Here is a 72,089-nt window from a genome sequence, read left to right as displayed (position 1 = left end):
CTCGAAAAGGTTCAAATTTTCCAATATTACACAACCTGTCGGTGTTTTCATGTCTTATCAGGGCAGTGAAAACAGTGTAGTGTCGTAAGTCAAAGTCCGATATGACTCAAACACCTATAAGCTAGGTCTAACGTATTGAAAATAAAGGATGCTTCTGTGGATATCATTTAAACAAACTGACACTGCACCCTAAATCAAACAATGTAGAGGTTTCTCCAAGATTAGTACAAGATAAAGATTTCGCTATATTTGTGGTCAGTTAGACTGTATATCGACTTGTACATTGTACCAGAAATCACTATACTTTCCTCTATGACAGTATAGTAAATTTACAATTCATTTTCGCTATTTTAAGGATGAGTTGTTTTCAGTAAAGAATAAGAAATACATTTTGTATGCTTCGCAAATAATACTGCATTATCTGCTTATTATTTTATTTGCCCCTAGAAATTCCAAAACAAGAAAAGATTAAACTTAATATATAAGATAAAAGTCCATGGGCTCACATCTGGTGAGTATGAACTTGGCACATCAAGGGCCCTGAGCTAGATATCGTCATTCTTCTCTTTCTTGCTGATTCCCTTATACTTCTAGAAAAATGTTTTCTTTTTTTGGCTGGTGCAGCATAAGTCTCAGGCTTCCTTGCACCATATGGCTAATAATAATAACATACAAAAGAAAAGTTTCTTATAAAAATATTTAATGTAATAAAACTATATCAAACGTTTACTCAAAATTATAAGTTTTATAATTTATATTTGATTACCCTTTTTATCATTTTTAATTATTATTTAAGAAAACATCATAAAAGAAAACATTAAAAACACTATACAAAATTACTTTTTATAGATTCAACACACAAACTATTGAAACTGAAATTTCGTTGAGACTGGATCTAAAATCAAACATTGGGACAAGTGAAACTTTATTCCGGCTGTACGAGAATAATAAAGATTAAAAAATACTCTACGAAATATGCATTTAATATAATTATGTGAGTTTAAGTGGTACTATGTTAAAAGTAAATACTTCTACTTTCCCCATGCAAAAATGGAAGTTACATTTGTTGTAACTTACTGGTGACACTAGAAATTTGTCCTCTTCAGACTGCCGAAGGGCCCTACATGATACGGTGGGCCCCTGATTCCTCGGTCATATTTGCTGGCGATACGGTAGTTTCACCACTGTAATGTGACTACTCCTCCACTGCTGCCCATTTAAAAATATAAACATTTTTCTATTTTTTCTAATAAATTGTTTAAAATTATTAAAATTGAAATTATTATTATAAATTATTAAAATTGTTATTGTAAATTATTAATATTATTATTATTATAAATTAAAATTGTTATTGTGAATTATTAATATTATTAAAATTATTATAAATTATTTAAAAATATTTTTTCTGTTCTTGGTACGTTAAAACGTAAAAACGTACCAAGAACAGCACAAAGTATCAGCTCCACCTGGTGTCTACCGAAGTACATAAAAGGTTTATCCAATCCTTACTAGAATTAGTGTGCTTTGAGCGGTGCTAAAATACATGTCCTTGTCCTAAAAATGTACTACAGGTCGTAAAAACAAAATTGGACTTTTTATGTTTGTGAGAATCAAAAAATAGCAAATAAAAAAGGAAGAATACGATGGAATAGAACACATAATGCGACAGTGTTTAATAACGGAAACTTCTTCAATTTAATCTCTGTGGCAGTTAAACCATAAATTGTGTTTTCTATTTAAACTTCTTTCATAATGCTCTAGACATCCTTTATGTGTTTGTCTACGTTTTATTTCACTCTCCTTGTAAAGGGCAAACTTTCTGAATATGAATGGACTAACAACAGCGCTAATAAAATATTTCGCCTTGCATTTTGAATGTACAAAGTATTTTCCTTTGGTACAATGAATACCGACACATTTCACCTGAAATTCATTTAAGTCCTCCTAAAAGTGTTTCAATAAAAATTCATGAAAGCTGTAGTTTAAAAAAATTCTGTACACAGATATCGAATATGTAAAATATTCGATTTTTCCAAATATTCTAATATTCTAAAAATGGAAAATTTTAGAAATGGAACGTTCTCGTTAAAGAATATTTATTTTTTTAACGAGATAGAATGTGGCTCTGCAAGCATCGTTGTGTCGGACGCGAAATACTTGCCTTGCAGAGCTTTCTTCAAATGTGGAAACAGAAGAAATCACACAGGGCTAAGTCCAATGAACAAGGGGGATGTGACAGAACCTCGGCACTTATGGCAGTGATCACTGCCTGTCTAACATTGATTGGCCTGGCATTGTTTTGCTGAAGAAACAACTTCACAGTAGGAAGTTCGGTCACACAGGAATATGGCCGTCCTACCAAGACACTCATTACCACATGCTTTTCTCTCTCTAATTGTTCTCTCTCTAACATCTCTTTAACTGTTTCCAATGCATTTAAGTCCCGTCTGACAAAATAACGAATCACATATCGCTGTTCTATCTGTATATCCGACATGGCTTAAAAAACTCTCTTCACGCAACAATAGTTCGACAAGTACTATAATGCTCACATAGTCTGCTCAGTAGTGATCACGGAGAGCGCCTCCAGAGGCAGTTTTGGAAAGTTCACGCGGTAACATAAAATCTTGCGAATTAAATGATCACTCCTCGATTATTATCGGGTAACCCTTTCTGAAAGCGAATTTTTTTTTTTTTTTTTAATTTCCGCTGATGCAACTGGCCAGTTCAATTGTTGTTGTATCAGAAGCATCAGCGGCTAAGGGCATATTGCTCCGTGTGTGTATATCTATAAATTGCGTGTGTTCTGTGGTCAATTTTCTGTTTTATGAAAAAAAAAACCCGATTTTCCGGGAGAAAAACCATGCACCCTAGCCTGGGATCGACTAACTGAGCCATGTTGCGAAAAAGGCCCATAAAAATTCCTCACTTCATCGACGAAACTGAAACTCGGGTCTTTTCCACCCAGTGTGGGGAGGACGGCGATTATACCAACTGTGCTACCCATGAGGGCGCAACTGACCATGACATCACCATGTTTATAAATGCATACATTCTATAGTCGCTCTGCCTGTTTTTTGGGACTGTCAGGCTTGTATGATAGCCCAGTAAGAGTCAGTTAGAAGTGGTCCCTGGCGCGCCTCCACGTGGCCAAGGTTGGAAGTCAGGGGACTAGGTTTCGACACTCAACATAACAACACACATACTTACACTTGCCGGCAAGTGTATGTATTTTTCGGATGATGCAGTAGCTGATAGGGGAACCCTGGGGACCGCTATTTAAAATCTTCCAAATTTCTAAAAAATACAATAAAACTTTTTTTATTAGTTTCTCTCGATTGTTTTCGTATATTTTAAATTTGGTTTAGCAAATCATAATGTTCTCTCACGTGCTAATGATGAAAGGTTAAAAGTATGTAGTGAAGATGATTCAAACTCTGCCCTTTTCACATTGTGAAAAGGCAGCAATTATAAATTTATGACATCTGTTTTAAAAGTGAAGTACAAAATTATATAGCATTTTATTATATTACTGAATATTGCTGAAGGGATGTGAATATTTGTTTGAACGGCAAGAGAAGAGAGCACTGGATCCGGTTATGAGTACTAACATCCAAAACAAAATGGGTGAGGCTGGAAAGCGATAACTGAATTAGATAATTATGACAAGTGCGATTCATTTAAATCATATTGTCGTTGACTTGACTTGTTTTGTTGCCACAGCATCAATGTATCGCCTACAAACTACGTTTTCTGTAGTTGACAGTTTTGGATTAAAAATTAGTTTCCAGGAATAGGACCTGGGCAACCCTTGTCCATGACTTCTTCTCACATTGATAAAATTCAAACCCAGGCCTTTTACAAAAGCATGGGAGAACAATGGGGGAAGCATATAAGAAGGAAACAAGTGATGCACTGCATTCCAATCCATATTTCATTTAAATTAAGAACCGCACTAGAGAGATACACATTCCAGTGGTATGGCTGGCAGATTTGCACCATCCTGCAGTGTCAATTTGCCACCCTGGCTTTCATCTCTTCGGCTCTCCCTGTGTTCTTCGAGTTTGTGGTTTTGAATGTACTGCAGTAGCAACTATTACAAGCGTTTGACTAGAATTTAAGAAGGCTGTTCCTTTGCGAAGGGACTTTGCTGCACTAGTTTCCTGCTGATAAGTGCCTGAAGAGGTGTGGTGACTGCATTACTGCAAGTAGTTGAAACGGTGATAAATGCTTTTTACCAAAGCAGGATTTATGAGGCATAGTGGTATGGTTTCTGTAGAACACCACCATGCAGTGTATTGTTGCTCCAGAACCCCCATGATCTTATTTCTAGGGCTGCTAAAAATATGTACCAGGTCTGGAGACTAAATTCGGCAGTCAGAGTGGCCCTGTGTATCTTACATTTAGAAAATCCCTCATATAACAATGGTCGGCATCAGTTTCCATCCTGAAATAAGTTCGACAGATTCTCGCAAGAAATTTGTTCAAAAACTCAAATAAGTGCTTTAAAAAAAAGTTCTTGTTTATACTCCGGCACGATACAAACGTTAATCGTATTTACCAGTCACGAACTTGAACCCCGGTCTACTCAAAGAGCGCTTGCTACTGCACTCATGCTTTGACCACTCGGCTAAGTCAGGCCTTAAAAAGTTCTCATCACCCTAAATTTTCAAATATCGTACGTTAATGACCGAAAAGCAAGACCTGTAGTTGGTTTAATCATCTTTTCCATCTCTTTTATCTATTTATTTTTATTTTTTCTAGAACATTCGGGAGCTTTCCACAATATTCGAGAATGTTCTGAAGAAAGGGTGGAATGTTTTTGGAAGTTCCAGGACTTTCGACGGAGTTCTCTAAAAACATTATGAGCCTTCTAGAAACTTCTCTACCGGTATATATACGAGAGTTGTTGTTTTAGAAAGGTTACAAGGGCATCAGCGACTAAGTCCATATTTCTCCGTGTACACTGTCGGTAAATTTCATGTGTTCTGAGGTCGATTTTCTGTTTTCTGGACAAAAAACCAGGGCTTCCGGGAAAATAAACCGTGCTACCTCGCCTGAGACAGACTAACTCACCCATATTGTGAAAAAGGCCCATAAAAATTCTTCACATCATCGACGGAACTCGAATCTTTTCCCCCCCAGTTTGGGGAGGACGGCGATCCTACCAACTGTGCTACTCACGAGCGCATATACGAGTGGGTTTCACACCAACCAAGCATTTTTTATATATTTCAAAAAGTTGTTACAGAGAGCGAGTGGTGAACAAAGTGAATCATGAACTGTGAATTACTTCAACTTTCAAGTAATTTTAAATTATTTTAAAGTTGAAGTAATTCACAGAAATATGTTCAAATTACTTTAAAATTTAAATAACTTTAAAGTTTAACTTTAAATTAGAATAAAAATCTACAATTTCTTGTGTTATGTTGTCGTACCTCAAACGTACTACATGAAATATTTCGCGTTCTTGCCGAATTAAGCCCGATAGCTTTTGCCACATCTGCGGTGAAGCGGTATTAAAATTACAGAGAAAGCCACTTTCACAACTAGTGAGAAAAGCCTATGAACTCTTTATGCTATTCTCTTCTTTATCACTTCGTCTTAGGTCGGAGATCAAGATAAAGCATGGGCTCCAAAGATTTCCTGTAGCTCATGTTCAAGGACATTAACAGGCTGGGATTAGAGGTAGTCATAAATCGATGCCTTTGGCTGTTCTGGTGATGTGGCGGGAACCTCGAGACCACATAAACGATTGTTACTTTTGCATGGCCAATATGCCAAACGAACCAGAAACTTATGGACTTACTGATTCAGGATTGGAAAAGGATACTCAAGAAGATGCAGAAACCATAACGAGTACAGATCCAGACTTTTCAACTCTTGATACTGCAAAGCTGCATTTCTAATCATTCAGGCAGAATTGAACGATTTAGCCAGAGATTCGGACCGCTCCAAAACCAAGGCTGTTACTAGGATCACGGTTTCAGCAGTGGAATCTTCTTGAAAAAGGGTGTCAAGATGTCTTTTTATAGGAAGAGGAAATTTAACATAACGCCCTATTACTCCCTGGATGGTGCTTTGCTTTATTGCAACGTCCTGGAATTAATGGGTTACATCTGGAGCACATCCCCGAGCAATGGAGGCTTTTTATTGATTCATCCAAGGTCAGTTTGAAAGCTTTACTCCATAATGGAAACAAGTATCCTTCTTTACCATTGGCCCATGCAGTTCACATGAAGGAAGAATCTACAGGTTCTTTTGCAAAAAAATATGCTATCAAGAATACAAATTGAATCTGTGTTGACCTAAAAATGGTAGCTTTGCCGACTGGGTTGCAAGGTCGATACATTAAATACTACTGCTTTTTTATGCTACTGGCAGGCCATCCCAATGGTGAATGGGGTACACTGCACCCAGGCATCAACATTCAATAGGCGCCTGAAAACTACACATATGAAGAAAATTTTAAAGGAGGCACCAAATTTCAATTGGCACCCGGGCGCCACATATCCTAGGAACGATCCTAGCTAAGGGAACAGCCAAGCAAAGGATTGCCACTACAGGATGGAAAAAAAAAAAAAAAAGCCAGACCGTTCAGAAACTATATCAGGTGTGAGCGATGGACAACAAAGAATTTTCCTGTTTGAGGCCAAGATAAAACGGAGAATTTTTATAGGTCCTCAAATCAAACTGCTATTCCAAGATTTGGAATTAACTAAAAAAAAAAAAAAAAAAAAATTAAATGCTACAGAAGAGCCTGGAAGGCATTACAAAACGTCTGGCAGAACTTTTTTAGGCAATGAGAAATCACAAAATTGGTGAAATTATGGACGAGTTAATTTTAGCATAGACTTGGGATGCAATACTCGTTAAAGCTTCAAAAAGCGGAAGCGTTCTCTGATGAACAGTAAAAGTTTTCATCAAGATATTTTTCTCAAATGGAAAAGATACCAGGGAAAATGGAGTCCAAATTTGTTGACAGACTACTGTTCGAATCTCGTGCGGGAGACACTAATGGACGATTATAAAAGCCATAAAGCGACAAAATAAGTGTTTTTATCAGAAAACCATTTTTGTAAATAGAATGAAGTTAACAGACCCATTCAATATTTAGTATTATATGTAACATGTCATTGTGTGACTGGCGATTCCTTAATAACTACTAATCATTCACATCTTTAAATATCATTGGGTGACTCTCTGTTTTTCTTTCCTAAGTTCATGTGAATAGTATTGCCGATAAAAATCTTATTACATTTATTGGTGCAAATTACCATTTTTCATAACAGGCACACACATCTCTCTCTCTCTAATAAATGCAGAAATTATCTAAGTAGTAATGGAACAATAACCCCAGGCGCTCACATCTGGTATAGGGTTGGCACATCCAGGGTCCTGAGTTGGATATCATCATCATTCTTTCTTGGTGATTCCCTTCTACTTGACTCTCTCTTGGGGTAATTCAGAATTTTTTTTTTTTTTGGCTGGTGCAGCATAAGCCTCAGGCTTCCTTGCACCATATAGCTAATAATAATACTTAACAGTAAAGATGATGTCCCAAGATTGAGAGGCAAAATTATAGAATTTTTTTTCACATATTTAAGTGGTATACATGTTGTATGAGGGGCATTCAAAGTTTTGTCAAACATATAGTTCCTCTAACCAGACTCGCAAAATTCGGATGGCATGTTGACTTCTATGTAGTCAACACCCAGTTATGGAGTTCTCCCATCTCAGTTTCAACTTGAAAATCCCCTCCTTGTAGGAGTCTGTATTTTGCTTATCAAACCATTCAGTCACCGCCTGTTTTAAATGTTCGTCCACAAAATGTATTCCATGAGGATGCTGTTTCAATTTTTCAAACAAGTCAGATGGGGCCATAACAGATGAATAAGGTGGATGCAGCAGACTCGAATCCCAGTTTGGCCACCATTGTTCCCATCAATTCACATTTGAGGTGAGGCATTGTCATTAAACAAGAGCACTCCTCAGGACAGCATTCGTTGCTGCTTTTTCTCTTAACTTGGTTAATACACACACATGGTACCTCCTTGTCAGTTTTACCATTTTCAAGGAAATAAAGATGCAGTACTTCAAGGTCCAGAAGACTATCAGCAGAATCTTCCCATCTGAGACCTGAACTTTGAATTTTTTTTTTTTTTTTTTTTTTTGGAGCAGATGACTCAGTGTTTTCCACTGCACCAACGTTAGATTCTGGATTAAATTAGTGAACCCAGCATTCAGCAGTAACAATTTTGGAAAAAAAAAATTCATCCAGAGTGGCATACTCCAAGAGACCCGACAATGTTCACTCTTAGCTCTGTGACTGTCCCTCAGCATTCTTGGAACCCACTGGCAAGACACCTGTCATGCATATCTACTCATGTAGGATGTGCTGATCCAGGGCTGATCTTTACTTCATTGGCTATTATTTAATGTTTCGTTTTAAAGACTTCATTAACAAATTTATGCACCATGTTGACCATTTCCTCATTTTGGGCTGTTGCGGGCCACCTAGTCCTACGGTCATCTTCGATGCTCTCTCAGCCATGCTTAAATTCAATGAACCACCTCTAGATTGTATGCTCTGATGGAATAGGTTCACCATATATATATATTGTTCAAACATTGAATGATTTCAGGTAATTCCATGCTATTGTTAGGAATTTTATAACCACTCGCTGCTGAAATTTTTCCATTTTTGGCTTGTCACCAGACTTCAGAATCAAACCTGCCAAAAAGAAACAATAAGTTATATGGCTGAAATTTTGTATAGATACTATCTCCTATTATTATGCCTATTCGTACCTAAATCTAGTGTCTTGGAAAAAAACTTTACTGCCTCTCATACCTTCTGTAAAGTTTGGACTGTATTATTTCAATACAAAAATGAACCTTCATCACCATTGAGGAATTACGAAGGCTTTGTTGACACAGGACGGGGAGAAGAAGGTATGCTGCACTTGACTATGCAGGATCAAACAAACCTTACTCAGAAATGATTTTGACTAGTACATTTGATATTTATTACTTAAAGCGGTCCCAGCCAACCAATGGCAACCCCACTTTCAGTTACACATAATTTAGCAGTACTCTATATACTCCCTCTCCTGTTTGCCCAAGTACAGAGAGGGAAAAACCCTGCAATGACCAAAAAAGATTGATATGAACAAATTTAAAAATAATCAAATTACATAAAAAATAAAATATACATATAATTAAATTTCAGACAAAGCCCAAACTTCATTGGAAAGATCTGCATCTATTCACAGTCTGTTGGAAAGCCAGCACCGCTAGGAGCTGCCGAGAAGAGAAATACCAGCGCCAAGAGCAGCAATTCCAGCACAAGGAGCTGCCGAGAACAGAAATGCCAGCACAAGGTGCTGGAGTTGCATTGGATAGAGCAGACTCAAGCCTCCACGATTTCACAGAATCTAGTTAATTCGTCATACACCATACCGCATTACAAATCCAAGGCTTCCAGATGCAGAAGAGTCTTCCGCCTAAGAAATATTGCAGTTGCAAAGCCAAGAAGTTCTCCTGTTTATCAACTAGAATTGTCTCGCAGCCTTCTGCCATGACTGAAGTTACAAACGCGAGATACCAATTCAATTCGTAGATCGCAGTATTCCTCACAGTTGTACATAATATGTTCCCATGATTCTCTTTCACCACAATGGCAACTAGATCTTTCATTAATTCCTAAATCATGCAACTTTGCATTAATCGAACCATGACCAGTTAATAAGAACATAGCTTGTAAGTTTGGGGCAAACCATCTGAATTTTATCGAGGCTGCATTTCTTAAATCTGAGAAAAAATTTTGTGTAATCTGCTCTTTATCACAAACACTCCAACGCTCTTGCCAGACTTTTACCAAAGCATCCCAGATTCTTGTCCTTTCCTTCTGGGATCTGCCAAAATGTCCACCTGTATATTCAGAAAAGAACAGGGAATGCCACGGCAGATGAAGTAAGCCAGTGCACAATACAATAAATGCAGATCAATAGGCAATTTTCCAGTCACAATCTGCAAAGCTGGGGTCAACACAGTTCTGCATGCCATACACATCCTAAGGAGCATTACTCTTTGAATGGAACTGAGCTTTCTAGTAAATACTTTTCCACTTACATGTTCAAACCAAACTGGTGCACCATACGTTACCATGGGGATAAATACATTCATATAGCAAATTCAGTACCTTACCTTTTATTCCCCAGCCAACTCTAGTGATTCGAGTAATCATCCAATAAATTGCCTCGCCTTTTCTGATAGATAAGTAACATGTGAGTTGAAAGTCAAAGATCCGTCAAACATGATGCCTAGATATTTTAATTGCTTTGCCGATTTTAGGCTCGACCCCTTCATTCTAACCAGGGGTCTTCTCGAAAATTGATCCTTAAAGACCATTGTCCTTTTTTTGGTTCCTGACAGTCAATTTATATAACCTACACCAGTTATTAAGTTCAAACAAAACCTGCTGTGACCTGGTTTCTAGTTGCATCTGTGTATTTCCTTCAATATGCAACAAGATCATCAGCATATGCCACCATCTCTGTATGCCCGAAGTCCCTAAGCAACCAGTCCTCCAAAACTAGGTTCCACATTAGTGGTCCGAAAACCGATCCTTGTGGGCATCCCCTGGTCACCTCTCGTACAATAGAATCAACCGACTTAACAGTCACTGTACGGTGCGTGAAGTAGCCCTTTACCCCCCTAAAGATCTTAGTTGAACAGCCTGCAAGTCTCAACATCATAAGAACGCTGTTCCATTGAATGGAGTCAAAAGCTCCCTCAAAGTCAATAAAGATTCCAAGGACATACTGTTCGAGCCTAATATAGTTTTGCAATGCCCGAAGCGCATCTTCTGTTCCACGACCTGGAGTAAAACCATATTGTCTGCCAGACCAGCCTAAGTTTTTTTCAGTATAGTCAGTAATCCGTCTCGCCAGTATCCTTTCAAACACCTTTCCTAATCCAGGGAGGGCAATAGGTCGATAAGATCGTGGATCATTTTTTGGCCTAGATGGTCCCTTCAGTATCAGCTTTAATAGGGCATCCTTCCATGGTGATGGAAAGGCCCCGTCACACAGGCAGCTATTAAAAGCTTCAAGGATCCCTGGTATGTCGATGAATACGTTTAATGACCTCTCCTTCAATGAGGTCCATCCTTGGGCATTTGTTCCTTATGCGTTGTACTGCATCACAGAGTTCAATCAGGCTAAAGGGATCCTCGTCATATACCCCAGAGTAAGCATGATTAAGCCTTATCACCAACATCTGTTCCTTATCGTCTTGCTCAGAGATAGTATCTCCAATCAGATGATCCAAAATCGCAGATACTTTCTCTCCAACTCGTAGTTTCCTGGTCAGCACCTCCAATAGAGTATGCTGTATCTCCATTATATATTTTAGTCTTGCCAGTATAGCTTACATACAATTCTCCATGGGTTCTCATTGCCCGCTGTTCTCCGGGCAGTTAATTTTGATTTAGATATCATGCACACGTATGTACTCCGTATCCTCTGATACTCTACTTTATTGTTACGCTTACTTCTTTGGTACCTTTTCCGCGCTTTATGAACCTGCTTCCGAAGTTGGCTTAACTCACCAGATCACCATTTAACAGGAATCCTATTACAGTTCTTTTGCTTCATAGATGTGCTGGAAGCCTCCAAGGGAGAGCACTGAAGTAACTCCACTGCATTCTCTCCAGACATCTGATTGAATGCCCAAATACCCAGATCGGAAATGAATATATTCATCAAAGCTATTCCACTTGGTATTTTCAATAGCAAATTGTAACTGTTCCTGAGACAGAACTAGTTTTGTTATGTCCCTGTCAGAAAATACAATGGCACAATGATCAGAGCAGACCCAGTCTGCTCTTAATTGCCAATTGTCCACGATACTAGCTGCCCTTATGTTACAGATTGTTAAGTCGATATTTGATTCTCCATTAACAGTGAAGAAAGTACTATCTAACAATCCACAAGCCAAGAATTCATCTAGTTGACGACCACTATCATTTGTAATTCTATCAAACCACGATGCTGATCTTGCGTGACAATCCATCGCAAATATTACTGAATTACTACCCAGGCGATTTTGAATGTTCCATGTACCTGATGTAGAAATTAATGTCTGTTGAGTGATGACAATACATACAACATAGACAGAATGATGCAAGATTTGACTCTACCCCTATGCACACCATCTGTGAAGAGCACAACGAATTTATAACAGTAATAACTATGTCCTTATTAAACACTACAATTGCAGCTCTCAAGTCTGGTTAATCTGCAGAGTACACGTGCTGAAAGTGGATATCCTGTAGGCTGACCTTTCACTAAGTATGGTTCCTGTATCCAGGCTATATCAATATTCTCTCTGCTGCACACTAGTCTAACTTCATCAGCCACCAATTTTGATCTGAGCATTAAATTTTGACTAGTACAATAGGATTAGAAAAAAAAAAAAGGGAAGTAATTGCATAGGACTCATACCTGCAGCTCAATCAACATGGCTACAAATTTATATTGCACCAGTAATTAACTCAGAAACTGCTATGTGTAATCTCCACAGTTTCTTCAATCAGTACAATGTACCAGCATTTTCCAGACAACATAATATTTTATAAGGCTGGACATTTCAATCCTCACCACAGTTTGGCATTTAATTCCAGGAAAATACGGATATCAAGCTGACTGCCATAATCTGCAGAATGCTTGAATGATTACTGTCCGGATATTTCAATGATACAAGTGCTTCCACAAGTTGGCCATAATTTTACCCCAGGGACTCACATCTGGTGAGTATGGGATTGGCAAACCCAGGGTCTTGAGCTGGTTATCATCATTCTTCTTTCTTGGTGATTCCCTACTTCTGACTCTCTCTCTCTCTCTCAGGGTAATGCAGGATTTTTTTTTTGGCTGGTGCAGCATAAGCCTCAGGCTTCCTTGCAATTGTCCAAACAATTGTCCTCCATGGTAGCATTGTTCAGGCAAATTATCAAATGAGTATTAGTCTCTCCAGTTGGATTATTATATATTAGTTACCAAAAGCTATTTTATCTGATACTTTAAACACGAAAAGATCATGCAACTTTGTTTACAAATTTTTAACAGATCAGATGGAACAGTTGAACTTTCAAAACCGGTTGAAATTTTCTATCATGATAGCAAATCAGGAGATAAAATGAGTTATCTTTATGACCCACACAAAATATCAGTCCTCTGAATGGAAGCCATCCATGTCTCCAAGAAAATAAAAATTTGGATTGATAGATCCAAAGGTAAAGTTTAATAGAATTACTTCGACAATAAAAGCTTAATTCATTATAATTTATGCCAGAAGTCCATATTGTCAATAAGACAATGTGCATAGAAATCATTAAGTGCTTGAGAGAGGTGATCAGAAGACACCCAATCCGTGAATGAAAAAAATTGGAAATTACGCCATGACAATGCTCTTACATCATTATGTGAAGTAAATACCTTTCCACTATATAATTCTTACATCCAATATGCTACCTGATTTTTATTTTTTCCTGAACTAAAGGTCATTAATGGGATGAAATCTGCAATCTGTTGGATCAGCATGTCCCAACCTGTTGTCCACTACTTATGAAAGTGGTCTAGAGGACATGACGATAAAAGAGAACAGGTTTTTTTTTGCACTAGGTAGCAAAAGTGTTGCTGTAGTTGTAAAATTAGCAGAAGGTATACTCTATGAATGTTATGTATGCAGAGCACACTGTGCTTATTAATCAAATTTCAGAGGGTATAGGGCATATGACCGGGCTAGCCAGGTGGGTAAAGTGCCTGCCTGGCAACCCAAAGGTCACGGGTTCGAATCCTGCCTCTGGTTTGGATCAAAGTACTGCAAAAACCTTGGGAGGTGCATTATGGCCACAGAAGCCGATGCGCAAACTACCACCAAAAAAAAAAAAAAAAAAATAGGGCACATACCCATGTACGCACGCATGCACACGCACCATACTTACTTATATATATATTAAAAATAGTAAAACTATAAGTATAGCCTAAAAATCAAATTCTAATAAATTTATTTTTTAATTTTCAGTAAAAAATTTTAATAAAATTTGTTTTTTTCAAGTCTTTCAAAAACCAGAAGGTATACGCTATTCACCTAAAAAAATCCAGAAGATATACAGCATATACCCTCCACTACAGCCATGGGTAGGGTAGCAATCCCATTAATAATCATGGATAACACCAGTATGCCTATAACCTAACACACAGTAGAACCTCACAAAATCCAGTATCCCCAGGACTCAAGCATAAGCCAGATTATTCAGGGGTAAATTGTTATTTTTATTAGATAATATTTTTCTGATTTCTATGATTTCCACAGAATGACAGCACCAGCACAGATGAACAATCTAAACTCGCACTATCTTTCTATGAAAGCTAAAATGTTAATGTGCTTGCCTAAGAAATAAAGGTCATGAGTTCAAATACTGATCCAGTATGATCAGCAGCATGGTGTATAGCAACAACACAAAATGCATAATTTTGAAAAAATAAAAAAATATAAATAGCACAATATGGATTTGGCAATTGAATTGCCTTAAACTAAATACATACTACTGCACTATTAAGTAGTATCCTGTTAAACTAGTATTGAATGTCTAGCAAAATAAATATAACAATTGAACACAATACGGTAGCAAAAAAGACTTGCAAAAACGTTGGCAATGTCATCATTACTATATTTGCATATTTTCTTGGCATAATAATGGTATCTAGGAAATATGTAAAACAGAAAGATATTGGCATTTTGTAATTGTTAACAGAACATAAACATAAATTTGAATCAGTGTTTTTTTTTTTTATAATCCAGCTAGCTAGCCCATTTGCTCTCCCTTGTACAGTCGACTACCTTCAGATAAACATTCAAAAAGCACCAGATTTTTAAGGTTCTACTATAGTGCATATTTTGAATATGATTACATATCATTGTATTTAAAAAATAATAATTTGCACGCACAGTTTAATATTTCTGTGGTCTGTGTATCTACCTCAAATATAAAAATCACGCACATCAAAAAGGTTGGGAAACCATTATACTACTGTATAATGCATGTATAAGGCAACCTATGAAATAGAGTGAAGTAATAAAACTAGATGCCATCTTAGAACAACAAAATCACTCAGAAAGGAAGCAACCAATGCCAAGTATGCTTTATCCTCAGTCAGAGAAAACCTGCAGTACAAGTATGAGTTCCCTGTTTGAGGGTGGAGACACATTTCACTTATCATATTAAGTTAGGATTTCAGATAGATGGTTCAACTGGGGTTTAATAAATTAAATGAGAGGGATTTTTTTAAATTAATATTTTTCAAAAGAAAACAATCATTTGTTAAGAATATTTCAAGTAGTTCCATATTTTTTTGTCACAAACATATTTATTACCTACTCAAAACAAAAAACCTGTTCCTAATTTTCTATTTTATATACATCAGGTTTCTATAAAACACATTATTCAGCTATTTAAACTCATCTCAAATGCAAAACATTTTACAGTTGCACTTTATAAATAAAAGAGTGCTATTTTAAAACATCTAAAATTCAAAACATACGTTTAACCATTATAGTGCTGAAACAATTCATTTTCTAACTGATGCAACATACAAGCCATTTAAATCAAACTGAGTTAGGGTACTTAGATATAAAACATCATATACTATTTAATTAACTATTTCAACAATATGTTAAGTTAAGCATAAAATAGTGAGACAAATTATCAGACCAAAGTTCCATATTTCAAATAAGGTACTGAAAAAGGGTGCAGAAATAGTATGAAAAATAACTAATCCAGAAATCAGATAAATTTTAAATATCAAGAATTCATAAAAAAAATTTTGACAATAAGGATAGCACAACTGCAAGATCCACAATTATTATTATTATGAAATAACAAATAGATTTAAATAATAATTATTGTGAATGATAGAGAAATTTAGATAAAAATATGCTAATATTGTCTTCATTATAAGGAGGCTTCAGATAAGGTCTGGTTTCCTTCTTGGCTGGAGTGAGAATAGATGCATTGTTTTTAGGAAAAAAATATCTAAAGTTCATATTTACAAATACTTCCAAAGCAACTGCAAAAATCTGCCTATCCAAAATTAGTTTTAATTAAAGCAACAGGATGATTAAAAGATTTCCAAAAAAAAAAATAATAATAATAATAAAAAAAAATTAATGAGTTAAAAAAAAATTAAAGTTGTGCTTTGGAAATGATAAAAATACTTATGAAGTCACTGAGTTTTTTTGTTAATAAAGTAGTTGATCGATTACAATTTATTTTACACTTAGCCAATACTCAAGGAAAACGATACTTTTATTACTGCATATGAAACAGAAAATAGCATCTAAAACGCTATTTTTATAAGTTTCAAAATAGCAGTTAAATATAATTTCTTGAGCTTAACCAAAATAATAATACATTTTGCCTATTTTTGAAAGCATAATGTATTATTCTGATGTACTATCTATTGTAACTGGCTGATAAATTTTATATCAGCATTTACTCAGAATAAATTCTAAAGCAGAAGGCACAGAAAAACAGGTAGTTTATTGCTCACTAAAGGTGTATGTGAATGTTTAATGTTATCTTACACAGGTATATAATGGATAGATCAATGCCATACTTTATTCTCATTGCCTTAAACTTTGACAAAGCTGCAGCTAAAGCAGCATACTAAAAGTTTATCACAGTATATGTGGTTTAGTAGGACAAAAAAAAATTAATAAATAAAATAAAAAATAAATTAAAATAAAAAATAATTATAATGTGAGGTTAAAAATAAAGAAAACAAAAAAATAAATTTTGATCTTCCAAAAATCTACTAGTTAAAATTATGCAATTTTTTTGTCTGTAAGAAAAAATGTCTTTTATAAACATTAATATTTTCCATTTTCAGCAGCACCCGACTGACTGTTTTAAAATTTCCATTAAAAAATACACCACTGTCTGGAAAACAACTTAGAGCCCAAATGGTCCCTTTAAAGCCACACAGATTTTAGCACAGATGCTCATATGAGCTAATTTTAAATTAATGGCACATTCTTTTTTATAGTTTAGTTCAATGTTAATTATAGGTCTTTATGAACACTGCCTTCAACAACTAACAGGCACACACACACACTAGAGAACCTCAGTCCCTGCTTTGATCCAAATGCAGTGGCTGTCAAGTAGAGAACAAAATATAGTTCTATTGAATTCAACTAAACTAACTCTTTCGTCATTTCTCAAAAAGATCCCCCATTCCTTGTTTAGCACTCATGGCAAATTCGTCCATGCTCTTCACAGTTTTTGTTGTTAATTCTTGTACTTCAGTGTTGATTTTACCAATCACCCATTCCATAGCCAGTCTACCCTAAAAAGATTAAAAAATAAATAAATAAAATATATCTTAACTTTAGTCAAAGCTGCTGCAGTAATTATATATGAAGTGCAAGTCAAAAGTTTCCAGACTGGGACAATAAAATAGTTACACGTTGTCACTGTCCACTTCAAATTAGGAGGAGATGAACATTGATCCCAGAGCTTCTCCCACTGTTTTACACATCTCTGAGACTCCTATGTCACGATGTTGTCCAAACTTTCTGTGATTCAACTTGAATCTCAGCAATGTCTCTTCATCCTTTTAATTGGATTAACATTTTGGGGAATAATAAGATGTTATGGGGGGACAGGAGAATAGGGAGAGGTGGGACCATTGCATTTTGTTCTTAGCTAAAAACTGATGAAGCCATGTAGACTGTACATCGTCACGATGAAGAAGCCAATCCTGAGTGCCTCATTTGTCTGGATGTTTACTTCCGACATCTTCAAACACTTTAGAACCTCAATGTAAAAACAGTGGTTTACAGTTTGGCCTGGAAGGAAAAAACTCCTGATGAACAATTCCCTCATTGCCAAAGAAAACAATCAGCACACTCTTGACATTTGATGTGACTTACATAATTTTTTTTTTTTGGATGTGGAAATGGACTTTTCCACTGGGAGAACAGCTGTGTTGTTTCTGGCTGTTTTTGCAGGTCCCTGCACACAAAAAGCCACTTCTGTTTCTGTTCGTCACTCAGCAAATGGGGCACAAATTTTGCAACAATCTGCCTCATTTAAAATTTCAGATTTAAATGTCATAAATAATGTTAATTGTATGCAGTCTATCTTCAATGGATGACTTTATGTACTCCATCAAAGACAAAAAATCCTTGACCAAAGTTTGGCCACTTCAGAAACAAATGCAATTGAAAACTTTGTTTTCTATCCACAGTATTAACACCGAATGCTTGTTTAAACACTTTGTAAGTCTCCAAAGCTATTTTCCAATGTTTACGACGAAATTTGATGTCAATTCTCCATTCCTTAACATCCACTATCTTACTCAGTTACAAAAACTCGCTACATTAACACACAATGAATTAGTTCATTGGTAACTAATTGCACACTGGTATACTACACGTGGTTAGTGCTCCACAAGGCCAATTTGAAAATGTTTGATTTGCACCTCATATACATACAAAAAAGGAAAAACATTACAACTTAGTACAGAATATACTACAACTAGTAAATTACACTTGTAATAATATGTAAATTACACTTGTAATGTATATAAATATGCATTCTTCAAATTAAAATTGAACTTCATTGAAATTTTAAGCAAAACAATTCGGTTAAGGTTAATATTAGTAGTTTCTTATACTGTACACTCGTTTTAATTAGTAATTACAAAAACGTATTCAGAAAAAGGATATTCTACTTTATTAAAATAAAGTTTCCAATTAAAATCAAAATGATTATATTAAGTTATCTGTAGTGCCATGATTATGAACAGTGATATATAGCATGTAAAGTGTATTTCAATAATACTGCTAACCAATAACAACTGTGCAATTATTAAAACAACCTGAAAAACTATTCCTTATTAGCAAATGACATACACATTGTCTTCATTTTAGCTGTTGAATTTTAAGTGCATCAGCAACTAATACCATATTGCAGTAGTTCTCAACCTTTTTTGGGCTCACACTTGAAAAATAATGTGAATTCTGCAGTACACTTTAACACTTTTATCAAATATAATGATAAATGACATTCTCTGGCACAAAAATGGCATTCTCAGGCAGTCATTGCATATAATTGAAGTAGATTCATATCACATATAATAGTAGTTTCTTCTTTCTTTTCTTTTTTTTTTTTTTTTAAACCAATCATAACAATATACTTTTATTTCAAATTTTTATCTATGATTGTCCCAGTATTATCAATGCATTTCATGTGCTTTTATTCAGTGGGGGGAAAAAATGATTTGTTTACAATTTAAATTAAGCATTTCTTTCCTTCATAGCCATTACATGAATCACATTAAGCAACAATGAGATCAGAGATGGTCCAAGGTATTGTTGAGAGCCAGTAAACAACCTAGTCTTCCAAAATCTTGAGGGTGTCTCCCCAACTACTTAATTTTTTATCTATAGGTCATTACTGTTTATATACTGTGCATTAGTACACAAAAGCAGTGCTGCAAGAAAGCTTATTATTATTATTTAAAGATTAAAATAATACCATAGTAAATAACAGCCCTGAAAGAACCACAAACCATTATTCAAATTTAAAACCCAGGAAAAGATCTTAAAATAAAGCATTAATTTGTATGTTATATGAAGAACATTACACAAGATATTTAACAATAAATATAAGAAACAAATCATATCGCATCATGTAAATTGACAATTTGGCCAACGTCAAAGAAAATGGCTAATTACATACATATATTAACACATAGCAGTCACTAGTTTATTTGGTTTTTTTCCAATTAAACTTCAACCTTACAGAATATATCCAAATTAGGAAGAAGCACAAAATTTCACAAGGTACAGCTCCATATAAATATATTAAAACAAAACCACTATTTGCACAATACAGAATACAAGGATATATTATAAAAATGCAGAAAAGAATGATCGATTACTAAAAATTTTTAATAAAAATTTATTAAAACTAGCTGCTTGTGCAACTAAAGCTGCAATTTTATTTTATTTTTTCTTTTATTCCAAATGTGTTATTTTATTATTTTATTGCAAAACTTCATCATACACAATATTTTTCATGTAACGTCCCTCACAGTTCCAAAACTATTCCTATCAAGTAGTGGGGTCTATTTGATATTTAATGTCAGTCGCCGAACGAGCTTTGCTGAATGCAACATAGAGCTGACCATGATTAAATATGCATTAGAACAGACAGATTCCCAACTTTTCAAATGTTTGCCCTTGGGACTTGTTGATAGCAAAAGCAAAGCAAATAAGAAACAGTTTTCTTTTGAAGGTGAAAGGTAAGTTTTTAGTGTGGAGACAATGGATGTGACTGCTACAATGTCACTAAAGGCAGAGAAAACAGTGGCAGAGCATGTGCATCCTAAAGAATGCTAAATTATCCTTGGTAGTTGTTTGATCAATATTTAGAGATGGCACCACAGTCCTCTCCTTCCTCACCTGTTGAAAGCCATTGTTAAAGGCTACCTAAGCTACAATTGTTCAACCTAGAAAACAATCAAAAAAGAAATACTGGCCACTTGGCCCACATTTCCCCCTAAAGAATCTTATCCCAATTGGAAACTGACTTCTATCAACCTACAAAGAGGAGAAGAAAAAAAAAAAACAACAAACAAACAGTAGAATCACACTTTTAAATATACTGATTCTCAGTTCAGACTTTCAAACAACTGTGCTAAGCACAAAGTCAGTGTCAGTTACTCTCCGAAATATTTAAGCTGCTGTGACCTAAATCAGCGTGCATCTGCTATATATTTACCAGTTCTTGAATAAAAATATGCAAACAATATAGCCGAGAACTTTCCCTTTGTAATCTATCTATTTCTTTTATCTAAGTACTTTATATTACCATTTAATTAATTTTATAAATATATTAGAACAGCACAATTCATGACCTAACCCTGACAATAACAAAGTGCCCTCTTTTTATAATACAACATGAACTCTTTTGCCATCTCAATTCAAATTCTGAAGTTTAGGAGATAAGGGTGTGTTTCATCATAAAACTTTTATTTTTCCAGAAATCCTGACAGTATAAGCTTTAAAATGAGAGGTTGCATGTGTCTATAGCTGCTTTCATTTGCTCAAAATTTTGATAACCAGAAAATGGCTTACAGAATTATATATACACCAATGAGCCAAAATATTATGACTAGCAAGTCGTTATGCAAATCGAAGCAACTGCAGGTGAACTATGGCATGTACCAGTATAAAAAGAAACCTGATACTGAGCTCCTTTAATCAGTGTTACTCTTGTTCTTCAGATGGAAAGGCAGTAGACTTGAGTGAATTTGACAAAGGCCAAATTGTAATGGCCAGACGACTGGGTCAGAGCATATCCGAAATGGCTCACAGTCAGCCGTTGTTAGTACTTACCAAAGTGGTCCAAGGAGGGAAATCCCACGAACCACCAGCAAGGTGCTGGATGACCATGGTTCATTGATGCTCAAGGTGAGCGAAGGCTCTCCCAGATGGTACGTGGCAACAGAAGGGCAACTGTGGTACAACTCGGTGGTAATTGGAATGCTGTTAATGGGAGTAATGTGTCACAACACGGTACATTGAACCCTACTGAAAATGGGGTTGCGATGAATCGATGAATTCATTGCAACCTTTACTACTGATTCGATGAATCACGTTTCCTGTTGCAAAATATGGACAGCCGGGTATGTGTGCATCATTTACCTGGGGAAGTGATGGCATCTGGATGCACCGTGGGACGAAAACAAGCCAGTGGCGTCATGATTTGGGCAATGTTCTGCTGGGATACCCTGGGTCCAGTCATTTATGTGCCGGGCACTCTGATGTCTACCACCTACCTAAACATCATTGCTGACCAGGTACACCCTTTCATGGCAACGGTCTTCCCCTCTGGCAGTGCTGTCTTTCAGCAGGATTATGCGCTGCCGCAAAGCCCGGATTGTTCGAGACTGGTTCGCAGAACATGAGGAAGACTTCCAGGTATTGCTCTGGCCTCCAAATTCCCCAGACATCAATCCCATCAAGCATCTGTGGTTTGTGTTGGAACAGCAACTCCGATCTGCAGCATCTCAACCAAGGACCTTACAGGAGTTAAAGGATCTGTTGGTTACATGTTGGTACCAGATACCACAAGACACATTTAGAAATCTTATAGCGTCCATGCCCTGCTGGATACGAGCTGTTTTGGCTGCACACGGAGGACCAACATCATATAGGTAAGGGGTCAATGTTTTGGCTCATCAGTGTATATAGATTATTGAAACTATCAGAGTCAGGTATGAATGATTAGACAATCTCATAATGCTTTGAAAAAATTGATAAGTAACTGGACTTAGTTTAATTGAAAATTAAAATTTATAGACCATAATAAAGCTGCATTATCATAATACACATAAGTTATATTAATATATATTATCACAATTAACTGCATACGGACTGCATAGGTGATGTAGTTTAATTAAGTTTATATCTCCAAGAAATGTGAACAGAGAGATGCCAAAACATAGATCTTTTTAAATTTATTTTAATGTAATGTTATTAAACAGTTTTCATCAAATGATAGGTATCTGTTGAAATCAATCAGCTGATCACATCATATATTGGCATTAAATACAAACTCTTACAAATGCATCATATTTGTTGAAATTTGTCCACATTTTGGACAGGAAAAAATAAGTAAATAAAATAAAAAAATATATTACATTTTACAAAATGTTCTCTATAAAATTTATAACAAAATGCACACTTCTGAGGTGCATTTTGGTGGATATGCAGCTTTTATAACTTCTTTTTCTAGAGTGATTTTCAGTATCGTCTTACTTTCTTGAGTAAACTCACTGCTGTAGATTACTGTTCATAAGAAGAAGTGCAATAATGCAAGCCTGATATTCTTAATTTGTTCATTTATGTAACATCAGAGAATTTTCTAACACACTTTATTACCATTATGCTTTTTTACTTCAATATTTTCATTCCATGTAAAGCAAAATGCATAAAAATATGACATATACTCACTTTATTGGCATTTGATGAAATCATATTGGTAATGAAGTCTTCTATATAACTACTTAATGGTACACCTTTAATTGTCACAACAGCTTCCTGTTTCATAAGTGTGCTGAAATAAATACAAATAAAACTGAAAATTAAATTCCATTAAGCAATACTAGTTTAGATTAATCTAGTGAGCTGGTTTGTTTAGATTGGTGGAAAGGGCAACCAGAGCCAAATATGCATCTTGCATGTATGTCTGCAAATTTCTTTACTAAACAGATATCTATATTTCAGGCAGAAATTGAGTTTTGGCAAGAAAACCCACTGGCTCTGCCTGAGAACAATTGAATAATTGCAAAAAATTTTCTTCTGTCAAACCAAATGTATCAATGATCCATATTAATAAAAAAGAAAGGTACTTATAAAAGAAAATAACAATACAGTATATATACAGTGACAAATTTCTTTATTTAGAGAAGAGATAGGGAAGTCAACACTTCCCTATCTCTTCCATCATGCAGTATGATTGATGACTTATATTGAGGTTATGATGAACGTCGTGGTGAGATCCAATATTCCTTACATTTTGAGGGTACAGCTCTAAAACGGTGTTCGCAGGCCGGCCGCTAGATAGTACACCGGACCAAACCTATTGGTAACTCTCTAGGAGGCTTCCGGATCAGCTAGTGTATAATCTTGCTACCTCTACTCTGCCAGATAGACTGGAGGGAGTCCGAGTAGTGTGTATGCGGGGAGCATTGTCGAGGCCACGTTATGTCAAGAATCTGGGTATATTCTTACCACGTGTACGCCATATCCAAAAATTTCATTACTTCATACAGCATGTCCCACCCACTTTTTCTTACTATTGAATACACCATGAATTGTCAAACTAATAGAGCAAGCTTATCTGCGAAAAGATCTAAACCTCCCAAGGACTTCTAATTCATTTCACAAATATACGTGGTCTCAATTCTAATCTCAACGATGTCCATTTCCACTTGCAGTCTGCCAAACCCCATGTACTTTTTCTGACAGAATCTCAGTTATCGGTTGATTCAACTACTGCTCATCTCAGATGCCCAAATTACTCGCTGTATGATTCCTTTTGCCTCAAAGGTGGTACTTGTGCATATGTGCGTTCTGATATTCCCTGTCAGAGACTTGGCGATTTGGAATCTCCTCTCTTTGATCTTCTCTGGCTTAAAATCTCTCTACCTCATTGTGTCAAATTCATCTGTTGTCTCTACCGTTCTCCCAACTCCACTAATCACTTGGAGCTCTTTGACTTCCTCTCTTTGCAACTTGACTTTCTCCAGTCCAACTTTCCTAACAGTGAGGTAATTTTCCTTGGTGATTTTAATGTTCACAACTCCAGCTGGCTTCCGTTTTCTAGTCACACCGACCCAGCAGGTCGAGATGCTGAGGCTTTTGCAATTACTAATGACCTAGCACAGATTGTTCATTTACCTACAAGAATACCGGACAATCCTGATCATACAGACAATACGCTTGATCTTTTTCTCACAAATAACCCTTCTAAGTACCCGGTCAAAGTGAGAGGTCCTTTAGGCACTTCAGATCACAACTTGGTGATTGTCTCTTCACCAATGGAACCTTTATCTCATGGCTATTCCCAACCTCGTATTGTTTGGCATTACAAGAATGCAAAATGGGATGACCTGCGAGACTTCTTTTCTTCTTTTCCTTGGTCTGATTACTGTTTCAAAACTTCTGATGTCAACGTTTGCTCAGATCGTGTCAGTGAAATTATTCTTGCAGGAATGGAATCCTTTATCCCACACTCCACTTTAAAATCTCGTCCCTTATCTAAACCTTGGTTTTCCAATAAATGTGCTAAGGCTGTCCAAGAGAAGAACGTTGCATATCGTAATTGGCTTGTTTCTAATTCTTCAGTTTCATTTTCTGCCTACACCAAAGCTCGCAACAATTGTAAAGCAGTTATTAATCAGTCCAAACTAGAGTTTGAACAGGCTAAGAGTAGAAAACTTGCTTCTTGCCCTAATGGTAGCCGAGCATTCTGGTCTCTTGCCAAAGCTATTGGCCGCAACTTTTGTCCATCTCTGCTCCCACCTCTGTCCAAACCAGATGGTTCTGTTGTCACTTCAGCCAAGGATAAAGCTGACCTGCTAGAATCCCATTTTTCTTCCAGCTCATGTATTAATGATCTTGGTAAAACACCTCCCACCATTCCCAACACGCTCCATTCAATGCCTCCTGTGGTCTTCCATCAAAAGGATATCAGAAGGATTTTGATGAATCTTGATGCTAAGAAAGCTCCAGGTCCTGATGGTATTTCTCCACTTGTTCTCAAAACCTGTGCTCCTGAACTTACTCCTATTCTTTGCCGCCTTTTTTCACTTTCTTATTCCAAAGGTGTTTTTCCTTCTGCTTGGAAATTTGCTCATATCCAGCCAGTTCCTAAAAAGGGTGACAAATCCCTCCCATCCAATTATCGTCCCATTGCAATTACTTTTACTCTTTCTAAAGTAATGGAGGAATCAATTAACTGCCAACTCTTAAAACTACCTAGAAACCTTCCGTCTGATCAACGATCGCCAGTATGGATTCCGTCAGTGTCGACCTGCTGGTGATATTCTAGCTTACGTTACCCATTTACGAACAAATTCAATGGAAAGGTTCGGTGAAACACAAGTAGTTGCTCTTGACATCTCAAAGGCTTTTGATCGTGTTTGGCATAAAGGTTTTCTAAACAAGCTTCCATCTTATGGTTTGCCAACTGTCTTTAGTAATTGGTTATCCAGTTTTCTCTCTGATCGCTCACTGAGGGTGATGGTAGATGGCTCTCTGTCTTCTAACTTCTCCACTAATGCTGGTGTCCCCAAAGGTTCAGTTCTTTCCCCCACTCTATTCCTTTTGTATATCAATGACCTTCTTCCATTGACTGGAAATCCTATCCATAGTTTTGCCGATGATAGCACATTGCATTCAACTTTCCATTTTGAGAAACCTTGTTCTGCTCAATCAGCTTCAACTTCTCGAAAATCTGCTACCAATTCCTTAAATGCCGATCTTCAGGTAATTCTCCAGTGGAGCAAAGACAACTTAGTTGATTTCAACTCTTCTAAAACTCAGTCTTGTCTTATATCTCGCAAAAAGGATTCTTCTGCTCCTGAAGTTGCCGCATTACTTGAGCAGAAAAAGGAGGCATGGAAAGGTTACAGAGGCAATAAAAAGTACTGAGCCTATAACAGCTACAAGGTGATGTGTAATAGAGCCACAGAAAAGGTTCGACAGGCAAAGGCAGTTTATGAGAAATCACTAGCAAACAGAGCAAAGAGGGGGGGGGGGGATAAAGAATTCTTCATATATATAAATGACAAGAAGAGCAGGACAAACCAGACCGGACCTTTACGTAAGGGAAAGGGGATAGTAATAAATACACCAGCTGCTGTTGCAGATGAACTCAGCAGTTATTTTGCATCGATATTTACAAATGAAAAGCCTTTTGTGGCAATGGGAAATTGTGGGAGCGAAGTTAAAAAATATGTAATTAATGATATTGAAATTTCGCAAGATTATTTAATGAAAAACCTTTCGAGCCTACAGACCAGTAAGGCTCCTGGAGTTGATGGAATATACCCTATAATCTTAAGAGAGGCGGCAAGCAAGTGCATTGAACCATTGAGGCTAATTATGCGAGCATCACTAGACTCTCGGGAGATTCCCTTGGATTGGAAAAGTGCAAATGCATCTCCCATACATAAAGGTGGCTCTAAAAGTGAAGTTGGAAATTATCGACCTGTCAGTCTGACTTCAGTAGTAGGGAAAATCATGGAGGCAATGATCAAGGGTGGAATTCAGGATCATTTGGATCGAATTGAAATTCTCAAGGATACTCAGCATGGTTTCGTAAAGGGAAAATCATGTTTAACAAATCTAGTTCGCTATTTCGAAAGGGTCACTCACGAGCTCGATTTAGGGAAAAATTTCGACATTGTTTATTTAGATTTGAGCAAAGCTTTTGACTCAGTCCCACATGAACGGTTGCTTTATAAGCTGGAACAAGTTGGAATCACTGGGAAAATCCTTAGATGGATAGCAGGATGGCTTCAGGGCAGGAGGCAGAGGGTTGTGATAAATGGCTATTCCTCAGATTGGGTTGATGTAAGAAGTGGGGTTCCCCAAGGATCAGTATTAGGACCACTGTTGTTTTTAATTTTCATAAACGACATTGATGAAGGGATAGAGGGCGTGATGTCTAAATTTGCAGATGATGTTAAAATTGGTAGAGTAGTTAATGATCACTGTCAAGCTGAGTTTCTTCAGAGAGACATAGACAGACTTCAAGAATGGTCAGAAAAATGGCAGCTGTGCTTTAATCCAACAAAGTGTAAGGTATTACACCTGGGAAACAGTAATCCCAAAAAAAACTTATTCACTTGGTGGAGTTCAACTAAAGCCAGTACTGGAGGAAAGGGACTTGGGTGTTACGATACAGTCAGACATGAAATTCTCTGGGCATTATAAACAGGTTGCAAGGAAGGCCCATGGTGTCCTATCGATGATTTATCGAACTTTTGCAAGTAGAGATAGGGACGTGATAATCTCATTATATAAGGCTTACGTTAGACCACACTTGGAATACTGTGTTCAAGTATGGAGACCGCACCTAAAGAAAGACATCGAGCTTCTTGAAAGGGTGCAAAGACGGGTAACTCGCCTGGTGAGATTGGCAAAAGGGCGTCCTTATGAAGAAAGACTTCGAATATGTGGGTTGCAGAGTTTGGAAACTAGACACCTTAGAGGAGATTTGATTGAGGTGTTTAAGGCTCTGAGAGGCATCAGTAAAATGAATGAGGACAAAATTTTCAAGATTATAAATGAGGCTAGAACTAGGGGACATAAATTCAAGTTACGGAGGGAAATGTTTAGATTGGACTGCAGGAAGTTTTATTTTAGCCAGCGAGTAATAAATTACTGGAATAAGTTGCCTTCATGGGTGGTAGAGGCCGACAGTTTGGGGAAATTCAAAGGTCATCTGGATAGTACTTTCGGGTAAGGGAAGCGCATAGGATGATAGGTTTAATTTTCTTTTTATTTTATTTTTTATTTATTTATTAATTATTATTATTTAGTTATTTATTTTTTGTTTTTATCATTGTTTTGTTCGGATTTTTTTTTTTTTTTTTTTTTTGGCTGGTGCAGCATAAACCATAGGCTTTCTTGCACCATGCGGCCGTTACTAATACTATGCTTATCTTTAGTGACACTCCGATTTCTAGGCAAAATGATATCTCTTTTGGGGATTACCCTGACTTCTAATCTCTCTTGGCACAAGCACATTACAAATATTGCTTCCTCTGCATCCAAAAAACTTGGTTTTCTCTTTCGCTCTCGGCGTTACTTTTCTTCCAAACAGCTGCTCACTCTGTATAAATCGCAAATCCGCACTGCTATGGAATATTGTTCCCACATCTGGGGTGGTGCCCCCAAAACCTCTCTCAGGCTTCTTGATTCCATTCAGAAGAGGGCAGTTAGGTTAATTAATGATTCATCTCTAACAGAGTCTCTCCACTCACTTTCTCATAGACGTACTGTTTCTGCTGCATGCCTCTTCTACAGATACTTCCATGAGCACTGTTCTTCCGAACTGGCTTCTATAATTCCCGCTCTCTCTTTCAAAACAGTCCAAACACGTGCCGCCACCAGCCAACATCCATTTACTGTCCAACTTCAAATCCACAGAACCAACTTTTCATCTTCCTCATTTATTCATTCAACTGCCGTTTTCTGGAACAACCTTCCTTCATACGTATTTCCTGAAAATTACAATCTACAGAAGTTCAAGTCCAATGTCAACAAATATCTTCTTTCGTCTTCTCAACCTCCAACCTAAGCACGGTACTAAGTACTATAGGTTCTAATACCTCTCTTGTTTGGGGTTCGCATAAAAAAAAAAAAAAAAAAAAATTTTTCTTTTAGTCATGGAATCCAGTACCACAGCCCCTTTTAATTTAAAGGTACTTATAATTTTCTATTATGGATTAAAAAGTGTAAAGAAGGATAAGATATACATAAAAAAAAAAAAAAAGAGTCTAAAAAATTCTTGGAAAGATGTTAGGAAAGACGGAAAAGTGTCAGGAAGATGAGAATGTTTTGTTATTTAATTAAAAATCTGAACAGTTGACAATAAAATAACAGTGATGCTAACATGTTAACTTCCACAAGACATGATAGCCATGTTTCATCATTTTCAACAGGCTTTGAGACCCGCCTACCATGTCATATTCTGTTTATTCATTTGAGCTCGGTCAGATGGCATACACTTCATATTATAAAGGGATGTTTCAAGTAGGTGAACTGGAGAACCTGAATATGATTTTATCATTGCTGCAGTTACACTCACTGTTGGCTAAAAAAATTAGAAACCTTTATTTAATATCTAGTAGGACAACCTTTTTCCAGAATTACAGCCCATACTCACTAGGTGTATGAGGGCATCTAGATCCAGGTTTTACCATTCTTTCATCAGGATATTTATCAGCACTGTACTGCTGTTGTAAAGAACTGCAAAACTGAACTGCTCTTTGAAGCAAATCCCAGACATTCTCAACTGGATTCAGATATGGAGACTTAGGTGGTGTTTGTTTGTTTGGTTTTTTAGGAGCATTAGCAACTATGGCCATATTGCTCCAGGATATGCGGTGGTCATTCCCTGACCTTTCCGCATCCTCCGTATTTGGTGGTGACAGGCTTGAATCCCGATCTAATCAAGAAGTGTGTGCTACGCACTGCTGCTCCTTTCCACCTGGCTACGGAGGCGCCAGAGAATTAGGTGGCTAGGCCATGTTGGAAATCTTGAGAATGTTCCAAAAACCATTTAGATACAATTTTTTCAATGTGGATAGTTGCACTGCCATCTTTCTTGAAAGAATCCATTACAATCTAGGTAAAAACGAAGCATTGGAGGTTGTGGTGTTTTTTTTTTTTTTTTTATGAAACCCCAAACACGAAAGGCATGAAACCTACAGTACTTAGAACCATGCATGGGTTGAAGGAGATGAAGAGATGCCAGAAACTTTTCTCTGGACACTAAACATGGATTTCACCACTTCACGCCTCCAATAAGGTGGAACGTCACAAGGTGGAAACCCTAATCAGGAGAAATAATAATAATAACAGTACTAAGTTGAGTGGTAGTATTATTCTCAAGGAGTTTACAAGTTATTGAACTGCTATGTTCCTTTTTTTTTTTTTTTTTTTTTTTTTTTTGCAGAAGCCAGTGCTTTGTGGTTTCTAATAAGATAAGGCAGGCAAAATCTTTCTTTATTTTGTCCAATTTGATATTTATCTTATTTTCTTTCACAAATCTAGCAACTTTTGAAAGTAGAGGAGCTTAGACTATTTCAACAAACTTTAATGCACTTTCATAAATACAGTCTGTCCTCGTATAGCACGATAGTTGTGTTCCTAGAAACCCTCGTGCAATGCAAAATCGTGCAATATAAACAACAGGCCCTATGGGAAAAGTGGGGTTAGGTGCCGACCACCCAAGATTGAACACACATTTGGAACCAAAACATTACCAAACACAATAAATAATCGGGTAATTTTAATCGTTATAAAATACTTACGTATTTTATAACGATTAAAATACGTAATAAAAAATATAATATTTTTTATTATAATATAATAAATAATAAAAAATAAATATTTATTATTTATATAATAAATCTTTCTTTATTTTGTCCAATTTGATATTTATCTTATTTTCTTTCACAAATTTAGCAACTTTTGAAAGTAGAGGAGCTTAGACTATTTCAACAAACTTTAATGCACTTTCATAAATACAGTCTGTCCTCGTATAGCACGATAGTTGTGTTCCTAGAAACCCTCGTGCAATGCAAAATCGTGCAATATAAACAACAGGCCCTATGGGAAAAGTGGGGTTAGGTGCCGACCACCCAAGATTGAACACACATTTGGAACCAAAACATTACCAAACACAATAAATAATCGGGTAATTTTAATCGTTATAAAATACTTACGTATTTTATAACGATTAAAATACGTAATAAAAAATATAATATTTTTTATTATAATATAATAAATAATAAAAAATAAATATTTATTATTTATTATATTATAATATTATATTATTTATTATATTATAATAAAGTATTTTTAGTATTTTTTAATACTAAAAAGTATTTTATTCTTAAAAAATTTGTTATATTAAATAAAATAGTCGTAATAAAATACTTACATATTTTATTACGACTATTACGTAATAAAATATTGCTTTTGCTTCTATCGTAAGCAAACTTGTTTTTTGTTTGATTTTCTATCCAAACAGATGACAGCCATTCCATCTCTTCCAATTCTTTGTGTCTTAATCTAATGGATTTTAATTACACTTTGAGTTGTTCCCGCTATGAAAGTTGTTTTTATTTTCTCCGCATTCTTTGTAATTCTCGGCATTGCCTCATTTAGGTGTGTAGCACGTGCAATATCACATGGTCTTTCATCTCGCTCAAAGCGTTTCACAATTTCATATTTTTTTCTCTATCGACAGAGACGGACTGGCCATAAGCCTTACCCGGGAAATTCCGGTGGGCCGGAGGCCGGTGTGATTTTGGCCATAAACCGTAGTATGATGCCACCATAAATTTTTCCCGGGTAAGAATTTTTGGCCCAGTCCGCTTCTGTTTATCGATATTGCTTTTTTTTTTTCTCTCTCTGAATCTGCAGTGTCTTCGCCAGGACGCTTCCTTTTCACACCTTTTAAGTACAGTATTTCACTAATTTTTAGGGAATAAAGCGCAATTACAAAACGAGGAGGCACGCTTAATACACATAAACAAAGCTGCGCGCGTATAGCAACTGAATAAACAACACCGTAAAGCCGAGATACACTATTAACAACTCACATTTTACTAAAGCACATTTCTAGGGGTTACTACCATAAAACAATAAAAACAATTTCCAGTTTCGTTTCTGCTAGTGGAATCTGTTGTAAACTCCATCTAATTGCATTTGCGATTATATCGATAGCTGGAATTGTGTTGGTTTTTACGTTATTATGGTGAAATGTGTTTCCCCTTCACTGATATAAAACATATAAATACATTTTCAGAATCTTCTTCATTCCTATCGTGTTGCGTTCGGTTGGGGTGATTCCACGTTCGACTGCCATTTCTTGTAAACACAAAGGCGAATCGTGCATAAGCGAATTCGGTTCGTGTTATATAAGATAACATTCCCCTATTTATAAATCGTGTATGATCGAATTCGTGTAATGTAAACACGTGTTATATGAGGACCGACTGTACTTTTTAATTTCCTTTACATCTCAATGCCTTGTAATGTAAATTGAGTATATTCATGATTCTTGCATATGGCACCCCTTTGATAAATATTTTATGTATTTTATTATTATATTAATTTTTGGAGAAACTTGCTCTGATATGACAAAAAGATATTTGTTAGAGGTAATATGACCTTCTAATATTACGAGCATACAAAATTCGTACCAATAGAACACCCCACACCATGATACCACCCTCAGCCACTTGAGTAGTAGACATGAAAAAGTGTATGCACAGCTTCACACCATACTTTTGCCTTATCACCAGTGCAAAAAAGTATAAATCGAGACTCATTAGACCAGGTTTCTCCAAAAATTTGGATACTTATTTACATTGGCACACTCCAGTTGATTCTTTCAATTCTTTACATCAAGAGTGGGCTTTCACATAAGTATATGACTACAAAATCCTAAATTCTTCAAACTCCTGCCACATTATTCAATTGGAAATGGGTTGGTTGGTCTTTTTGTTCTCCTAAATTAGATTTTTCAGTCATTTGCTGCATACTACACCTTCTATTCAGATGCACAATTTGCTTTAAATTCCTGTCGTCTCTTTCTTGGAGTAATAACTATCTGCTGCATTTCTTCCTTTTAGAACTACATTCTCCAAACAAATTATACAAAATCATCATCCAAATCTGTTACACCCAGAAGATATAACTAATACAAATTATACAATATAATAAAATGCTAATTATACAATTAGTTATATACAGTCGAACTTTGTTATAACGAGCATCAAGGGGCTGACAAAATTTCCTCGTTATAACCATTACTCACTATATCAGTGACAAGTTAAATCAATCTCCTATTTTTTTTTAAATTTTCAATAACTTGATAAAAAGATAGATTCAAAAAACAAAAGAAATATTATAGAGAAAAACATAATATTAGTATATACCTATACAGTAAACCCCCACTATTCGCGTATTTGCGGTCGCTGATTTAATATAAAATGAAACCTAAAAAAATGTGAATTTTAAAGCGTCGTGAACATTTTCCGCCATAAAAAAACATGGGCGTGGTAAAAATTATCTTTTCCAGTCAAAACAGTGCTCAGTGGGTGGGGGGGGAGAGGGGTGACAAAACTGCAAGCGTGGATGTTTCTCGCTAATCCTTGTTCAGTATGTGTTATGCACTTGTCATGGACGGTTTCATCGTTTGCTTTTAATTTATATGCTTATAAATTGAATAAATTTATCGATTTATAAATTGATATGCTTAAAAAAGTGATAAATCTACCGTTTTGCAGTGTAAAACAGACTTTCGAGTGTGTTAATGGAAGAAAGTGACTTTATTGTGGACAAGTTCTTTCTAACCCATACAAAAATATGGCTACGAATAACAAGGGAAATGTGAAAAGATCAGAGGTGATGACATTAGCGAATAAAATTTCTAATGGTGAAAGTGTCTCCTCAGTGGCAAAACATTATAAAATCAATGAGTCAATGGTACGATTAATCAAGAAATCGGAAGAAAAAATCCTCTGTAGTATCCGTGAAAATGTGCTAATTGCTTCAAAAATTTGCTCTGTAACTCGTGATGTTAAATTAGAAAAAATGGAAAAGGCTTTAAATCTGTGGATAGAAGACTGAACTCAAAATAAAATTCCGTTAAGTTCACTCATTATTCATGAAAAGGCAAAACTCCTTTATCAACACTTTAGCGAAACTGGTGATAGCACTGGCGGGATAAGCTTTTAGCTAGCAAAGGCACTGGTTTGAAAGATTTGTTTGAAATTTCTAATAAATATTACATTTAATATTAAACTGTTTCTTATTTTCATTTCGATGCTTGCATTTCACTATGTACTGTCTATGTACAGAGTCATATTATGAATGTACATATAATACATACATAGACAAAATTTTAGACTAGTTTTTCTTATATATTTCCTACTTTGCAACGGAACCCCTTTATTACTATGGGAGCCATAATTCAGTATTCGCGGCATTTCTCAGGAACGTAACCCCCGCGAATAGTGGGGGTTTACTGTATATTATTTATTTGTATTAATATGCTTGTATTCGGTTTTTAAATTGATCCAGCGAACTGTTGTTACATACAAAATCATAGCAACCAAATTGTTTAACAAATTTTTTCACTTGGGCCTTCAAAATCAGACCTATTGTCTATTAAAAATCCAGCACTTCTCTGTGTAATGAACCATTAAAGCAATGTTTGAGTGATGTTTGTAACCCTGCATTTCCTAATTTTTTTTTTTTTGGTTATGTTCTTTTTCCAGTGCTGATATGTAAACATGTTTATTCTTCCACAATGTCGATACTGTTGAAGAAGACAAAGAAAACATTTTACATACTTCAACATTTTTTGCACCATGCTCTCACTCATGAATAATTGACTTTTTCGCGAATCGAGAGAGACCTTCTTTTGTCTGTAGACATGTTTCCAAAGGGCACGTTTCTGATCTTTACTTTAAAATGACAGTAAAGTGATCAGCATACAAAGTTCTTAGAAGTCCCAAAAAAAATTTATGGTTCAGTGAATACAAGACAATCTGTAAATAGAGTAATGCCAAGGGGAACGCCAATGCACTATTGTATAGCCTGTTACCGAAAGGACAAAGTCATAAAAAGCCCGCTGATCCGATGCAGGTGGTCATAAAAGCTAAGTTGCCTCTTTCAGTTTTGTCTATTCCAAGAATTGGGTTTTTTCGACTACCTGAGCAATTAAGAATGCTTGCATAGTTACCAAAATTTGTACAGTATATCCATGTGGTATGCTCGTTATAACAGTGAGCGATTGTATGGGAATATAAGTAAATTAAAACTCATTATGGCTTTTTGCTCATTACAGCCGTGATCTCGTTATTTCCGTGCTCATTATAACCAAGTTTTATTGTATATTATACACTATATATATAACTAATACAAATTAGCTCTCCTGGACTGTTACCCTCCATATTATTATCTTTCCTGTTGGATCCCTAGGGCCTAGCTAGAGTCAGCCCTCCTTTTTGCTTGGCACTGATCTACCTTCCTATTGTATGCCTCTGAGCCAATTACCATTCAAATACCTGTTTAGCTAATTGTCCTTCTGCCAGCCTTTTAGGGTGCTCAAACCACCTGAAGTTTGCTTCACTTATTTTGATTTGATGCATATTACCCCAAGGTTTTATATTATTATTTTTTCATTGGCAATATGTCCTTGCCATTGCTCGTATCCATTTCATTATTTTTCTTAAAACTCTTATTTCTATTTATTCTTCAGAAATTTATTCTAATTTTTAATCAGTCTATTTCTTACCCAGCTCTCACCACAATAAGTTAAATCTGTGTTATAAGCAACTAATTTGCTTTTGGGCACATTTATTTTTTACTTAATATAAATTTGTTTAAATGGCTTCCTACACCTCCTGCTTTAATTAACCTATTGTTTATTTCCATCTCCATTAAAGGGTGTTCCTGGATACACAAATCAGTCAGAAGTTATGAAACCTCTGGTGAGAGAAAAATTTTTCAAGATGGGATGGGGTTATCTTAAAATAAGTGAAACTTTTACACTTATTTTAAGACAATAATGTTAAGTATAGTTTGCCAGCGGCAGAATAAACTAATGTCCTAAACATGGTGCACAGTATGATCATTTATCAACCTACCTCCTTTTCCATGTCCCATCACTTAGTAACCAAATCAAAGCAATTCATGATATTTTTATTAAAGTAAACATGGTATAAAAATTTTAAAGAAACTTTCATTTGATAAGGTTATTTATCCGAGTTAATAATAAAAACACAGTAACTGACAATTCAGAATGGCAACTTACCAGTTATTTTTACTTGGATGCTGGCTGTATGTTAATTTTTCAACAATAGATACTTCATTGCAGAATGTTAACTAAAAATATATATCAACATAGAATAATTCTTATTATTTGCAAACAAATCTTATAATTACAATCAAATAAATAAAAACAAGATGGACCCTTCTGATTGATGATTATCATTAAAGATGTAAATTTTATGAAAACAAACTGTAGATTAATGAAAATTCTGCAAGGGCAAACTGAAAAATAATCCCTCTCAGTCCATAACTTTGGTGCTAGGTGGCATATCAAGTCCCAACAAGGTTCAATACATAGCTAATAGTTTCTAGTTAGTATGTGCACAGTGTGGTTGTTCTTTTTCAAGATACAGCATATCTTAGTTAATTCAAGAGCAGCTTACTTGAAATGCAATGTATTGCAAAGTCACCAATCCTTCCCTGACTAATGATATGGGGTTTTATACGCATTTTAATATGAGTAATTTGGAATACATCTACAATAAAATCAAAGTTTGAATTGGCCTTACCCACAACTTGTTTTTTTATTTATTTATTATGATAGGGTCCCAATCCAACCCTACTATGAAATATATAGTCCAATCAGTGAAGTAATGTTTATGTATCGCAGTACGATGTTCGGTTTCACTGGCCACTTAGCCCAGGTGGCTACTGCAGTTTCTGTCTGTGCCACATGGAGACAGGCCAGGACCCTGCTGTCTACAATGCATTCTGAACAACTAGTTTTTTTTTTTTTTTTACCTACCCCTCTCGTGTCTAATTCAAAAAGAGTGCTGAAACCAGATGCAGTCAAATATTACTAAAACAAAACTGAATGGAACTATAACGAAGATTTGCTACTGTAGAATATGTATTTCACCTTTAAATTTCAATCCACTTTACCAAAAACTGCATGTCCGGATAGTGCACCAGCCACAACTGTCTCATTAACAATTAATGGATTAAAATGGATGTGTAGCAGACTGATTTTTAAAAAAACTAAAATGACAGTAATAAACCAAATGATTTTTACTGTGTTTTTTGTTACTAAACTAAAGTAACAATCAGTTTGTGATTACTTACCAATTCCTTTAGTTTAGTAACAAAAAACACAGTAAAAATCATTTTGTTTATTACTGTCATTTTAGTTTTTTAAAAATCACAGCCTGTTACATATCCATTTTAATCATTTGTTTTTATGTTCTGTATCACATCAAGCTGCATGACTATTATGGTAAAAACAATCTTTGTTATTTCTTTGTTTGATCTGTTATTTCTCTCTCTCATATTGAGCACATGCATATGATGACTTAAAAGACAATGTATACAACTTCTGCATCAGGAAATCATGTTTTTTTTTTTTTAAAATATGATTAATGATCAGTGTTTGACTTCAGTATAATGCAAACAAAATGGATTACTTGCATAACTTTAGAGGTTTGTGAATTCCCAATGATTTTGCACATGTAGTTTTTGGTAAAGTTGTTGTTGTTGTTATTTGGTTTTTAGGAGCATTAGCAACCAAGGCCATATTGCTCTGGGGATATGTGGTGATCATGGGCTCGAACCCCAGTCTAATCAGGTTTGGTAAAGTGGATTGAAATTTAAAGGTGAAATACACATTCCATGGTAGCAAATCTTCGTTATAGTTCCATTTAGTTTTGTTTTAGTGATATTTGACTGTAGCTGGTTTCAGCAGTCTTTTTTGAATTAGACAAGATAGGGGTAGGTAAAAAAAAAAACTAGCTGTTCAGAATAGATTATAGATGGCAGGGTCCTGGCCTTCCTCCATGGGGCACAGACAGAAATCAGGTGGTTGCACACTGTTGAATAAGTTTCTTCCAAACAAAGAAAAATTTTTTGTAAGCCCTTTTAACACTTCAGTTGTTTTTTTCTCAACGTCTTCAATGGACTGAAAATGGGTTCCCTTAAGTATAATTTTCAGTTTAGGGAAGAGGAAAAAACTCAGATTGAACTAGGTCCAGCGAGTAGGATGTTTACACACATTTTGGCCAGAAACTGCAGAACAGAGTGCATTGTGCTGGTGAAGTCAATTGTCTTGAAGGAGCATTCAACCATCTGTTGAATACCTTCCACAATGCAGGTCTCTTCCTTCAAATTTTTTCATGCAGCCTTGTCAGAACTTCAATATAGTATGTTTGATTGAGAGTCTGATTTGGTGGGACATATTCAGACATAATAATTCCTTTAATATTTTTTTTTTGTTAAATTTTTACATATTACATATTTAAAAACTATTGTAAGTTATTTAAAAACATATTGGTAATGTTTTTAATTACCAAATAATTTTGGTAATGTAGTTTTTAGGAAGATCCTTATACCATGTCACTCCCAAAAAAAGAAGAGCCATCTATATTTGCAAGATTATTTAACATTGGGATTTATTTGCATTCCACCGAGTAAAATACAGTTCAATGTTGTATTGATGAAATGGCTGAAGATATTCAAAAAACTGTGGTTTCTGAATTGCAGACAACTAAATTTGCAGTACAATTGGATGAGGGAACATGTGGAACTTTAAGTATTCTTATGGCTTATGAATGTTATTACAACCGGAAAAATAGTAACAAAAAGATTTTTTTTGGGCTCTGAAACAGGAAAATAATATTTCTATTACTAATATTGTAGCAGCTGCTTCTGATGGAGCATCAGCAATGGTTGGCACATATAGAGGGTTTTAGCATTTTTGAAGAAAAAGATTTCCAATGTTAAACTGCACAGGCAGCATTTGGTTGCAAAAAATATGTGAGAAACTCCATGATGTGCTTCCAGCATGTATTAAATCAATAAATGAAAGGTCAAATCCTTGAATGATCATCTATTTGGTAAATTATGTGATCTACAAACAACTGCTCTTGCATACAGAGGTACGCTGGTTATCAAAAGGAAATTGTTTACAGTATTTGATTGAACTTTTTGATTCTGTGATAAAATTTCTTCTTGAAATAAAGAAACCATTAGAAACAAAATTAATTGAATAAAGAAAGCATGTGCTTTACTTGACTGATATACACTTAGTGATCAATGAATTATGACCACCTACCTATTACTTTGTAGATGCTCCTTTTGCCCTCAGTACGACAGCTATCCGATGTGGCATTGATTCAACAAGATGTCAGAAGCATTCGGGAGGTATGGAGGTTATTGGTGTATCGAGATGCCTGATAATGGCCTTCCATAGTGTCCCACAAGTGCTCTATGGGATTGATATCGGCGGCCAATCGATATGTTGGAAGTCAGAACTGTGTTCCTCAAACCATTCTTGCACAAGTGCCTGATGGTTTGGCGCACTGTCATCTTGGAAGATACCATCGCCATTTGAGAAAAAGTGTAACATAGCAGGGTGTACACAGTCAGCAAGCAGTTGATGATACATTGTTCCACATGCACCAGGAGTCCAAGTTCCTGCCAGTGAAACATGCCCCACACCATACAACTGCCTCCACTGGCCTGCACTTTTGATACAATGCATGATGGATCAAGAGCCTCATGTTGTTGACGCCAAATCTGTACACGACTATCCACGGTATGGAGTAAATAACGTGACTCATCCGACCAGCACACTTTCTTCCAATCTTCTAATGTGCAACTTGCATGCTCTTTGCACCAGGCGAGTCTTTTCGATCCTCTCCTAACCAAGGTTTGCCGATGAACCTTGGTTATGAGAGGATGCCATAGAGGTCGTCTGCCGGTATAGCCCATATGTGCGAGCATCTGATGAATGGTCGTGCTAGATATTGTTCTGGGTTGGCCCATGTTGTACTTGGGTAGTCAACTCTTCAACAGTGCTGCACCTGTAGAAGTCATCGGACCCAGCGCTCATAGCTAACATCAACCTTTTGTTGACCTTTGCAGTTTTGCCATCGGGTCGTTGTTTGACCATTTTTACGCCAGTTCTGGTACACTTTAACAACGTCGGCTCTCGAACACCCCACCAGTTCAGCCGTTTGGAGAAGCGAGGCACCAGCTCGTTGAGCACCCACAATCTGTCCTTCATCAAAGTCCAATAAATCTTTCCTTTTACCCATCACACTTGGAATTTTACTACCTACTGAACCACCTTATCTATGCTACATAGGTCGACTAACTCCGCACTCTTGTACCTCACGTGGTCAATGGGTCGCATTCAGTTTTCATAGGGGTGGTCATAATTTAGTGATCACTCAGTATATATTCAAAATTTAATGATATCCTAATATGACTACAAGGCAGAGATATGAATAAAATTGTTCAAATTATATGAATATAATTCAAATTATTCTTGGGTTTAAATCCAAAATGAGCCCATTTATATTCAATTTAAATTGAAGAGATTTTTGCTATTTTGCTAACTTTTCATGCCTGTGAATTATGGGACAAAGATACAATCTCAAACAACGATTTGCTATTGTACATGTTTCAATTGAAGAAGATCTTAACATTCAATTTCAAGATCTTTATGATATGAATGGATTCTATAACCAGTTGAGGGTGATGTTTCTAAATTGAATTTATTTTACAAGAGTTAATTGAAATGACAAAAGATTTGAAGGCCAAATCTGTCTTCCAAACTAAACGATATACCTTCTATTGGAATAATGAAGATACGCAAAATAAATATCTAAAATTACAAACCATGGCAGAACCATTTTTTTTTTTTTTTTTTTTTTTAACTTTTCCCAGTTCTTATCTAGTGGAAGCTGGATTCAGTTGTATTAATAATTTAATGAGAAAAACAAGAAACAGGCTGAACATATCAGAAAGTGGGAAACATAGGATCAAATTAAGTAATTTTAGCCCGGATACTACATCAGCCACAACTGTCTCATTAACAATTAATGCTAATGATTAAAATGGATATATAACAGGCTGTGATTTTTAAAAAACTAAAATGATTAATAAACCAAATTATTTTTACTGTGTTTTTTGTTGCTAAACTAAAGTAATTGGTAAGTAATCACAAACTGATTGTTACTTGCCTATGTATTATAATTATTTTAACTATTATTAACAGATTTTTCTTATAATCCATCCATTAAAATTAAAATGCATTTTTTTGGACGAGTGGGTCAATGATGGAAAACTGCATTTTTTTAAAGGGGTCAGCAGATGATAAATGTTGAGAACCCCAGGTTTAGATGATGAAATGTGACATTTTACAGCAGGGTCTCTCCACTTTGTTTTTTTTATATATACAGTAAACCTTCACTAATCCAGTTACAGTTAATTCGGATTGAAATATGAAAAATTCTGTTCACGGTCGAGTACTTTGAAAGACACTGGATTTGCTGTGGTCATCAGATAATGTGTGCTGTGGGCATCAGATAATGTTTCAAAGGGTGGAATCAGTTAAGCAGAGGTCAGTTAAGAGCTCTTCTACTACATTTTACAAATGAACAATTGCATATGTAAAAGACGTCCTACATAAAAATATACAGTAAAAGGGAAGCTGAGAAAATTAGCTTAGACTCTCGTTATTTCTAAATTTAATGATTCTAATGAATCCTTGCTATATCTAAATTTGAGGTTAAAAAGTGCATAAATGCTGAGGGAAAACAAGAAGAATTACTATATACCCTCTTTCATCTATTATCATAATACACTTTATCTCAATCAAAGACTACTCTTTTTAATCCACACCTTTCTTTTCCATCCTAATACAGCTTTATCATAAAATTCAACTTAACCTTCTTCCATGGAAAGGAACTTTGACAGAACTTTATCAGGTTTTTCCCAGTGCACAGTTCATTCCAATTAACGTGTCCACAATTATAATTAACATTGGCCTTGAATCAAATATACTAATAATAAACCATATTATTTGTAATGATGGATTTTATTGTATATAATGTGATTAAAAGATGTCTTATTAACTTAACATATCATTTAACTTATTTAATGTTAAAAATTTATTGACAAAGCAAGCTCTTTTTGTCAATCAGATTACACATATGAAACTAAACATCATACTTACATTCCTTGATTGTAAGGTCATTGTCCTCCCCGCTGGATTAACCTCAGAATGTTCACTTACAAAACAAGTTTTATCTGAACCTAATAACTAGAGAAAATATTTTGGTGAGAGACAGATATCGTTAAAGTAAATAACAGCACAATATTAATCAAAAGGAACTTAACGTCAGTTAAATTTTTATCTGTAATATGTTATATAGTTGTGCCTTACTGCATTTAGAGTAATAGAAAAAAATTAACCACTACACTTCCAAATCAGATTACACAGTGAAGTGACTACTCATGGTTCCATATCCAAAATCATAGTCTTTTTTTTTTATTTTATAGTTTACAAAAAATTATTACATTAAAAATACATAAAAGAATGAAAGAAAGACCATAAAAATCAAGATACCTAAAGGAAATTCTTCAATTAAATTTCAAATTACCCATAGCAAAAAAATGGTGAGCATGAATTTCTAGAGCAAAAAATGCTCAAAATATTCTATAAAAATTATTCTATAAAAAATTTTGGGATGGACAGGAGCATTAGTATATAGCACACGCTTCTTGATTAGACTGGGGTTTGAGCCCGTGACTACCAAATACGGAAATGTCAGGGAATGACGCCGCATATCCCCGGAGCAATATGGCCTTAGTTGCTAATGCTCATAAAAAAAAAAAAAAAAAATTTGGCACAGGATAATTTTTAGAAAAATTTTAAAATAAATGCAGCAGGGGAAGGGGGGAAGTCATTCTGCAACATACTAGGCTATCTAGCAGAATATATATATATATATATATAATTACAAATAATAAAATTAAAATTAAGTAGAGAAATTGGATTTGAATTTGAATTGCGATAATATGAATTATGGATCAGGGACACTGCAAGAGCAAAGGTACCCTACAACCATAATGTATATATAAAAAATTATTTTTATTGTCATGTGTAGAATGTAGTAGGAATATATCTATAATTTAACTAGTGCTAATAATGAAAATACCGTGTACCCTGGGAGCGATATATGTTGATTGAAGGGGGGAAGAAAGGAAAAAAGGAAAAGAAAAATGTAACGTTATAAACAGGAAGAAACAAAGTGAGAATTTTGTGAACCCCTTTAATCAACATATATCGCTCCCAGGGTACACGGTATTTTCATTATTAGCACTAGTTAAATTATAGACATATTCCTACTACATTCTACACATGACAATAAAAATAATTTTTATATATATATATATATATATTCCTCCCTCTATTATATTGTTTTGTTTGTTTGTTTTCCTTATAACAAGGAAAAGAATTCAACATCAAGAAAAATTATTTATGTACAGGAGAGGTAATCACATATCAACTATGTATACTGCAATCATAACTGGGAAAGATTTAGAATTACTTGCTTTGTATACAGTGAAACTTCTCCTAACGGACATCTCTCTACAACAGACAATTTCAAATTCCCCAACTCACCTCCATTGGTTTTAACGTGTTTGCAGTTTTGTCTAGCAGACATTTTCTGTGATGGACTCGGACAGGCAATCTGCACTGTTTCGTTTAGATTAGCACTTAATTTGATCTCCCCACAATGGACTGCGGGAGAGCTCACGGCCCTTTTCTAGGAACTTTTCTTCCACGTATTGCTTCAATTGTGTGTTTATTTTCTATTTCCAATTCTCTGAATTTTATCAAGGTTTACGTCGCGGTTCTAAACCCCTTTTCAAGAATTTTAAGGCACGTGTAAAACTTCTGATAAATTCGGTGTGTCTTTTAAGTTTCAGTTTTCAGTTTTGTTCAGTGTCGTGTGAAGTGCACAATGTCTTCTCGTACACATTTAACTTTAAAAGATAAAGTCGAACTCATTAATGCGTATGATCGGCAAAAAAAAAAATAGTGTTCGCAATCTCGCTGCAAAATTCAAAATCGGGAAGATGCAGGTAAGCAACATCCTAAAGAAAAAAAATTAACTGCTCAAACAATTTTGGCAAAACGGAAATGATCAGGTTCAAAAATCATTCCCGAAAACTGTTGGACTTCGAATTGACAATGTTACGTATGAATGGTTTTGTCGCGCACGTGCTAAAAAAATTCCCATTAATGGGCCTATTATTAGGGGAAAGGCTTCAGAGGTTGCGAAATCTATGGCAGTAAATGAGTTCAAAGCTTCTGAGGGATGGCTAGACAAGTTCAAAACTCGGCATAAAATTTCTTGGAAACCGTAAGTGGTGAAGGTGGATCTGTTGATACTGGGGTTGTAACAGAGTGGACTGTCAAATTGGAAGATTTATATCGTGATTTTGAAGCTAAGGATATTTACAACTGTGACGAAACAGGGTTGTTTTTTAAAGCTCTTCCTGAAAAAATAATGAGTCTAAAAAATGAAAAGTGCCAGGGTGGAAAAATTTCTAAGGAACGCTTGACTGTACTATTGTGTACAAATATGCTGGGAGACTTTGAACAACCTCTTGTTATAGGAAAACCACAAAATCCTCATTGTTTCAAGGGCATAAAGTTGAATCTTTTGAATATTGACTGGAAGTCTAATAAAAAAGCATGGATGACACGAGATATCATGAGCGAATGGATAAGTCACTTTAACCAAAACATGATTCGTCAAAACAGAAAAATTATTCTTTTCATGGATAATGCTGCATATCACCTGCACATTGAATTGTCCAACATTCAAATCATTTGTCTGCCACCAAACACATCTGCAGAGTGTTAGCCCTTGGATCAAGGGATAATAAAAAAATTCTAAACTTCACTACAGAAAATGTGTTTTAAGACATCTCATTGCAAACACGAACGATGTAACATGTGCGAGTGACCTTGCAAAGAAAATCCGCATCCTAGATGCGATTCAATGGATTTCCTCTTCAGTAAACGCAATTAGAAAACAAACTGTCATGAACTGTTTTGTAAAGTCTGGCTTCTCAAACGCAAAAATTGAAGTTGTGAACAGCAATGTGGAGCACCAAAAAGAACAAGAACTTCAACATCTATTGATAATGTACGATACTTCAGCTACAAGTGACCCTGGCTACAAAGATATAGACTCGAACCTCACTACAGAAGATGGTGCTCTAGATATCAATGACATTATCATCGATATTTTTCAAGAAGTTCCTCATGAGGATGAAGAAATGGAAGGAGGTCATTGTTTTTTTTTTTTTTTTTTGATTTGGTAGTTGTTTGGCGCATCGGCTTCTGTGGCCATATTGCACCTCCCAAGGTTTTTGCAGTACTTTGATCCAAGCCTGAGGTGGGAATCGAACCCGTGACCTTTGGGTTGCCGGGCAGGTACTTTACCCACTCGGCTAGCCTGGTCGGCGTCATTCTGTTGAAGAACATTAACGACGAACCACCGATGAAAATAGAAGTGCTCATACAAATCAATCATTTAAAAATGTTTTTCGCTGCTGAAGAAGATACTGAAGGACTTTCGATGGTTTCTTCACTCCAAACAAATGTTCAAAACAAAATTATCAGCCGGAAGAAGGTGTAGAAGAAAATAAGTGATTACTGTATGTATTTTTCTTAAGATAAAGTCATAATATGCATAGCACAATTGTATGTATATTATTTACAAAAATATTGTGCAAAATCTGTATATAATTTAATTAAATTTTACATTAAAAGTTTAACGATTTTTCTTTATCTCTTGTGTATGTAATTGCATATTATTTACAAAAATATTGTTCAAAATCTGTATATATTTTAATTTAATTTTACATTAAACGTTTAACGATTTTTCTTTCTTTCTTTTTTTTTTTTCTACCCCTCAGACTTCTTGTTAGCAGACACTTCTCACTAACGGACAAATTTTCGTTCCCCATGGCTGTCTGTTAAAGGGAAGTTTCACTGTATATGACAGTTACTGCTTCACAATATCTCGACAAAGAGAAAAAGAGCATTAAGTACTCAAAATTTTGATATGCAGCATTCAATAAATAAAATTTTCTCTAATAACTATAACCTCTATTACTAGAATCTAGAAAAGTTTTGCAGATGGGATGAGAGGTGACAAATGAAGTTTAACATTGACAATACAAAGAACTGCATACGGGTAGCAGTAACCCCAGAGTAATGTACCAATTGTGCGGTACTACACTCAGAGTAGTGGAGAATGAAAAAGACCTGGGAATAATTGTGCAGTCAGATATGAAGGTTTTCTGAGCAGTGCAGACAGGTGGCCGGAGCGTGTCATGGAGTCTTGTCAATGTATACAGGAATTTTGCTAGCAGGGATAAGGAGGTGATTATCCCCTTGTATAAGACACCTTGAGTACTGCATACAGGTCTGGAGGCCTCAATTTAGGAAGGATGTAGAGCTGCTAGAATGAGTACAGAGAAGGGCAATCAGATTGATGAGGTGAACAAAGAGTTGCTCTTACCAAGAAAGGCTTAAGTTCTGCAATTTACTTAAACGATCGACTTCCACCTGTGAGGTGACCTAACTGAGGTATACAAGACCTTGAATGGTTTCAGCAAGCTCAATGCTGATGGGATTTTTCCCCTTGCTCAGATTATGCACCTGAGGAGGCATAAATTCAAATTGAGGACAGTTGTGGAATAGATGTGTGAAAATTTGCTTTTAGCCAGTGGGTGGTTGATTGCTGGAACAAACTTCCATCTGTCTTATGGAAGTTAATAGCTTAAATAAATTCAAGTACTGCATACAGGTCTGGAGGCCTCAATTTAGGAAGACTGTAGAGCTGCTGGAATGGGTACACAGAAGGGCAACAAGATTGGTGAGGGGAACAAACAAGTTGCTCTTACCAAGAAAGGCTTAAGTTCTGAAAATTGACTCCCACCCTTGATGTTATCTGATTGAGATGTATTAGGCTTAAATGGTTTGAGCAAGCTCAATGCTGATGGGATTCTTCCACTTGCTCAGATTATGGACCTGAAGGGGCTAAATTCAAATTGAGGAAAGACAGTTATAGAATAGATGTACAGAAATTTGCCTTTAGCCAGCAGGTGGTTGATTGCTGGAAAACTTCCATCTGTCATGGAATTTATTTAATAGCTTAAATAAAGGAAGAATTGGACAAACTTTTGGAGCGAATGGATGGGTGAAATGGGAAGTTTTTTTTTTTTTTTTTCTTGGTTGATGTTGTATCAGCTTGCTTTCTTGCATCGTATGCTTCTGGCCTCTACTAATGCTAATAACTGCCATTTTCCCAAGTTCATTACATGCCTGTGAATTATGGGACAAAGATACAATCTCAAACAACGATTTGCTATTGTACTAAAAAAATTACTAATATTTTTTAGTCAAGGTAAAGTAAGATAAAAACAATTATTTCTATATATATTAATATTAGTAGTTGCAAATGATACAAGAAAGCAAGCTTATACAGCATCAGCCAAAAAAAAAAAACAAAAACAAAAAAAAAAACCTCACTCATCCCAAGAATTTGTCTAGTTATTCCTTGAATTCATTCAATATACCCACTTCCACAACAACAGATGAAGTTGGTTCTGGCAATCAACCATTTGCTGGCTGAGTGCAAAATTCCACACATCTATACTAAAACTATCCTTCCTGAACTGAATTTATGCTCCCTCATGTGTGTAGTCTTGGCAAGAGTAAGAATCCCACCAACAATGAGCTTACTCATCCATTGAAGATCCTAAACGCCTCAATCAGAACTCCTTGCAGGTGCCTAGTCTCCAAATGCTGCTCAATGATCTATTTCAAAACTGCAGATGTTTTGAATCCTTAAGTAGGCATATACCTGTTAAAGTAAATTTTAGTAGAGAAATTTAATAAAAATCCTTTATTAAAAAGTATTAAGTCATAACTGAGGGAACAAAGTGGTTTTAAGGTTTAAAAATGTGTGCGTTAGAGGAGGGTTAATCCAATACCATGAATAGAGAATCAGAACATAGATTTTAATTGAGTCAAGCATGCAGAACCACTGAGTGAGATGAGATCACAGACAATATTTCAGCAATTCATGCTTCATCTATACTGCCACCACACAGCTGAAACTCCTCATACATGTTTCTGAAAATGTTTTTTTTGATTTCTTCACTGAAAATTCCAGAAAGCTCTTAATTATTACACAATAAGTAAAAATTCATGAATTAATTTAAGCCTAATTACATGCACATGTTGAGTGGTATCTATTGTGCAGTTATTTATAACAAGCTAGCTTTACTGATGTATGCTTATGCTTTCTCCAACTGGTAATTCTCTCTGGCTTTGTGACATAGAAGCACCATCTGGAATCAAACTGCCGACATCTGCATTTGTTGAAGCGTGAGTTTTTCAATTTGCATTTTGCTCGCTGAACAGTCTAAAGGAGTTTTAATTTCAAAAATTAATTAAAAATGTTTTTAATATAAGAAATGGATTTTTCACAGTTATGTTCAAAAAAGATTAAAAATGAAGGTTTCTTTAAAAGAGTGAATAATTTCAATCCTATTTTGCTGATTTTTTTTCCCAAATTCCCATGCACATAGAGGAAGATTGATCTTTCGCATCCCTGCTGACAGGTTAGTGCAGTAGCACACACTCTTTGAGTAGACCGGGGTTCAAGCCCCTGACTGCTGAATACGGTCGATCTGCCAACTCGCACTGGACCAGCGTGGTAGAGTATGGTCCATTTCCCTCAACATGAATTGTTGAGGAGGCTTCCATCCTGCAGTGGGTTGATAATGGCTGCACTTTACTTTTTTTTTTTTTTACTTTTCTGGGTTCAAAAAAGATTTTTATTCACCCAGTAGTAGTTATGATAAAAAGATGAAATTTTTTTTTTATTCAATACCATGAAATCTCTATACAAAACACACAGATTTTGGTTTTGATCTGAAAATATATATATTTTTTTTTCTTTGCAGCAATGAATGAAGTGTTATAATGGATAAAGTGGAATACAGATCAGTGATTCAGTTCCTCTTTCCGCAAAGGAAAACACCCAAAACAATCCACAAATAAACGGTCGCTGTTTATGCAGAAGACTGCCCAGGTTACATGTTGTTGCACATTGATATAAATAGTTCAAATGTGGAAGAACCCAAGTGCATGATGAAGAAATCACAAGATGCCATCAACTGCTGTAACAGAAGGGCATTGCAAAAATTGAGGTATTAATCCTAGAAAATCACCATACAAGCATCAAAAAAAAAAAAGCTGCAGAGCTCTAAATTAGCTAGAGTCTGTGGGAAACAACATCCATCAACAATTGTCTTGTGTCTGCTAGATGGGTTCCCAGACTGACCAGAAGAAGAAAAAGGCACAATGTGCACATGAAATGTCAATTCCAATAAAAAAATGAAATATTGCAACATCCTGCTTATTCCCCCAATCTTGCACCCTTGGATTTCGTCCTCTTTTCTGTCCTGAAGCCCCTTTCTTTGTGGAAAACACTTTGCTGCTGATGATGAGGTGATTTCTGCTGTTGAATCTTGGTCTGAAGCACAGTCAGAGGACTTCCATAAAACTGGCCTGCAGAAGTGCATTGAGATGTGGAAAAAAATGTGTAATTCTGTCAGGTGACTATGATGAAAAAGTGTAATACATGGTGTTTGTTTCAGCCTTCCATTACAACCACTACTGGGTGAATACAAATGTTTTTTCAACCCTCCTTCATAAACTTGAGCATTTCAATTCCTAACAGTCTTAATTTTATTCCACTGACAGGCATACAAAATTTAGGCACATATCAATTTGTCTCTATGGACATTTCTTAAATTTCCAACTGTGGTTTTAGAGCACAAAAAAAAATTTATAAAAAAAAAAAAGACACCTAACCCAACATTCTGTTACAACAGGTTAGTGAATAAAAAAAACACTGAATAAACAAAAGTATATGCAACAGGTTACTGAATAAACAAAAGTATATGCTATTTCTTTATTATTGTTATTTTTTTACTTTTTTTTTTTTTTTAGGAGCATTAGCAACTAAGGCCATATTGCTCTGGGGATATGCGGTGGTCATTCCCTGACCTTTCTGCATCCTCCGTATTTGGTGGTCATGGGCTCGAACCCCGGTCTAATCAAGAAGCGTGTGCTATGCACTGCTGCTCCTGCCCACCTACGGAGGTGTCAAAAGTATATGCATTGCAAATTAATTGGTTGGCACCTGCCAAGTACATACAGAACCATCATCTTTGGGAATGGTGATAACATAACAGACATCCAAGAAGGCAAGTGGAACACCCAGTCCTTGATAACTGACTAACTATTGTTTTACTCAAATTCAGAATTAGAATCTTAAAGCAGAAATTTCCAAGATAAAAGCTAACTTTTTCACAGGCACGTTTCCTGAATGCGTGTGTGGGCTTCCTGTAGTCAATTTTCATAAGAGCAGGCACTATGGAATGAGTTTCTTCATGAAATTTAGAAGTTTCGTAAAAATAATGACTTTGTACGTAAATGTCTTTAAATATTAATTTATTCATATTTTTACTCTTCCTTGATTATATATCTTTCTTGATTTTCCAGCATTAGATGTGTGTGTGTGTGGTTAATAACTTAAGCACATTATTCACTATATTTTTCCCTTCGCTGTGAAGAACTTTTCAACAATGCCATACAGACATTTTTGTCACTTATGCAGGTGTCTGGCGGTACATACTAGTACATGTCGTATTATTTGACCAAATAATGGAAAAAAAAATATATATATATTAATGGAAAAGAAATTAACCATATTAATAACAATCAAAAGTCAAACTAGATTAAAAAAAATAATAAATATGTATCACTTAATTTCTTTCATTAAGTAATACATAATACAGGTAGTTCCCCGACTTTACGAGTTAATTCGTTCCTAGTCTGCGCTCATAAAGCGGGAATTTTTTACCCATAGACAATGTTAAAAATAGGGGTTACGTTCTTGATAAAATTAGTTAGCTAATTAGTTTGTTTAAATAAAGATTGATTTATCCAAAGAAAGGAAAACAGCCTGTAAAATCAAGCAAATTATAATAATAAAGAAATTATTTATGATTTATAAATGTTAAAGAATGTTTATTCTTCATCAACATTGACTAAATGCACACTTGTTGATCACTCATTACTGGCTCGGCACTCGTTGGTTTGTTGCAAAAGGAGGAGTCTTCTTCAGAAATGCTTCAAGAGGCGTTTATTTCAAAGATAATCTTCTCTTTTCTTTTTAAACTTCAATAGTATGCATAAGCATTTTTTAATGGAATGTACAAATTGCAACTAACATGATTTGCACGGAATAACAAGTTTACGAAGCTTAAAAAAATAAAAAAATGAAGAGAAGATGCTGAAATTTTATTTAATGTTTTTTATACAATTGAATATTTCACAGTAAAGGGGAAACACATTTCACCATAATAATGTAAAAAAAACCACACAATTCCAGCTATCAGTATTTTTGCAAATGCAATAGCACAGAGTTTACTACCCATTTATAACAGAATATTGGCCTTTTCTGTTACTACCCAGTAACAGAAAAGGCCAATAAACTGGAAAGTGCAAACCGTTTTTATTGTTTTATGGTCGTGACCTCTAAAAATGTGCTTTAGAAAAATATCACAAAGCCGTTCAAAATTGGTTCTTAATAACAGAACATAACAGAACATTTTAATGATTTGAATTGGTAACTAATACAATTTATACTAACGACCTTTTTAGAGAGTTATACAGCGAAAATTTCAACTTCCGAGGTTGTGGAAAGATTTACCAAAAAAACAATGTGTTATTGGGTTCACATTATGATATTTTCACGATATGATAGTGTCTCTGGAATAGATTAAATCGTAAAGCAGGGTGCACTGTATTGTATAGCTACACACGTGGTTTGAAATGCAGTATTTATGAATGTTTAACATTCATTTTTATCGAAAATATTCATATTTTCGATTCTGTTGATACTTGGGGGAAAAAAAAACAAAAAAATAAACTCATAACCTGGGAACTCGTAAAGCGAAAACTCATAAAGCAGGAACTACCTGTATTTAATTTTATTAACTTTTGGATCTTCAATTCTGGCTTTTGTAAACCAAAACTGGACAAAACTAGCTGAAAAGTACAATGTCCTCTAATTTTCAAAACTCCTTTTGCACTGCCATCTATTAAAGCTGTGTTTAATATTAGTTGGAAACAAAGATAAGAGATGGTAACACATACTGAAAAATTTAAGACAATTTGTACATAAATAAATGTACATTATTTAAAATATGTGAATAATCTTAATAATTTTTATAAACACTATATTTTTGTAAGCAACAGCATCACACAGCTATACAAACACTTAATGAAGCAATATGATAACTGAAATACCTATAAACCTGATCAAATTAATATTTTATTATACTGCTTGAAAAGCAATACTTACTTTAGAAGCCCAAGATGGCAGGCCCCACTTCGTGCTGATTAAACGATGTGTAGTTAAAATACCATTATTTACATTCCTTTCTACAACATCTATGCCTACGACTGCAGGATTCATGGGATTTGGGTATTTTCTCCATGCAGCTTGTGTTACTGTTTCCCAAGGATGACTGTACAAAGAAAAACAAAATCACAATATTTTACATTTCCATAATAACAGCAAAAGAAAAAAAGCAATTAACAAATTGCAAATATTATTCTATTAGAACAAAATCCTTATTATTACTTAAATGATATTTAAATCATGAGTAACTAAATTAATATTAAATCAAATTACTGTATTACTTAAAATAAACTGAGAATATTAAGAAATCCTATCAACTCTTCCAAGATGTTGACTTGCTTAGAAAATCTTGGAAGAGATGGTAATATAAAGAGTTAATTTTAGCACGTTATACTAAAAATGCTGTGAATTAGTGCCTAATGACAGATAAGGCTATAGATATTTGACCAAATAATAATGAAAAAAAAAATCATAATGGAAAAGAAATTACCCATACTAATAACGGCAATCAAAAGTATAATCTTAAATGCCGAAGTGAACTTTCAGACCACAACAAATTTTAAACTTAATGCAACCTTAAACTTAATGTTGGTTCTTGATTGGTACTTTCAAGTTTGGGTATAGGCTACAGGCAGTGGTAATATGGCAGTTGTTAGTTTTCGTTGTCCAGCATGAGGAAAGAAATTTAATCGCAATCTTGGAAACTCCAGTTCGGTAGTTCAGCATCTGATGATTTTAACAAATTCAGTAAACCCTCACTAATCTTGCTACAGTTAACCCGGATCAAAATATGAAAAATTCTACTCACAGTTTGGGAATTAAGAAGGCAAACGAGTCACTCTGCGCAGAGAGAGACAGAACATACATTATATTGTCTTGTGCATTGTTTAGTACCGTTGTTGACTCGAACAGATGTTATTGCTTCATTTGATACTTCTTTATATGTATACAGGTAGTTCCCGACTTTACAAGTTAATTTGTTCCTAGTGCGAGCTTGTAAAGCAGGAATTTTTTTTCCCATATACATAATGTTAAACACAGGGGTTGCTTTCTCAACAATGAAATTTGACCATAGTAATGTTAAATAAAGGTTAATAAAACAATAGTTAAACAATGATTTATTTATCAAAAGAAATAAAAACATAGCCTTTAAAATCAAACAAATTATAATAATAAAGAAATTATTTATGTCATACAAATGTTAAAGAATGTTTATTCTTCATCACCATCAACCGAATGCACAACAATTGATGGTTCTTCAATCATTGTTGGCTCGGCACTCATTGGTTTATTGGAAGCACAAGGAGTGTTTCTTTTTCAGAAATGATTCAAGAGTCATGTGTTTCCAAGACAAGTCTTCTCTTTATTATTTCGTCAAGTTCCCAATTTCTAAAGAAATTTCACGATAGCACGCATAAGCATTTTTTTAAAAATCTGTAGCAACTTTTCTAGGCACTCGAAATTTGAATCATGTGACAAAAATCTCCATCACTTTTTCTACATGTTGAAAAGCTTCATCAAGCCCTTTGAGAGTGAAGGAACGAACAGGAGTTCCATCTGTTAAATCTTCTTTTTCCTCAGCTTCTACACATTTTACCATTTCAAGGAGGTCTTGATTTGTGAGCTCTCCATTGTGTGTTTGAAGAAGATCAGTGATGTTAGTTGTAGGAACCTCAAAGCTGCAATTGGTTAGCAAATTAACGACTGCTTCTATTTCATTATTTACGATCTCTGCTGGTTCTTGAAATCCTTCAAAATTATCAATAAAATGATGACAGAGTTTATTCCAAACACCACATTCTCCTCTGTAATTTTGTCCCAGGCTTGTTTTATTTTAATTGTATCTAAAATATGGAATTTTTTCCAAAATTCTTTAAGAGTTGTAGCCCCCCTCCTTATCTCTGCCTGAACAAATAAATGCACGCACAATAGTAATGTATTGTATAGCTATGCCTGTGGTTTTAAATGCTGTATTTATGAATGTTTAGCATTTATTTATGCAATCAATGTTCATATTTCCAATTCTGTTGATACTTGATATTTGGCAAAAAAAAAAAAAAAAAAAAAAAAAAGACCTTGTAAACCTAGGAACTGTTAAGGGTACATTTCTTGAGGCAATTGTGACTTGTTGTATCAGGGTTCTACGCAGTTTCCTCTCAATTTTCGTGTTAATCAACTCGCGGCCTCAGTTCATGCTTCTCGTTTGGCAGAGTCAGAATTAGCCTTTTATGCTGTTAACGGTAAACATACTTTTTTATTTAACAAGGCCAAAATACTTAGTATAGAATGTAATTATACAAAACTATTAATTGCAGAAACTGTTGAAATTAAATTACATGAGAATTCTGTTAATGTTCGCTGGCCATATCTAATCTCCAATTCATGGTCATTTACATGCATGAGCGAAGACAAATCATTCCTATTTAAGGTTCACGCTCACCACTATTTAGTAATTTTCATTCCTGTGATCACGACATACAATCGAAAAGCGTTGTCAGCTTCAGGAAGGAAAATCGTTTTGCAATTTTTTCGTTAAATTAATTTTTTAGTTAATTTTGAATTGCGTTAAATTGATTTTTAATTGTGCTCAGTTGATTTTTAATTATTTTTTTACTGTAATGTAAGATTTTTGATTTTGTAATTGTTTTCCTTTTAATTTCTGGAGAGTATCATACAGAAGTGTTCTATGTATCATAATGAGGTAAACTTCTCTTATTCCTTTACAAATATTGATATCAACGTAGAATGCATTGAGCATTAGAGCTCTGGTTCCTACCACTGTTAACATATTTTATATAATTATGGGTTCTAAAGAATTGAAAGTGGAATAAAAAGAAAATACGTTACTTTAAACTATCATTAACAAGCTCAAGTGATAGAACAACTTCAAAATGGTGTTCCTGGGAAAAAAATTGCCAAAAGAATTTGGTATTGGCCAACAGACTGTGTCAGATATTAAAAACAAGAATCTATAAAGGCATCTGCTTTAAAATTCGATGTGGGAGAGTGACAAAAGCAGTGTATAGACAGACAATAAAAAAGCCAAAAGAAGTGTTGCTGGAAGAAGCTGTATTTAAGTGATATTCACAGCAATGATCAAGTGGTGTTGGCGTGCCAACGCCACCAGATAGATGTATAAAAAGACAGTACATTTATCCATCTATATCGATGGATAAATATATTGTCTTTTTATAATTTTTAAAGAAAGGTTCTACAGTGAAAGTTTTTTATTTATTTTCATTGGCACTACCTATACATTAAATTTTCCATTTATTTGTGTTCTAAGTTTTTTGTCTTAGCATTAGCATTAGTAGAGGCATATGATGCAAGAAGGCAAGCTTATATAGCATCAGCCAAAAAACAAATAAATAAAAATAAACAACAGATGGAAGTTTGTTCCAGTATTTAAACACCCACTGACTAAAGGCAAACTTCTGCATATCTATTCTACAACTGTCTTTCTTCAATTTGAATCTATGCCCCCTCAGGTTCTTAATCTGAGCAAGAGGAAGAATCCTATCAGCACTGAGCCTGCTCAAACCATTCAAGGCCTTATACACCACAATCAGATCACCTCGCAGGTGCCTAGTTTCCAGACACTGCTATTTGCAAAACTTAAGCCTATCTTGGTAACAGCAACCCTTTGTTACATTCACTAATCTCGTTGCCTTTCTCTGTACTCGTTCTAGTAGCTCAACATCTTTCCTAAAATGAGGCCTCCAGACTTGTATGCAGTACTCAAGGGTGGCCTGACCATTGACCATTGCTTTATACAAGGGGATAATTACCTCCTTATCCCAGCTAGCAAAATTTCTATACATCATTTGACAAGACCCCCATGAGCTACTCAATGAGGTCTTTTAGGGCTATATTTTGCTTAACTAATCTGGATTATCGCTCAATCCAGATGACCTCTCTCCCCAGTTAATCTGAATTAGCAAGGGTTTACTGTATACTGCATTTGCTTAATTTATTGTATTTTTTAAAATTTATTACACATACTAAATGAATGATATGGAAGCAAGACTGTCCAGATAGTTAAATAAGTTGGGTAATTGTATGCATTATATTACATTTCATTTTTTAAAAACTATTTTTAATTTTTAACATTTTAAATACATACATTTAGAAATTTAATGAAAATCCACTGAATATAACCAGAGATATGTTTAATATAAGTTACAATACAACATATACTTCCCTTCTATAATTAATAGAAACTAGGGGACCTTGCCCCCTGCTCGTTTCTTTTGATAAAGTAAAATAAAATACAGAAGCATTCGACACTGTATATGTCTCTTTGCACTATGAATACATAAATATGTTACATATGGAAATCAAGCATGGTACCATGTGGTCATGTTAGATAAACATAGCACATGACCATGCTTAAATGGAAACTTGCTTTACCACAGTAAAACACGCTTCTGTTATGCATTTTAGTATTTGTTATGTATTACCATGTAACCTGCATCTCTCTTCTCCCATTGGCTGAATAAATATCACTAGGAGGAAAGTTATTTTAATGTATAGAAAGAAAACAAACAAAATACGAACAGTAATTTCGGATGCTAAAAAATGAACAGTAATAATTCATCATTTATATATTTAGCAAATTAATAACAAAAAAAATGGCATGTCTACATTTTAGCATTCCAAATTCCCAGAGTTCTGAGCACATAATATTGTTTGAAGTTGAAGCAGCATCTGGTTTTAGAGTATCAGTTTAACACACTGTTAATAAGAGATTTAGTAAATTTTCAGTAATACAGGGTTAAAAAAACAAAGCTTTTAATACTGTAGTTATATTTTTAATTTCTTGCACTTATAATAGCAAAATTTATCACTACTGGCCCAAAAAAATAATAAAAATCACAAAGTTTCACATCATAAAACATGTACCACAACATACATATATATATATAAGATATATTCAAAAAGTAATCGGGGAAGGCAAACACAAGAGGACACGCTGCACAAAGCATAATGTGTTTAGACACGTGTTGTCCTTACTGCCATGAAATAAGCCTGTTTTGTCACTTATAGCAAACCATTATTATCAGATGATAATGAAGGTTTTCACATCTTGTTGGATTTCAAAATGTTACCATACACTGAACATGTGCACGGTAAATTTTATTTTAAATTGTAAAAAAACTGTAAACTAAGCATTTGAGGTTAAAAATTTTTTTTTCACAATAATCTACAATCTGGATGGCCCGAAGGAAGTAAGCAAACCCTTAGCCATAATTATGAAAGCATCACTAGATTCAGGGGAAGTCCCCACATTGGAGGTGTGCGAATGTATCCCCAATTCACAAAGCAGATCAAAGGGTGACAGAAGTAATTACAGACCTGTTAGTTTAACTTCTATTCCAGGGGGAAATAATGGAGTCACTGACTACACAAGTAATGCAGGATCATCTAAACCAATGGTCTCCAAAGTGGGGAGCACGAGATAATCCACAATAAATCAATATTTATTATGAAAACTTTAGTTTTTCGAAACACAACTGAAAATAAAAATTATAAATCAATGTTTTTTTAATACTTCAATATAAGGCTTTGTTTGATCGTGTGGCTTTATTTGACCATGCACGTTCAAGTACATGCATTTTGTACTTGAACTTCAATTTAATAACTTTGATAATTTGAATTGAATTTGAATAACTTTGATATCATATATTTGGATCTCAGAAAGGCCTTTGATACTGTTGCATATGGAAAACTGTTGCACAAATTGGAGCAGTGTAGCATTGGAGGCAAATTGCTATTATGGATAAAGGGATGGTTCAGTGGGAGAAGACAGAGAGTAGTAATCAATGGACACTGCTCTTCGTGGACTAATGTTATTAGTGGAGTCCCTCAGGGTTCAGTGTTGGGTCCATTGTTGTTTTCTGTATTTATATTCACATTAAGACATAAGGACATTAAGCATGATGGTATATCAGGCTTAATGTCCAAGTTTGCAGACGATACGAAGGTTGGAAGGGTTGTTAATGATACTAATGACAGTACACTGCTGCAACAGGATCTAGAAAAGTTGAGCAGATTGGCTGAGAGGTGGCAAATGAAGTTTAACATTGACAAATGTAAAGTACTACATATGGGAAGCAGTAACCCCAGAGTAACGTATCAACTCTGTGGTACTACATTGACAGTGGCAGAGAATGAAAAGGACCTGGGGGTAATTGTGCAGGCAGATATGAAGTTTTCTGAGCAGTGCGGATGGTCTGCAAGAGTAGCTCATGGTGTCTTGTCAATGATATACAGGAAATTTTCTAGCAGGGACAAGGAGGTGATTATCCCCTTGTATAAGGCAATGGTCAAGCCACACTGTATACAGGTCTGGAGGCCTCATTTTAAGAAGGATGTAGAGCTGCAGGAAAGAGTACAGAGAAGGGCAACAAGATTAGTGAATGGAACAAAGAGTTGCTCTTACGAAGAAAGGCTTAAGTTTTGCAAATTACACCTCAATCAGATCACCTGCGAGGTGATCTGATTGAGGTGTATAAAGCCTTGAATGGTTTGAGCATGCTCAATGCTGATGGAATGTTCAGAATAATCGCCCAAGAGGGCATAAATTCAAATTGAGGAAAGACGATTTGTAGAATAGACATGTGGAAGTTTGCCTTTATCCAGTGGGTGGTTGATTGCTGGAACATACTTCCATCTGTTGTTGTAGAAGTTGACAGCTTAAATAGATTCAAGGCAGAACTTGACAAACGTTTGGAGAGAGTGGATGAGTGAAATAAGGATTTTTTTTTTTTTGCTGATGCTATATAAGCTTGCTTTCTTGTATCATGTGCCTTTGCTAATGCTAATTTTGTTTTGTATTTTTTTTGTGATTTTTTAAAATTATATGTGATTTTAGATACAATGCCTTCCATGTAAATGATTTATAAATAAAAAAATATATTAAACTTATACAGTAGAATCACAGTTAACCGGCATCTGTAGTTGCTTGAGAGTTAGTATTAAAAAAATACTTGACTATTATACTAAGCCCAATACTGAAAAAATTAAGCAAACACAGACAAATTTTACTAAAGAAACTGAGTTATTATAGAAACCGCTTTCGGAATACAGTAACTTACAAAAAAACACACTCAAAACTGTTGCAGTAGGTAGAGAGTTTACTGGGTAGACATCGCATGAGGATAGTCAGGATCTGCTGATGTAGCTGGGATAGGATCAGGAGGGTCTGTAGATGGTTTTGGATCTGCATCAGTAGATGATGTGCTGCCAATCTTGCTTTCAGCATTCTTCAAAACATGAACGAACATCACCTTGCTTTGAGGTCTTACATCTCTCAAAGTCAAGTTATGCATGATGTGGAGCTGCATAAGATGCTGAGGAGTGTAAAGAAGGGTTGCTGTTCCGCAAAACCTATTAAAGTTTCAAATGCTGCAGTAGCTCTCTGCCAGGATACTTTTCCCACCTGACACACATCGTCATTGCTTTCTTCCCCCTCTGCAAATTTAATTTTTCCATGATTCACAACAGCTTCTATAATGTCTTCCGTATTCAGCATATGAGTTACTGGTATATCTTCATCCACAACAAGCCAGTCGTCGACTTCATCTCGAGGCAAATTCATTTCGTCAACTAACTCACAGATTCCATCATAAACGGTGCCACTGACAGCTGCACTATTGCCTGGAAACTCCTCAAATTCGACAGAGGAGGACCTTTCAAATATCACAACTTTCTCCAACATTTACGTAATGTTTCATTTCTCACAGAGTCCCAAGCACAACTGATAGTGTAGATAACATCTTTAAGGTTATATTTCTTCTGGAAATCCAGAATTGTGCCGTCAACATTAGTCATTTTCCGCATGAAGTCGTGCCTGTAAAACATTTTTATTTTATTTTATTATTTTTTTTTTATGAGAACCCCAAACACGAGAGGTATTAGAACCTATAGTATTTAGTACCGTGCTTGGGTTGGAGGTTGAGAAGGCGAAAGAAGATATTTGTTGATATTGGACTTGAACTTCTGTAGATCGTAATTTTCAGGAAATACGTATGAAGGAAGGTTGTTCCAGAAAACAGCAGTTGAATGAATAAATGAGGAAGATGAAAAGTTGGTTCTGTGGGTTTGAAGTTGGACAGTAAATGGATGTTGGCTGGTGGCGGCACGTGTTCAGACTGTTTTGAAAGAGAGAGCGGGAATTATAAAAGCCAATTCAGAAGAACAGTGCCCAGGGAAGTATCTGTAGAAGAGGCATGCAGCAGAAACAGTGCGTCTATGAGACAGCGAGTGGAGAGACTCTGTTAGAGATGAATCATTAATTAACCTAACTGCCCTCTTCTGAATGGAATCAAGAAGCCTGAGAGAGGTTTTGGGGGCACCACCCCAGATGTAGGAATAATATTCCATGGCAGGGCGGATTTGCGATTTATACAGAGTGAGCAGCTGTTTGGAAGAAAAGTAACGCCGAGAGCGAAAGAGAAAACCAAGTTTTTTAGATGCAGAGGAAGCAATATTTGTAATGTGCTTGTGCCAAGAGAGATTAGAAGTCAGGGTAATCCCCAAAAGAGATATATCATTTTGCCTAGAAATCGGAGTGTCACTAAAGATAAGCATAGGAGCAGAAGAATCCTTTATTGCGAGATATAAGACAAGACTGAGTTTTAGAAGGGTTGAAATCAACTAAGTTGTCTTTGCCCCACTGGAGAATTACCTGAAGATCGGCATTTAAGGAATTGGCAACAGATTTTCGAGAACTTGAAGCTGATTGAGCTGGACAAGGTTTCTCAAAATGGAAAGTTGAATGCAATGTGCTATCATCGGCAAAACTATGGATAGGATTTCCAGTCAATGGAAGAAGGTCATTGATATTCAAGAGGAAAAGAGTGGGGGAAAGAACTGAACCTTGGGGGACACCGGCATTAGTGGAGAAGTTAGAAGACAGAGAGCCATCTACCATCACCCTCAGTGAGCGATCAGAGAGAAAACTGGATAACCAATTACTAAAAACAGTTGGCAAACCATAAGATGGAAGCTTGTTTAGAAGACCTTTATGCCAAACACGATCAAAAGCCTTTGAGATGTCAAGAGCAACTACTTGTGTCTCACCGAACCTTTCCATTGAATTTGTTCGTAAATGGGTAACGTAAGCTAGAATATCACCAGCGGATCGACACTGACGGAATCCATACTGGCGATCGTTGATCAGACGGAAGGTTTCTAGGTAGTTTATGAGTTGGCGGTTAATTGATTTCTCCATTACTTTAGAAAGAGTAGAAGTAATTGCAATGGGACGATAATTGGATGGGAGGGATTTGTCACCCTTTTTAGGAACTGGCTGGATATGAGCAAATTTCCAAGCAGAAGGAAAAACACCTTTGGAATAAGAAAGTGAAAAAAGGCGGCAAAGAATAGGAGTAAGTTTAGGAGCACAGGTTTTGAGAACAAGTGGAGAAATACCATCAGGACCTGGAACTTTCTTAGCATCAAGATTCATCAAAATCCTTCTGATATCCTTTTGACGGAAGACCACAGGAGGCATTGAATGGAGCGTGTTAGGAATGGTGGGAGGTGTTTTTCCAAGATCATTAATACATGAGCTCGAAGAAAAATGGGATGCTAGCAGGTCAGCTTTATCCTTGGCTGAAGTGACAACAGAACCATCTGGTTTGGACAGAGATGGGAGCAGAGATGGGCAAAAGTTGCGGCCAATAGCTTTGGCAAGAGACCAGAATGCTCGGCTACCATTAGGGCAAGAAGCAAGTTTTCTACTCTTAGCCTGTTCAAACTCTAGTTTGGACTGATTAATAACTGCTTTACAATTGTTGTGACCTTTGGTGTAGGCAGAAAATGAAACTGAAGAATTAGAAACAAGCCAATTACGATATGCAACATTCTTCTCTTGAACAGCCTTAGCACATTTATTGGAAAACCAAGGATTAGATAAAGGACAAGATTTTAAAGTGGAGTGTGGGATAAAGGATTCCATTCCTGCAAGAATAATTTCACTAACACGATCTGAGCAAACGTTGACATCAGAAGTTTGGAAACAGTAATTAGACCAAGGAAAAGAAGAAAAGAAGTCTCGCAGGTCATCCCATTTTGCATTCTTGTAATGCCAAACAATACGAGGTTGGGAATAGCCATGAGATAAAGGTTCCATTGGAGAAGAGACAATCACCAAGTTGTGATCTGAAGTGCCTAAAGGACCTCTCACTTCAAACTTGTACTTAGAAGGGTTGTTTGTGAGAAAAAGATCAAGCGTATTGGCTGTATGATTAGGATTGTCCGGTATTCTTGTAGGTAAATGAACAATCTGTGCTAGGTCATTAGTAATTGCAAAAGCCTCAGCATCTCGACCTGCTGGGTCGGTGTGACTAGAAAACGGAAGCCAGCTGGAGTTGTGAACGTTAAAATCACCAAAGAAAATTACCTCACTGTTAGGAAAGCTGGACTGGAGAAAGTCAAGTTGCAAAGAGAGGAAGTCAAAGAGCTCCAAGTGATTAGTGGAGTTGGGAGAACGGTAGAGACAACAGATGAATTTTACACAATGAGGTAGAGAGATTTTAAGCCAGAGAAGATCAAAGAGAGGAGATTCCAAATTGCCAAGTCTCTGACAGGGAATATCAGAACGGACATATGCACAAGTACCACCTTTGAGGCGAAAGGAATCATACAGCAAATAATTTGGACATCTGAGATGAGCAGTAGTTGAATCAACTGATAACTGAGATTCAGTCAGAAAAAGTACATGGGGTTTGGAAGACTGCAAGTGGAAATGGACATCGTTGAGATTGGAATTGAGACCACGTATATTTGTGAAATCAATTAGGAAGTCCTTGGGAGGTTTAGATCTTTTCACAGATAAGCTTGCTCTATTATTTTGACAATTCATGGTGTATTCAATAGTAAGAAAAAGTGGGTGGGGCATGCTGTATGAAGTAATGAAATTTTTGGATATGGCGTACATGTGGTAAGAATATACCCAGATCCTTGACATAACGTAGCCTCGACAATGCTCCCCGCATACACACTACTCGGACTCCCTCCAGTCACTATCTGGCAGAGTAGAGGTAGCAAGATTATACACTAGCTGATCCGGAAGCCTCCTAGAGAGTTACCAATAGGTTTGGTCCGGTGTACTATCTAGCGGCCGGCCTGCAAACACCGTTTTAGAGCTGTATCCTCGAAATGTAAGGAATATTAGATCTCGCCACGACATTCATCATAACCTCAAAAATCATCAATCATACTGCATGATGGAAGAGATAGGGAAGAGTTGGCCGGAACTTAGCTCTAGAGACTAAACATGGGTTCCACACTTCAAGCCTCCAATAAGCAAAGTGGTGGTATTTCACCGGTTGATGAGAGTCATCTACCACCTAGTACTGCCTGGTAACATAGAGGGGCGGCGTTCCTCCATGTGGTGTGGGCGCCACACCTCGACCCCTGCTTACGTTGGTTCACACCTGGGTGGTCACCCACCATGTACTTGTGCATGAAGGTTATACCCAGGATTACTAACAGAAATCCTGTTTTAATCCTGTCTGAATAAAGTAAGCTCTTAAAAAACATACGCAATCAATAGTATGGTCATTTAAAATGGATCGAATTTTGGTATATACAGTATTTGATTAGTGGCAAAAAATGCCCCTTCAGATTCTATTCTGGTACTATTGTACTGAGATAATCGTAGACGACCCAGTCCATATTTTCTAGGCTTTGAGCTTTTTTAGCAAAAACAGTTAAAAGTATTTCATTAATTTCTGACTCAAGTTCATCTTTTAAAATCTCATTGGAGTCGGGCAATTTCTTATTTTGGAAAGAATTTGTGGAACACTGATGTTCTGTTCCATGTTGGCCTTCATTGGTTGAATTATGTTCATCATTTTATGAAGGAGAAAAGTTTTATTAAGCGAAATATAATTTTCACTATAGTATCTTTACTGAGTCTGGAGAGAGCAAAGAGTGGGGATAAGGAATAAAGAAGAGAGCAAAGAGTGCAGTTAAGGAATTCTTCACATATATAAATGAAAATAACAGAAGGACAAAGATTGGACCCTTATGTAATGGACGTGGAACAGTATTAGATACCACAGCTGAAGATGCAGATGAACTCACCAGTTACTTTGCATCGATATTTACATAAAAAACCCTTTGTGTCAATGAGATATTATGGAAGTCAAGTTGAAAAAAAAATGTAATTAATGATGTTGAAATTTCAAATGATTATTTAATGAGAACTTTCGTGCCTACAGGCAAGTAAGGCTCCTGTGGTTGATGGCATATACCCTATAATCTTAAAGGAGAAGGCAAGTGAGTGCATTGAACCATTAAGGCTAGTTATGAGAGCATCACTGGACTCGGGAGAGATTCCATTGGATTGGTGTAAATTGGAACATAAAGGCGGTTCTAGGAGTGTAACTAGAAATTACCGACCAGCCAGTCTAACTTCAGTAGTAGGGAAAATCATGGAGGCAATGATCAAGGGTGGAATTCAGGATCATTTAGATGGAAATGGAATTCTGTAGGATACACAGCATGGTTTTGTAAAGGAAAAATCATGTTTAATTAATCTGGTTAGCTATTTTGACAGGGTCACTCAAGAGCTAGACTTTGGGAATAATTTCAACATTGTTTATTTGGATTTCAGCAAAGCATTTGACTCAGTCCCACATGAGTGGTTACTTTATAAGTTGGAGCAGGGTGGAATCATAGGGAAAATCCTTAGAGGGATAACACGATGGCTTGAGGGCACCAATCTGAGGAATAACCATTGATAAATGGTTATTCCTCAGATTGGGTTAATGTAAGAAGTGGGGTTCACCAAGGATCATTATTGGGATCACAGTTCTTTTTGTTTATCTTAAATTACATCTATGAAGGGATGGAGGGGGTGAGGTCTAAACTTGCAGATGATGTAAAGATCAGTAGAGTAGTTAATGATCGCCGCCAAGCAGAGCTTCTTCAGAGTGACCTAGATAGACTTCTGGGATGGTCAGAAAAGTGGCAGCTATGCTTTAATTCAGCAAAATGCAAGGTCTCACACCTGGGATCAGCAACCCCAAAATAACTTATACACTTGGTGGAGCTGAACTAAAGTCAGTAGTGGAGGAACGGGACTTGGGAGTTACAATAAGGTCAGACATGAAGTTGTCCAAGAATTGTGGACAGGTTGCAATGTTGCATGGTGTCCTATCAATGATTTATCGAACATTTGCTAGTAGAGATAACGACGTCATAATCACATAAAGGTGATTTTATAACCTTTATGTGATTAAATTATAAGCAATTTTTTTTTTAAATTAGTACTGAAAAACCGGCAATTTTTGTATCAATACCAGTATTTCAATACCAGAAAAAAATGACAGGATCTCGATATTGTAAGCCCTAGCTAAAACAGAACATGCAATTAATAATAACTTTCATTCACACAATTTTACTTTTTATAGTTTTTTTTTTTCCCTTACATTTTCTATTTTATACTTTTTTCTTACATTTAAAATTTTTTTTCTTACGCTTTAGGTTTCGTAATTTTTTCTTATATTTTATAGATGACACACATTTTATATATTTTTACCCTTTTACAAGAAGTTTCAATGAAAGATGCTCATCAAGGATCAGAACTTGTATGCAGAGCTGTGCTGAGGGCGAGGCAAACAAGGCTCTTGCCTCAGATTAAAAGCTGAAAGGGGGCCAAAAGAAAAATTAAATAATTGCCAACGTTGCCATGATTAACAGTAGTGCACAATACTAAAATGGCTCGTCACAACCCTGCTTTGTACATTGATTTTTTCAAGCACAGCCTAGCTGCAAGTGAAATAACTGCTTCGTGCACCTTCATAATTCTCTTTTAATACATGCTCTACCATTGAAACAGCATATTTTGGTGGATTATTTTAAAGAATGAAACAATTTCTCTTGTTAGACCTTGATAGGTATGTAGCCTATGTAGTGAAATTTCCAATTTAATCGTAATCTTACCCCACTCTACAATCAGAGCAAAATTTACAATCAATTTTCTTGTATAATACTGTAGTACATATTATAAATAAGATTATACTACATTGTATTAGTAGAATTACATTAAATGTTCAAGCTTTTAATTGTTTTGTTGCTGATTTTATGAATGACTGATATAATGACTGACTGTTTTTTTCATTCCCCTATAGGGTCGTTATATTGAGCTTCAACTGTATATATATAGTCAGACCTCTCTTTAGCGGACTTCCATATAGCAAATTTTTTTGATTCCCCCCTGGCCATTATATTGAAAATAGTTTCCGTACAAAGAAGAAACTTTCCATATAACAAACTATTGTTCACGGCGCTTTAAAATTCACATTTTTTTTTAGGTTTCATTTTATATTAAATCAGCGACCGCGAATACAGATACCGCGAATAGCGGGGGTTTGCTGTACTAAAAAAAAATTATACTGAGAATAGAAACTAACCACCCTGTACATTTCTGTTTTATATCTCTGCAGATGTGCATATCAGAGTTGGCAAAAGTGTGAAGTCAAGATGTGATGGAAACGTTTTAAGAATTGTTTCGCAAAAGTAGGTTTTGCTAAAACGCCAATTAACAGCAATGATAGGGATGAACTACTGCAAGTTATTCAGCAATCTTGGGAACAATTCCAAGCAAGAGGTTTCATCAGTGGAGAAACTGTTCTGGAGAAATTTTTAGGAGTTGATAACGTGATAGCAGCTGAAAAAGTGATGAGTTGGATGAAAATGAGCATTAGCAGAAGCATACGATGCAAGAAAGCAAGCTTATGCAGCATCAGCCAAAAAAAAAAAAAAAAAAAACTCCCATTTCAACCCCCCGTTCGTTTCAAATGCCTGTCCAGCTCAGCCTTAAATTTAATTAGGCTATCAACTTCCACAAAAAAAAAAAAAAAAAAAAAAATGGAAGTCTGTTCCGCCAATCAACTACCCACTGGCTAAAGGCAAATTTCCGCAAATCTATTCTGCAACTGTCTTTCCTCAATTTGAAACTATGCCCCCTCACATTCTTAATCTGAGCAAGGAAGAATCCCATCAGCATTCAGCTTGCTCAACCCATTCAAGGCCATATACACCTCAATCAGACCACCTTGCAGGTGCCTACTTTCCAGGCGCTGGAATTTGCAGAATTTAAGCCTTTCTTAGTAAGAGCACCCCTTTGTTCCCCTCACCAATCTTGTTGCCCTTCTTTATGCTCATTCTAGCAACTCTACATCCATCCTAAAATGAGGCCTCCAGACCTATACACATTATTCAAGGTGTGGCCTGACCATCACCTTGTACAATGGGATAATTACTTCCTTTTCACTGCTAGCAAAATTCCTATATATCATTGACAAGACTCCATGACCTGCTCAGCGAACTTCATATCTGACTGCACAATTACCACCATCTTTTTCACTCTCTACTTCCCTGAGTGTAATACCACACAGTTGGTACGTTTCTCTTCGGTTACTGCTACCCACCGTAGCCGAGTGGTCAGGAGCGGGAGTGCAGTAGCACATGTTCCTTGAATAGACCGGGGTTCAAGCCCCTGACTGGTAAATACGGCCGATCTGCCAACCCGCACTGGACCAGTGTGGCAGATTATGGTTTATTTCCCTCAATGCGAATTGTTGAGAAGGCTTCCATCCTGCAGTGGGTTGATAATGGCTGCATTTACCTTTTTACCCATATGCAGTACTTTGCATTTGTCAATGTTAAACTTCAGTCGCCACTTTTCAGCCCATTTGCCCAACTTATTTAGATCCAGTTGGAGTAGCATACTGTCTTTAACAACCCTGCCAACCTTTGTATCATCTGTAAACTTGGACATTAAACCTGATATACCTTCATCAATATCATTGATAAATATACAAAACAACAATGGGCCCAAACTGAACCCCGGGGGAACCCCACTAATAACATTTGTCCACGAAGAGCAGTGTCCATTAATTACCACTCTCTGTCGTTTCCCACTCAACCATTCCTTTATCCATTGTAACAACTTACCCTTAATGCCATGTGCAATAGTATCAGAAGCCTTCCTGAAATCCAAGTACATCAAAATTATTTTTGGCATTCAGTTCCTTTGTGACCACATCATAATATTTAATCAAATTGGTCAGACAAGACCCCCCCCCTGAACAAACCCATGCTGTCTTAACTATTACTGCAGTCTTGTCTAGATGATCCTGCAATGCTTCTTTAACCAGTGATTCCATTATTTTCACCGGAACACAAGTTAAACTAATGGGTCTATGGTTACTTGTGTCACCTTTTGAACTCCCTTTGTGAAATGGTGATACATTTGCACACCTCCAGTCGATGGGGAGACCTCCCGAGTCCAAGGAAGCTCTCATAATTATGGCTAAGGGTTTGCTTACTTCCCTTGCTGCCTCCTTTAATATAACTGGATAGATCCCGTCCACCCCAGGTGCCTTCCTTATGTTTAACTTCAACAATTTCTCCTCCACTTTGCTCTAAGTTATTACAAAATCACTTAGCTCCCTGTTAGAGTTTGATAAACATCTGGCATTCCCCTCATTGAATACCTCCTCATGTCTGAATGTAGATGCAAAATACTCATTCAGTTTATCAGCTACCTGAGCATGATCATCAATAGTCAACCCATCTATGCTAAGTGATCCAATCTGATTCATCCCTTTCTTTCTATAGTTTACATAAGTAAAGAACTCTTTGCTGTTTTTCTTATTATTTCTTAAGTTTTAAGCAATATTAAAACTTCCAAACATGAAATGTTGGCAGCATTTGAACTTTGCATTGAGGCCTTCAGTGTGAAGAAAATGTGCTGGAAAATATGAGTGTTTAAACATCTCCAAACGTTTTTATGAACGATGTACAGTAAAATCCAGTGTACAACATGAAATAACCAAATATTTTACGAAATAATTCTTAAGTGTAATAATATATTGTGCACATCATGTATAGCCATTTCTTATTATGTATATATTAAGAAATTGTTTTTAAATGTTAGAAAATTTATTCATTCCCACTTATTTCAATTTATTTCCCATCTTTTACTATATTTCTGAATGATGAATTACAGTATTTTTCATTGTTAAAAAAGTCATATTTCATTATAACGAAATTTTTTTGAAAGAACTATCGATTTCGTTACATAGAGGTCCGACTGTATTATGGATGATGCAATACTGCATTCTTTTTTCGCTCATACATTAAGTAATTTCCTAACTTAAGTCAGAAAATCATCAGCCAGTTTTGAAAATCGTATAGGTCAGAGGCATAACATAAAAATTATTTATCTAATTCAAAAGGATTTCAACCTCAGCGCATTAACCTAATTTTCTAATATAAATCACAAAATTAATGAGTGAAAAATGAATTACTGTACATTTAGTTGTGCAATGTTCACTAAATGGTCCATAAAACTATGTGGCTATAATGCAATGTCAAATCCATATTTCCCCCGTCTCTCAAGGTCAGATGGCGAAAATCTCAACTCCAATCTGAATCAATACTTCTTCCATTCAAATACGGCGAGGTTCGTTTAAATTATACCGCGTAATACTAATTATGCGCAGAATTACTCCGAATCTAAATATACAGTGTAAAAAAAACGGGCTACAGAAATATATATTCAACTTTACATATAGAACTATATACATAACAGAAAAAAAAATTAGAAAGAAAGGGAAAAATTCCGTTCATTCTAAATTCATTTTTAATAGTATTCCCGACTTGCTTACTTGAAAGTATGTTCGGAGGTCCAAATTTTCATTGTAAAGTGAAACAGAAGTGAAGTGCAAATTAAATATAATAAAGCGGACTTCTGTAATACAGAAACTTGCTATATAAAGAATACGTTTCGCCGCCGATATGAGGCCAACCACCCAGCCATTACTACCTTGGCGTAAAGAGAGCTTTCTCCCATCTACAAATCGCGCAGGAAGAGAATATGACGTCAGGCAATGACGTCATATTCTCTTCATTAAACGTCACCAAAAGTTATCGATTGGACTTTTGGTTGCTTACAAAAACAGATACAGTACTGTACTGCACATTATACGATCATAACTTTTTACAACAGTTACAAAATTTCATCATAAATGTATTTTATGTCTAAACTACATATAAAATGTGATAAGAAGAATTTCAATTTTTCTTTGAAATTTAAAAAGAATTCGACGAAAAATTTTACATACTCTTTTTAAAAATAATTTTATTAGATAAAGTTTTCAGCCAGCCGTCTTTATTTCTTTCTCTTTTTTTTTTTTTTTAACCAGTTTAGAGAATTACATTAGTTGACTGAAACGTAATTTTAGAACTGTAAAAATTTTAATTCACCAATGTTTTTAGAACTTCACGGTAAGTAAGATCAAGAGGTTAGCAGCATTGTACGGCACTTCCCAGGTTGCGTGTTCGAATGGGCACGACGCCACAAAATGTTTATTGAAGTATTCAGTGCATGCCATGTACATTGTTTCCATCGAAAACACTGTAATCAAAACATCTTAACAGATATCACTGTCCGAAATATTAAAGAAGAAAGGTTTTATTTTTATTTTACCCGAGTAATTGTTCTAAACCAGTGTCTCGTGTGTAAAAGGGATTTTTGTTTTGTTTTTGACTACGAATCTCAAAATCAAACTTTTCATTAATATGAAAAAATAACACAATTCAATTTTTATATAAGAATCTAGTCCTTGCCGGTAGCACGGATTCAAATCTCATCAATGACTCCAGGGCTTTTACAGACCACTTTCACGCAATGGCTAAGTTAGTCGGTACCAAAAGAAAAAGTTTTTTTTTTTTCACCCGGAATCTCAGATTTTTCGACCAGGGAACACGCTCAATTTATAAACGTAATAAACGTGAGTTTAAAGAAAACTGTCATATTAGGGATACCTGAAAACCTCATATACCAATGTGTATTATCTCCCTTAATTGCGTATGTTCTCTAACCCCTTTCCTGTTTAATTGGGTAAAAAAAATAGGGTTTCCAGAAGAAAAGCTTGCTCTCCTTGCCTGAGATGACTACCTCAGCCAGGACAGGCTTGAAGCAGATGCAACCGCATCCGGCCCCGTGCTCGGGACCTTTCCTTAAAATATACTGTGATGCACGTCCGCACAATAAGTGCCTTCGGCTAATTCTACACTTTTTAGAATGTTTTTCTTTTTTTTATTATTATTAATTATATATTTTTAAATTCTTTACCATGTATGTACATGTATTAACAATACTAAATAAATATAAATATTTTTATTTAGAATTGGATTGAGGACACATCATAACAAGCCGATAGCAAGATCGAAACAGAAAACATTTAAGTGGAAATTAAAAACTGTTATTATTTTTAGGCCACCCGAATAATTAAATTCATCTGCCGTGCAGTGTGTCTTATGTATGTTAATTGCGTGTGTTTTATGGTCGATTTGTTTTTTTGCTGGACAAAAAACTCAGTTTCTGGCGAAAAAACCTTGCTATCTACGCCTGAGACGACTAACTCAGCCACGGAGTGAAAAAGGTCCATTAAAGTTCCTCGCGTCATCGATGGGATTTGAACCCGGGCCTTTTCCACCCGGTGAGGGGAGGACGGTGAA

At 35.6% G+C, this 72,089-nt stretch overlaps 1 protein-coding gene across 1 annotated transcript; it reads right to left on the bottom strand.

The window, feature by feature from the left end:
- Positions 1 to 16,830: 16,830 nt before the first annotated feature.
- On the bottom strand, positions 16,831 to 70,395 carry slmo (PRELI domain containing slowmo). Its single transcript, XM_090377668.1, has 6 exons — positions 70,235 to 70,395; positions 52,482 to 52,647; positions 42,182 to 42,268; positions 36,212 to 36,282; positions 23,092 to 23,194; positions 16,831 to 17,411 (listed from the first exon to the last, which is right to left on the bottom strand). Exons 1-6 carry the CDS (start codon positions 70,264 to 70,266, stop codon positions 17,277 to 17,279), a joined length of 594 nt encoding a protein of 197 aa, XP_090233794.1. The 5' UTR covers positions 70,267 to 70,395; the 3' UTR covers positions 16,831 to 17,276.
- Positions 70,396 to 72,089: the final 1,694 nt, after the last annotated feature.

This window comes from Mastigoproctus giganteus, chromosome 7, assembly GCF_048544385.1.
Source record: "Mastigoproctus giganteus isolate SK-2022 chromosome 7, ASM4854438v1, whole genome shotgun sequence".
NCBI lineage: Eukaryota > Metazoa > Arthropoda > Arachnida > Uropygi > Thelyphonidae > Mastigoproctus > Mastigoproctus giganteus.
This window is presented reverse-complemented; position numbering and strand designations above follow the sequence as displayed.

What these genes read in the sequence shown, in the direction of transcription:
- slmo (XM_090377668.1), bottom strand. Translation starts at nt 70,266, where the DNA reads ATGAAAATTTGGACCTCCGAACATACTTTCAA. An exon ending in ACCTCCGAACATACTTTCAA is followed by an intron (nt 52,648 to 70,234) that starts GTAAGCAAGTCG and finishes TTCTTTGTACAG; the next exon opens with TCATCCTTGGGAAACAGTAA. An exon ending in TTTCATCAAATGCCAATAAA is followed by an intron (nt 17,412 to 23,091) that starts GTGAGTATATGT and finishes TAATCTTTTTAG; the next exon opens with GGTAGACTGGCTATGGAATG.